The 71,466-nt window shown below is 47.2% G+C and overlaps 1 protein-coding gene across 2 annotated transcripts; it reads right to left on the bottom strand.

Moving 5' to 3' along the window:
* Positions 1 to 25,060: 25,060 nt before the first annotated feature.
* On the bottom strand, positions 25,061 to 62,417 carry SNX19 (sorting nexin 19). Of its 2 annotated transcripts, XM_040992657.1 has the most exons (11): positions 60,563 to 62,417; positions 57,518 to 57,656; positions 56,523 to 56,623; positions 56,288 to 56,407; positions 54,330 to 54,460; positions 53,106 to 53,202; positions 52,467 to 52,647; positions 50,091 to 50,220; positions 28,755 to 28,939; positions 27,537 to 27,624; positions 25,061 to 26,565 (listed from the first exon to the last, which is right to left on the bottom strand). In XM_040992657.1, the coding sequence occupies exons 1-11, from the start codon at positions 62,225 to 62,227 to the stop codon at positions 26,433 to 26,435; spliced, it is 2,970 nt and encodes a 989-aa protein (XP_040848591.1). In that variant the 5' UTR covers positions 62,228 to 62,417; the 3' UTR covers positions 25,061 to 26,432. The 2 variants fall into 2 exon arrangements, with proteins under 2 accessions (XP_040848591.1, XP_040848592.1); XM_040992658.1 differs by lacking the exon at positions 56,288 to 56,407.
* Positions 62,418 to 71,466: the final 9,049 nt, after the last annotated feature.

Below are 71,466 nucleotides of genomic sequence, written 5' to 3'. Positions count from 1 at the left end.
ACCTAAAACTGTGTCACATAACGCAATGTAATAATAATAATAATAACAACAACAATAATAATAATAATAATAATAAAGGAGACAGGGGCAACAGCCTTCCTCAAAAGAAAAAAAGGGTGCGGGGGAGAGTGGAGGCAGAAATACACAATTTCATGACCCAGCCTCCATTCTCCTGTTGTGGCATCTTTCCGTGGGAGTTAGGGAAATGGAGGATACCATGTCATCTTCTTGGTGCTTAAACCGCAATTCTTGGGTCTTATTTCTCTCCACCTGCAGAAACCTCTTTCTAAGATGGACACCCCATTATGAGCAAAGGATCCACACAGCAAGAAAAGATCACTTTACTAGTTTCTTAGGATGTTTCCTTTTTCATCTCTAATTCTACTTGTTTTTTCTCTCTTTTCTTTGCTAGTCTGGCTAAAAGTTTGTTTTGCTTATCTTCTCAAAAATGGCTTTTTGTTGCAATCTGTATTTTAGTTTCACTTCTATTTTTGCTGTGATTTTTTTCTTGCTTTCTAGTAGTTTTTCCATTAAAAAAAAATAAGTCCTTGAGCTGCCTTGTTAGATTGATTGAGATATTTCTATTTTTTGTAAGCACCTGATGTTATAAATAAATTTCTATTTTTGCTACATCTCATGGATGTTGATACTTTTGTTTTTACTTTCTTTCATTTCTTCAAAAAAATTTTTTTCTTATTATTATAATTATAATAATTTTTATAATAATAATAATTTTATAATTTTTTCTTATTATTAATTTCTTCATTGACACAAGGTCACACAGTAGCATCATTTTCTTTAAGAATGTTTTTTTATTTTCTTTTTTATTTCTTTAGAGACACATTGACCATTCAATAGCATGCTATTTAGCTTCATGTTGTTGCAAAATTGTTTACACTATTTCTGAAATTGTGTTTGTCTTCATTTAAGGAAATGTATAGTAAGTGTATAATAGAGACTCTCTTTTCCAGATGTGAAGATACAATACAATATGCATCTCTACTTCCAAATCAAAGATGGACTCATGGACTCTCAATTAAACTGCTAAATAAATTTTGACAATAGGATGATGGACTCTGTGCCCTTGTCCATTCCTACAATGTCAGGATACACTTAAATAACAGAATGTTGGACTTATGACTATTTATGAAGGACTGCTATTATAACAATATAGGGAAAACCAGTATGGGAGGGGATTTGGGGAATGGAAATCCCAAAGCCTGTGGAGCTGTATAAGGAAGAAAGAAAGAAAGGAAGACAGGAAGGAAGACAGGAAGGAAGGAAGGAAGGAAGGAAGGAAGGAAGGAAGGAAGGAAGGAAAGAAAGAAAGAAAGAAAGAAAGAAAGAAAGACAGGAAGGAAGACAGGAAGGAAGACAGGAAGGAAAGAAGGAAGGAAAGAAGGAAGGAAGGAAGGAAGGAAGGAAGGAAGGAAGGAAGGAAGGGAGAGAGAGAGAGGGAGGGAGGAGGAGGAAGAAGGAAGGAAAGAAGGAAGGAAGGAAGGAAGAAGGAAGGAAGGAAGGAAGGAAGGAAGAAAGGAAAGAAAGAAAGGAAAGAAAGAAAGAAAGAAAGAAAGAAAGAAAGAAAGAAAGAAAGAAAGAAAGAAAGAAAGAAAAAGAGAGAACAAAAGGAAAGGAAAAAAATCTCTTTCGCTCTTGTCATTTAATATCCTTGTGCAGTGATGTGCGGGTCACACCGGATCGGGCTGCAACACAAGCCAATTCAGGTTAGGGCCAGGACTAGGTGTGGGCTGGGCTGGGCTAGGCTGTAACCCCACCAGCATGAGCTGTAATTGGGGGTGGGCTGGGCCGGGCTACAGCACACACTGACAAATGCCAGAATGAGGCAGGCCATGCCAGACTGGGCCACAGTGCCCAACCAGCTCACATGAGATCTGAGGAGGCAGGGGGCGAACCCAGTAAGGGCTTGCATGGGGCTCCCCTGCTGGACCACTATTCCCACTGGTTAGCATGAAAGCTGGGATGCGGGCAGATCAGGCTAGGCAGGACTACAACACCTGTTGGCTTGCATCTAAGCTGGATGGGGGACAAGCTAGGCTGGACGGACTGTACCTACTGGTACATGCATAAGCCAGAGGGGTTAGGGTTGGTTGAGTTTTGCCACAGCATCAGCTGGCAGATGTTGACATAGGGGGTCAAACTGCAGAACCATCTGGAGAGTGCAAGATCCAGCAGTGGGAATGGACCCATTAGGGAAACAGTGGGCACCTCCCTCTTGGGTTGCTACTCCCACTGGTGAGCATGAGAAACAGGACTAGAGGCAGACATAGATAGACAGAGAGTGGCACCTGCAGGCACCAGTGTGGACTGGATAATGGGACTGGTTGGATTGAACTAGGCTTTAATACCCATTGGCATGTACGAGAGCTGAATGGGATGTGGGAACAGACTGGACCAGTTTGCTGAACATACTGGCAAGCACAGGAACCAGGGCAGAAGGTTGGCCTGGTGGGGGTTATTGGTGGTTGCTCCAACTAGGCTGTAGCTCCCGACGGTTTACATGAAGGCTGTGTGTGGTGGGCAGGATCATGCTGGGCTGAAACACCCATTTGTTTGTGTAGAAAATGGGGCTTGAGACAGAACTGACTCCATCAAGGGCGCATAGGCCGATTTGGGTGATGGACTGTGCCTGACCCTGTATTCACACACACACACACAAGAATCAGGTATGGGATACCCCTAACTGAACCCTGGACTCAGAAATCCAGAAACGAAGAGAACTGCAGGTTCCATGGTTTGATCATGGAGTGCATGTGTCAGAACTGGGCCTTCTCAGTGGCTTAGTTGGAGCAGTGGACAGCATATCCAGTTGCACGTGGAGGATACAATGGTACATTAGAACCTGCAGAGGATACCTCATATCATAACAGCGAACAGAGGACAGAACAAATTTATCAGCTATCCCAGCCAAGTGTTGGCAGTGAATATTTAGGCAAATGGAGACTCTCAGGTGCATTATGTCAACAACGTATTGTGGAGGATTTCATCGTACTTGGAGTGGTGAGATTAGCAGCAATTCAGAACTGTTGAACTATCAAAACCACTTCAGCATGACTCTTGGAGCATGCCCCACATCGGGGACGCTGGAATGGTTGGGAAACTGGGTGTGGCTTTGCCCTTTTTGTCCCGCTTTCCTCAAATACAGGAAGAAAAAAGAGAATGTAGAGTAATGGTATCACCCACCTTCTTCTAGCCCTTGACTCTTTACACCCTAATCAACTATATAAAAATCATAAAAAAAAAAAATACTCCTGCTGAGGGGTTCTCATATGCTAGAACTTCCTGTGGCTGAAATTGCAGAGGTCTGCAAACATCTCTATTGAGGTGCCCAGCTGGCTCCATCCCTCAATGTGCTTCTGTCGCTCAGAGAGGAACACATAAGGCAGCATATGATGATACCCACGGATGCTGCCAGTCCCCGGAGCCCAAGGGTGATGCAGAAGCAGGTTGTTTGGGCTGTGCTCAGCACAAGTTTATATTTTAATTATCTTGGTGTTCCTAAGAACTGGCCCTCTCCGAGCCCAACACCAAACTAACAGTGCTTGGTTATCTTGGGACAGAGCCACTCACAAACAGGGGACATTGGAGGCCACACCACAAAGTTCTCGGAAATATAATAAATTAGTATATCAATGTATTTTGGCAAAAAAAATTGGCATTTGTGTGTAGGTTTTCATAGTCTGTATTTTCCATGGCTTTTTTGTGGCTTTATCATCATCATCATCACTATTACTATTATTATTATCATTTTATGATACCACTCCATAGGCCCTATGATTTCCCCTGTTCCCTTCACAGTCCCCATCCATCACCCCACTAAGTTCTTCCATATCATTACAACAGCAAAGTTCCTCATAAACAGTCATAAGTCCATCATTGTGATCATGGAAAATGGCAGAGTCCAGCATCCCACTGTCAAGACACATCCAACAGTTTGACTGGGAGTCCATCTTTGGTCTGGAAGTAAAGATGCATATTGCATTGTATCCTCACATCTGGATATGATAGTCTCCATTACACGGTTACTACAAATTCCCCCAAGTGAAAAGCCACAACAGAATCAAAAAGAAGAAGGAAAACAGAAATTGACAATGCCATGAAGTTAAACAACATGCCACTGGATATGATAGTCTCCATTACACAGTACTATATATCCACTTAAAGGAAAAGCCACAAAGCAAAGTCAACAACAGGAAGAAAAAAAAAAAACAAAGAAATTTACAACACCATGAAGTTAAATAACATGCTACTGAATGACTAATGCGTCACTGAAGAAATGAAAAAGAAAATCAAGGCCCTTCTTGAAGAAAATGATGCTGTTCTATGATCTATGAGTCATCGAAAAAAATTAATGAGAAAAAGGTGTTTTGAAGAAATGAAACCAAAAACATCAAAAACATCAAAATCTATGAGATTGTTTCTGCTGATCTTTGTTGCCTATCTCCTACAGACAACAAATAGATAGGCTTTGTGTTTTTAATCCAATCTACTAATCTATGACATTTGATTGATGAGTTTAATCCATTTACATTCAGGGTTAATACAAATAGGTGGTAATGTGGTTCTGTCATTTAGTCATCTGTTGTTATTTTACTGGGATGTTCTTCACATTTGCCTTTGGTTTTGCTGGGCACTATTGCTTTACTCTATTGAGAACATCTTTAAGTATTATTTGCATGGGTAGGTTTGGAAGAGGCATATTCTTTTAACTTTCCTTTTTTTTTTAAGATTTTATTTTTATTATGTTTTTATTGGAAAGGCAGATATACAGAGAGGAAGATCCTCCGTCCGATGATTCACTCCCCAAGTGAGTGCAATGGCCGATGCTATGCCGACCGGAAGCCAGGAGCCTCTTCCGGGTCTCCCACACGGGTGCAGGGTCCCAAAGCTTTGGGCCATCCTTGACTGCTTTCCCGGGCCACAAGCAGGGAGCTGATGGGAAGCTGGGCTGCGGGATTAGAACCGGTGCCCATATGGAATCCTGGCATATGAAAGGCAAGGTCTTTAGGCTACCATGCTGGGCCCTAAATACATTTTCAAACCCAGTTTCTCTTTCTGCACCTTCTGGCACTTCCATGACTCTTATATTTGGCCTCTTAATAGTGTCTCTTAATTCTTGAATACTTTTTTTTAGCCTGATCCAGCTCTGCTTCCAGCTTTTTGATTGTTTTCCCCTGGTGATAGGAAATATATTCTAATTCTGAGATTCTTTCTTCTGCTTTCTTCGTTCTATTTTGAGACTTCCCACTGAATTTTTAAGTTTCTCTTTTGGGTCCTTCATTTCCAATAATTCTACATGATTTTGTTTCAGTGTTGCTATTTCCTGTGTAACATGTTTCTTAAATTCCTGCATGTGTTTCTCGGTTGTTGATAAAAAGCTTTACAACAAGTGTTTTGAATTCTCTTTCCCCCATCTTCTCGATGTCTTCCTCAGTGAACTCTGAGGTTGGCAGAGGGTTTTGTTCCTTTGCAGGGGGGTCTTTAGTAATATTCATTGTGTCTTTGTCTCTTCTTTTGCTCTTGGCCATTGTACTTCTGCTTAGCAGAGTCTTCTCCTGAGGGTAGGTTTCTAAGCTGTGCCACCCACAGGTCTATAATTTGATTTTACTTATTGTGGTTGGCACACGATTCTTTGTTTGTAGTCACTTCTGCCACTCCCTCCAGCGAGTTTCAGATTTGGGTTGTTATGTGAGATTCCTACCTTGGTCTCCGTAGCCCCAGGTCTTGGCTCAGAGCTCTACCTCCTGTGATCCCATGCTGCTGTTGCGCTTTGTCTGTACAATGTTTCTCCCATTTCTGGTTTTAGCAGTTCCTGGGATTAGGGAGACACCAGGTGTCCTAAATAGATTGTTGGTGGTGCTGGCCTTGCTGGAACCTGTTGGCCATTAGCTCTGAGGGCCACATGGACCTAGTTTGAGTCATAAGATGCCAAATTTGGTATTATTTTTGATGTGAGACCAAGTGCAATTCACTGAGCTCAAAATGAGTTCATTCACAGCTTAGTGCATACTCAGTCCTGTCCCACAGCCTTTGCGTCCCTACACAAGATGACACCTTATTTGGCTCTACTAGGGTTTGGGATGTGAAATCCACCCTGTTCCCATATTGCCTGTTTGGGATCTGCTCTGTCCCTGCTCCTGGTCAAATCAAAGCAGGAGGATGGGCAGTTTTTTGTCTGGGTTTACCTCCTGAGTTCCTGGTGAACTCCCCTTCCCATGTGGTTGCTGGTGAAGTTCTGACTGTCAGTACAGTTTAGATTGCCACTGGCTGAATGCTGCTGAAATGTCTGGTCACTGCAACACCACCCCATTGTTTCCGCTGCTTTCCTGTGACTATCAGTCTCCAGGTGCCCCTCTGCCATCAGTCTGTCCTCTCCTGTTTCCAGGAATGTGCCCTCTCTGCTTCACCCTGGCTAATGTTTCTTTGTCTATTTAAATGTGTCCTCACCCTATTCTGCCATCTTGATTCTTCCCTTCCATGATTTTTTAAAAGGGGCCTTGGATGGTCATTCCCATGTGGCAGGGTCGTCTGGGGTGCCCGACAACACCTGTGTGCTGGGGACATTGTCCAGAATTCTTAAGCCCCTCACTCACAAGAAAGAATCACAAAGTGAGATTTTATTTAGTAGTCCGGGCAGGTCCTGAGCTAGAAGAAACATGTATTGTAACAGAAAGGATTAATTTTTAAAAGTGCAGACTTTAATTTTATTTATTAGAAGGTTTTTAAAAAATAATTTATTTTTATTTTCATTGTGTTTTACTTAAGGCAGAGGGTCACAGAGATACAGAAATCTGCTCTCTGCTGGTCCTCTCTCCAAATGCCTGCAGCAGCCAGGGCTGGGTCAGGCCAGAGCCAGGAGCCTGCAACTCCATCTGGGTTTCCCAGTTGGGTGGCTGACTCCCACTGCTACTGCCCAGGATCTGCAGAAGCAGAAAGCTGGAATAAGGAGTGGGTTTGGGACTTGAATCCAAGTCCTTACAGGTGGGACCACAGATGTTAGCTTTACCTCTACACTCAACACCCGTGCCCACAATCCCATCTCAGGGACCATCTTTGCAGCAGGCAGAAAGCTTCACGTATGGGGAATTCCACATGTGAGCATCTGGACTGCCAGACACCCAGCCCTCACCCTTCCCTTTCTCCTCCTGGCCTCTGTGTCTACCCTCCTGTCCCTCCCCGGCCTGGCTCTTTCTTGCCACAAAGTCCTTCCTACGCCTTTCTCTTGGAGGAATCAGGCAGCACAGAGGGCTTCTTCCCAGGCTGTGTATGCAGAGCTGGAGGAAGCAGACTCCTGGGCATCGAGCAGGTGCACCTCCACACATCCTAGAGAGAAATGCTCTCCTGTGTAACAAAGAGGCTGGGCGTTGAGCTCTGCCTGGAAGTCCTGCAAGAGCACTGTCAGCATTTGGGGAGATTGTGCAGTGAGGAGGCACGACAACACCCAGACAACAGCTTGTTTGTCACGGTGGCTTGGTCTTGGTGTCCGGGTGCCCCGTGCCTTCCTTTAAAATGAAGCTCTTCTGAGAGCTAGCCATGAGGATCAGCACAGCCCACACCCTGCATGTACAGAGCTTTTCCCATCTGCACGTCCATTGCACAAGCACGTGGATGTGTAGAGCAGTGGGTGGAGGCCGAGGTCAATCTCCCAGACCCACAGGAGTGAAGGCAGTGACCTCAGCCACAGCACTGAGGCCAGAGCTTGGCCTCAGGGACTCCCTGAACTAGTCTCCTTCAGAGAATGAGTTCAAACCTCTCTGATGGGCAAAAGCTGGGCTGTTTGCTTGTCGGGGCAGGAGCCCCTGCACCCTGAAAACTAAGAGCCCAGGCTGTGGAGCCCTGCACACACCTTCAGGGTCCCAGGAGGCATGTATTCTGTTTCCCTCCTGGCTGGGGTGAGGTTGGAGGCACAGGACCCTCTGCTTACCACAGCACTCAGCGTCCATCCCTAGCAGGTGCACAACAGGTTCAGTGATGGCTGTTTGGCTACAGTGGGTCACATGGCGTCACCCAGACACAAGGGCCTGTTTCCAGTAGACAAGGAGGCAGAGAGCTGAGCGTATAAGGTGCAGCGGCTGGCACAGTGGCTGACCCGGCCTGGGGGCTGACACTACCCCAACTGCATGCAGTTTGGCTCTGTGACCTACACCATGCCACATGTGGGTCATTCTAGCACATTTCTCCCTTTCAGAAATGCCTGCAGCATCGTGGAGAGTTCTTGGAGCTGTCTCAGCCAGCGACTCCGATGGCTGGAAGACGCCGCCGGCTTCCCGGAGGAGGAGGAGGTGGGGTCTGCGGCAGACGCGTTTTCTGAGGCAACAGCCACAGGGACGCCCGCCACGCGGCAGGGGCTGCCACAGAGTGCCTCACTCCCCCAGGGGGAAACATCGTCATTGTTTGCCTGCCTGTTTATGACTTTGTGTACTTAGGCAGCAAATGTTTACTGAGGGCTTAGGCTCACGTGTGTCGGGCCAGAGTTCTATCGTCATCAAAGGAAACATGGATGTTTGTCTCTGTGGAGCTGGCATCTCAGCACCAGACAAACACATGAGTGAGAGGAACTGAGCCGAGTTTGTGGTAGGCCAGGCCTGTGCTGCAGAGGGTGCTGGATCGGTGGGGCTCCGCGGCCGCGGGGCACCCTGCTCTGTTTGGAAGCTGAGGCCAGGGACACGGAGGGGGACCCTTCCTCGCCGGAGGAAGGGCAGATGAGGGGAAAGCACGTGGCAGGTTGCGGCTCATCCTGCCTTTGCACCTGCTGTCAGGGATGGGGCCAGGTGGTCAGTTTCTCTGGACCCAGAAGACCTGGGTTTGTGACTGAAGCTCCTATTGGTGAATTATGACATAGAAGGTGAAGCAAGTTATTTCAGCTCCGTAAACTTCCGTTTCCCCAGGGTTGGAGGGGCCAGGGGCTGTTAGCCTCCTGTCTGATGTTCAGAAAAGCCAGGGTCACTATTGCCAGCAGAACACAGGCTGAGGGTCTGAGCAGGACTCTTTCCCCAGCAGGGCAAGCTGGTGCCCTCTCTGGCCTTCAGTTCCATTCTCCAAGGATGGCAGGCACCAAGGGGTCCTGGAGGTTGCCAGGCTGCGCAGACTCAGTGCTGGCTCACAGACCCTCCTGTGGACCCAGTGTGTAGCAGAGGCCCTTCTTGGCAGCTGCGGGTTCTGGGTTCTCCAGCCCCTTGCTGGGAGTTGCTTTCTTGCCCCCAGGATGAGTTCCTGGATGCTGATCGGGCTTCTGCTGCTCCCTGCCTCTCCGTCCTGGGTCTTGCTCCTTCCTGCGACCGGGACCATTCTCAGCCTAAACATCAACCCCTCTCTGCAGCTGTAAACAAAGCACTAGGTCTCCTCCGTAGGCAGTACAGGCTCCCAGAAAGAGTGCAGGGCGTCCCAGAGCCGCAGAGCCCCACTGCTCCAGACCCTGTCGTTGCGCTGTGCAGTCCTGGGCCACAGTCCTTTGTTAACCTGGTCTCCGTCAGGCCGACCCTGCGGTGTAGCAGGCTTCCCAAATGATCACAGGATGCTCTACTTCCGATCCAGCTCCTTGCTAATGTGCCTGGGAGGGCAGTGAGGATAGTCCAAGTTCTTGGGACCCTGCACCCCAGTGGAAGACCTTGCTAAAGCCCCTGGCTACAGTCTGGTCCACCCCTGGCTGTTCCCGCCATCTGGGCAAAGGAGCTTCCTAGCAGCCAGACCTCAGCTAGGTCACACAGCATCTGCCTCACCTCTCCCCCATTCACGGATCACTTACAGATCTCCCTGGAGAGCACAGGTTACATTCCCACCAAATAGTGTGCGTGGGGGGGACACTAGTGTTCTTTGTCAGTCACCAAATGTGCTGAGCCAGGAGCTGTCACGGGTCCCTGTCCTGGGCCTGGCAGCCCCTCCAGTCCTGCTTCTTGCACCTGCCTGCTCAGAGATCACCAATATGCCCAGCCCCAACTCCTGCCCCGGCTTTGGTGAGACCTTCCAGATCTTCTGCTCCAGCATTGACCCTGATCCGCTGCAAAAAGGAGGAAGCTCGGGAGAGGACAGAAGGTCACCCACCACAGCAACAGACAGGGGGAACGGAGAGCCGCAGCCCTCGGCTTGCTCACTGGAGTTTTCACTCCCGGTGCAGACGGGCACAACATCTCGCGCAAGCAACAACCTGTGAGCACCAGAACGCTGTCTGGGTGTGCACAATGTGCCCGCCTTTCTGATGGTTGAAGCAGCAGCGCCACCTGCTGGCCTTAGTGCAGTTGGTTTTGGCCTTTCTTGGGCAATCTCGAGCACCCCCTTGTGGACTTTCAGAAGATGACCCGCACAAGTGACTTGCATATTCTTGAGTCCCCAGCAAGGGCACCAAACCTTAGCAAAGCCAGGTTCTAGAACCACTTATGTGCCAGGGATCAGGGGCACCAGGTGGAATGAGTTTTCAGGCCCAGGTGACAAACTGTACAGAAGATTCCTATAAGGAGAAGTGGTAGCTGGTGGTGAGGAAAGGATTGTGGTGAATGAGAGACACGAATATGAAAAAGAAATAGGTGGAGGAAAAAGAGGGGGCCATTGGCGATTGCTCTGACACACACACGTCCAGGCTGAAGCCACACACAAGGTCACTTAAACAGAGACTGGAGAAAAGGGAGCTGTGGTATTTTGGCCTCCACATCTCAGCCAATTGCTGACTTGCTGGTCCCCTGAACTGTCGCTAGGCCCCATGGGACTATTGGCAATCATTAGATGCACCTGGCCTGGGCACCTGTGTCAGCCCTCGGAGACTCTGTGTCTTGGGATCGTGAGCTCAAGTTGAAGCATGCTGCCCTGAAAGGCCGATTTTGTCTTGGGACAAATCTACCAAGCTGTCCTGCCAAGATAGGGCTGCTGTTAAGCTGCTGGTTTTCATTGCTGTCAAATGCAATCTTACCAGCAGCACAGGAGGCAACTGCCCTGTAGGACCACATGGGAAATGAGGCTTTTGAATGGGCGAGGCTTTCCTGGCACCCTTGGAAATGAGAAAAAAAATAAATACAGAAGCATCTGGAAGGCTGGTGTCCTACGGCTGACATGCCCCAGTGTGGCTGAGCCGCTGCCAAGACTGCACCAGGTGGGTCTAGGTGGACAATGCCACCGTGTCCCAGAGGAGGCCAAGGAAGACCTGTGGCCCCCTCTGTCAACCACAGCCTGGTTTTGTGCCTGTGCTTCTGTTTACTCCTGATTCCTGATGCAGACAGCCCTGCCAGGCCCCGGTGCATAGACAAAGGGTGGGAAGAATGTAGAAGCCACGTCCCGGCAGCAGTGCCTTTCCCGTGACAGATGTCCCTCGCTGCTTCCTTCTGCCCTCCCTCCCTCCAGGTGGCGAGCCAGCTGCTCACCAGAACGTGTGCCTTGGGGATCCCTCCAGCTGTGGGCAGAGCTGGAGGGCAGGTGCGAATTCAGCAGGACGTGGGCCCTCAGGAGGCTTGTATTCCTGTAGGGGTCATGCAGAGCAGAACACTCGCAAGTGTATGGTGTAAACCGGGGGACGACAAGTAAAGCAAAGCATCAAGGCCCGCACACGGAGGCCGCTCTCCCTGGTCTCACGCACATGGAGGATCTGATAACATGGAACTCGCATAAACAGCTACATGGTTGGCAGAGGCTGAGGGGCTGGGAAGAGAGGGAGACGGGGCAAAGGACACAGATTTTCAGGAGGAGGAGGAGGGAGTTAGAGATCTAGTGCATGCCATCGTAGACTTAAGTAAACACATTTGAAAGTTTCTCAGGGAATAGATTTAAAGTTTTGAGAATACACACACAAAAAAATATGTGAGGTGATACATAGTGTATTTTTAAAAAGATTTATTGAAAGTCCCAGTTACAGATAAACACAGAGAGAGAGAGATCTTTCATCCACTGATTCTCGGCTCAGACAGCTGCAACAGCTAGGGTTGGGCCAGACAAAGCCAGGAGCCAGGAGCTTCTTCTGGGTCTCCCACAGGGTCACAAGGGCCCAGCAATCTGTCCATCTTTCACTGTTTTCCCTCCCATAAACATGGAGCTGCATCAGAAGTGGAACAGTCAAGACTCACACCAGCACCCCAGTGGGATTCTGGTGTCACGGGCAGTAGGTTAGTCCACTACACTACAGTACCAGCCCTGACCCATATGTCAAGCAGCTTGCTTTAGCCATTCCTTATATGGATACCCCCTCCAACAAGATCATGGAAAAACTGGAATTAAAAGTATGCGTTTACTTTGGTACAAAAAATGTTTTTATAATATTTGGAAAATGTATACTATGAAAAAACTCTGAATATATTTCAACAGGCTTATTTTTTTGGCACCAAAATAAATTCATGGTTCTAATGCTTTTTCCACAAACTTTTTGAAGTTCCCACATCTGTCATCATATCATACTGTACAAAAACACACAGTCTTTAACTGTCAATTAAAATATTTTGATATCATGCAATGTAACAAAGCACGAGCCAGTATCATGTGAATCATTCAGAAGGGGTGGAATCGCCGGGTGAGTGATGGCTCCAGAAGGAAGGCCAGGAAGGCAGCCTCTGGTGGACAATGTGGAGGATAGCCTCTGCCAGGCTGGGGGTAGCAAGTGAAAGGCCTGACCCAGGCCTGTGCTCTGGGCGCTAGGGAAGGCTCAGGGCCCAGAAAGAGCCGGGCAGACTGTCCGGATGCTCTGTGCTGTCTTGGGTTTTCATTCTGCAAAGCCAATGCAGTTATGGCTTTGCACGATGTTGGTAACAGCCAGTGTAGTGCTTCCTGTACTTCTTAGGAAGTTGCTTGCATCTGACACCTACAGTGGGAGTAGGAATGGAAGGCACATCAAATACCCGGTGCAGACCCCATTTCTGAGGTGGGCAGTTGATGTGGCCTGACTCGGCAGAAGGAGTGAGAGCTGGAGCTGGAAAACAGGACCTGGCAAGCCGAGAGGTTGTTCAGTGAAGCAACGGCGGGCAGGGGAGAAGGCAGTGAGGGGTGGGGTGCACCTCCTTGGCTTGGTAGCATGAGCTGGCTTCGGTGGCATGAAGTGCCTCCTGGCAAAATGATGGAATGGGCAGGCCAAGGCACGATGGAGCAGCCTGGTGCCTCCTTTACTGCACGTGATTCTTGATGACCCAAATGGTGAGAAGGCAGATGGGCTTGGAGAAGGTGCGTGGGTCCCCTGGGAGATCTCAGGTCCTTCCAGTGCTGAAAGGGACAGTTACCTCATAAGCCACCAGGCCCCACCTGCCCTTGGTAAAGCAATCCTGCTCCCAGGGGCCCAGCCTAGGCAGGGCATGCCTGTTGTCATGTGAGTATGACATGCTGGTGGATCAGCTCCAGCCCTGCTCAGGTGCGACCGAACATCACCCTCCCAGCAACTAGCTCCACCCAACTGCAAGCAGTGCATCCATGTGCTGGCTCCTAGCTGTAAGCAGGTGTGAGCTCTCCCGCCCCTGGTGGGAACCTGTGCTGCGGAAGGCCCATCTGCCCACTGTGTACCACTCTTAGGATGGGATTCTGTGCCATGCCCGCCCGCGGCACGCTGGGGCGTGCCTGCTGTCACCATCTATGAGATAATGTCTCTCCATTCTGGGATGGTGACATCGCCACATTGGACCTCAGTGGCCAGCGCCCACATTCCAGGCTAGAGATCAGTGTGACAGCAGAGAAACCTGAGCCACGAGAGGCACTCTCCAGCTCGGAAATCACAGAGCCCACAGGGAGAGGAATCTGATCAGAAAACGACACCATTTGGGTTATTTTAGTGCCTGGATTTCAGCTGCCCTTTGCACAGAGCCCCTTCTGGCGTGGGGCTTGGGCTCTCACTTGTTTTTCACTGAGGAGCAAGGTCATGTGCAGTTCAGGTGGAGTGCCTGTTGTACAGGCTTGAAGGAGAGGAGAAGCCCTAGGCTGGGGCTGACACACAGACGCACAGCAGCACAGGGCGAAGAGGCACATGGGGGCCCTGAGGCTTTGTGGCCCATGGTGTGGTATAAAATGCAGACACACATCCCAAAGCTTGTGCCCTCGTTCAAGTGCTATGATGCTACATGCATTGGGACAAGTCCCCTGATTGTCCTGCACCTGCCCCAAGCAGACAGGGGGCCTTGTCACTCATTCTTGGTCCTGCAAACAGTCAATGCATTTGTGAGCGGGGGAATATTTACCCATCTCTGATTGGCTGAGCATGTCACCACGTGTAGTACTGAGTCAAGACTGACATAGAGCGTAGTCTGAAGACGTTCAGTCAGGGGGCCCTCAACAGGTGGTCACACGTGCCAAAGCTGCTGGACCCAAGGCCTGGGAGGTGGACCCAGGGCAGGATGAGAGCTGTGTTCGGAGCAGAGACCCTCCTGTCCTTCTTGGGCCCTTCATCTCCGGTCCCGTTCCCAGAGGAGCAGGTGCTCCTGCCCTTGGCAGCCTGTGGTTATTGCATGGGACAGCCTGGCATGTAAAGCTCAGCATCCTAACAGGATTGGCACTCTGCCCCAAGCCACGGGGCCAAGGATGCTGCATGGCCAGGGCTCTGAATGGAGGCGTCAGGAGACCTGGGTGGCTGGACCTGCGGAGCAGAAAGCCCTTGCACCAGCTCTTCGTTGGAAGGCTGCAGGCTCAGATCTCCGTCCTGGGGGTGATATCAGTGAAAGGCAACAGAAGCTTTGCCAGTAACGAGGCCACACATTCCCTATGCATCGTGTGAGACGTGATTCTGAACTGCACTGCTTACCTCCACCTCCCCGCCACCACAACCACTCTCTGTGAGCAGTGTCATGGCATTCCCATTTCACAGATGAGGAAACCAAGGCACAGGAGGTTTGAATCACTCTGCCAAGGACACAGAGCTAACCACGGGCCGAGCTGTGTTCCTAATACCTGTGCATTTTGCAATAAATCAGAGCGACCTTGATTATGGCTAAACTTGGCACTTCTGTTCCAGGCATTTTCACATCACCCCTGACATAACCGCCAGAAGCGGTTGATATCTAAGATATTGGAGATGAAACACTGTCATTTATAGCATTGTGCACTGGGTTGAGCTGCCACTTGGGATAGCAACATCCCGCACTGGATCACTGGTTTGAATTCTGGCTCCCAGTCCAGCTTTCTTATAAAGCACCTGCACAGGCAGTGGGAGATGGGACAACCATCTGGGGTTCTCTCCCCAGGGTGGGATATCAGGATGGAACTGCAGGCTCTTGGCTTCAGCCTGGCCCAACCCTGGCCATTCTGGCCATTTGGGGAATGAACCAACAGATGAAAGAAAAGAAACCATCCGTTTTTTCTTTTCAGGACATGTATGCAAAGAGTGTCAGCCCTCCCCTCAGAAACTAGTTCTGACTGAATCCACTGCTGCTCTCCAATGGGAGTAAAAAGCCAGACTGAGCCAGAGTGTCCTCCAGCATCCTACCATTGGAGTGTCCTGGCTTGGGCCACAACAAGTCCACTGCTCAGATGCCAGGTGGACACGGGTCCAACCCTTACTGCTTCTCTTCTGGGTAAGCAGGGATTTGTCCAAGTGGCCGTGTGATCATTAGAATGAAGAATGAAGAAGTTGGGTTTCTTCTTTATTCTTTTGGGTTCATCTCTGAAACACCTGGGTGTCTGCTCTTCTGCTGCCTAAAGAGTGAAATGGGCACAGTCCACACGCGTCTCGTGGGCACAGCATCATCACCTGTTTTCCCATGGCAAGGGAGTACTTCCTTGCAGTTGGCAGCTGCTTCCTGTGAGCTGAAGCCGCTGAGGGCTGCCTCCCATGCCAACAAGTCCAGCAGGAGGTTTACTGCCTAGGGCCTCTAGCCTGCGTCTTCACACACAGGTGCCAGCCATCCCCTCTACTGAGAGGAAGAGAAGTCACACCCGCTAGTGCCCCTACTTCCAGCCCCCTTCAACTCAGCAGGAGCCACCAAACAACTAGCAGTCAGAACAAGGAAGCCCTCCCATGCAGACCGGGCTGGAGCCCAGAACAGCACCCCTGGGGGCAGGACAGATTCATCCACTTCCCCCTGGGGTGATGAATTGGCCTTTTTGCCCCAGCAACCAAGTGCCTACAGCTGGATATGTGCTTATGAGATGGGTTGTTGTTAAGAGCTGCCTCATGGGGCCTGCTTCTGGAAACGTTTTCACCCTAGTGTAGACAGACAATCTCCCAGGCAGGCGTGAGAGCCAGGAGCCAATTGGTTGCTGTGGCAACAGCCCCCAGAGGGAGGCCGGGGATTGAGCACCACCACTTGTCTACTTTTTCACAGCAGAGGGGAAGGACTGTGGGGAAACCAAAGCCTAAGGCTTCCCCTGGATGGCAATCTGGCTTGGTTAAAGGGTGTGGGTCCTATTGTGAATGCAGGAAGATGGAAAAAAATTGCCAGATGGCAATGAAGAGTCCCAGCCTCCCAGGAAGGAAAGAGAGATGTTACTCATGGTCCCAAGAAGCTTGCCAGTTTCGCTTCGGGATTGAGTAACTGTATGCAAGCAACATCTTTCCTATGTCTCTCATTGGTCCAGGTAGGGAGGGCAGAGGGACTCTCCAGGGCCACTGGGAATTTGAAAGAAGAGAATATTTCAGGAGAAAATGGTTCATCCAAGATGGTGGTGGTAATGCTGGAGCAACTACAGTATAGTACTGCATCCCATACAGTATGCATGGTACGGTACAAAGCTACACCTAGAATTGTACTGAATGCAGGGTGAACGAGACACAGGCAGGCTCATGGGGTTTGCATTCAAGGGCAGCAGACAGACAAATAGGCCGCCCTAGCGGTGAGGAGGCAGGATCACAGATCAACCATTCCGGGGGCTGCTCAATGAAGACAACTCTGTCTCTCCCAAGATACCTGTGCTATTGTCAGCCGATTTATGATGCGCTTTTAACTGTTCTCTTGAAAGGAGTGTCTTTGGGGTGTGCCTGCCTATCAGTGCATGGAAGTAGAAGGCATACAGAACTGCAAGCAGGTGCATCTAACGATCGATTTTTGGCTTGCACACGTTATCTTTCCTACTGGACTAGTAAGTGTCCAGCTTTTTCCCAGAGGTTTTCAGAAGTTCCTCTCGGGGACTGGATCGGGAGGAGGGAGCTGTGTGAGTCTCTAGAGGCTCTTCTACATTTTCCAAAGTCTGAAGTGTTTTTACAACAGATTTTCCATGGAAAGCTCAACAAGTTACTAAGCTCTCCAAGTCTCAAAATGTGGACCGAAAAATCAGGGCAAGATGGTTGCACGGCTGTGACTGCGAGTTATATGAACTTTGCAGAGTGTCAAGCATCTACAAAATGTTTTCAGACTGGTAAAGGAGGGGCGAAAGCAGGGATAAAGAGATTTGAAGGCTGAAAAGGAAAGGAGAAAGGACAGATGTGGAGTTTCTTAAAAAAGCACTTATCAACTCCCTCAAGCTCTGTTGCTATTTAGTTTTGTTTTTTAAGAAAGGGGTTTCACAAAATGAACACAGAGACGCAAGTGAATGAGGCAGGCTTCCTGCTACGGAGATTCAATCAGGAAAATCTCTATCACTTGGGGGAAAAAAATCAACAGAAGTCCTAATTGTATAAAGGACTTGGGTCCTCCCACTCTACACGTGGCAGATGTTTTTACTTCCATGTTCAAATCTCAGCAGGTAGAACTTGCTGCCACACGAGCTTGGCCTTGCCCCTCTTCAGCCTGCCAAAGCAGGGCTGGAGTTCTGTCTGCAGGCAGAAGAGATGCAGACACGACTGCTGAGTCCACCATGCACGCTCAGCCTCCTCTGATCCCTGCAGACTGCGTGTCGCCTGTGAATGCCACACACAATTCAGGGTGCATGCCTCTACTTGGGGGCATCTCCCATTCCCAATGTCATAGCAACTGATTTCTCTCTCATCCAAACAGATCCCCTGAAGAGGGAAATGCTTTGGGGGTTTCACTGATAGGCAAGATGTACAAAGCTGCCTGGGACAGATCTGGTAGTAATTACCCAATGCTCTCCACCGGAATAAGTGGTTAATCCCGAGGAGGTTTACACTGGAGACTGACCAATCTGCCCTCGGGTGGATACAGAACCACTCTTGGCTCCAGAGACTATTCCACATCATGTGTTGTGCAAATGTGCACTGGCATGAGGAGCCGACTGCGTTCCACAACAGCTGGGATGTGTCTTGCACAGGCCTACTCTAAACTGATTGTGACCCAGGCACCGTCTTCCTGTCTCCTTCAGCTGATGAGATGCGTCATTGTTGATTCTCAGATGGAACTGCCACCCCTGCGCTCTGCAGAAGCTTGTTCTTCAGGAGCTCATGTGTGACTGTGGCCCCTCAGGCCCAGGGTGAGCCACTTAGACGCTCATGGTAGCCACCTGAGTTGGATCTGCCACTAAGACTCTGATGGCAGCCACCTAGGTTGGAGCTTTTAGGTTTGTGTAACCAGCAGTAACAAAAGCTGGGGGGGGGGGGTGGAGCGCAGAGGGAGAGATGGCAATATCCTGTGCCAGAAAAGAAATCTGTGCTATTCTTTCTGTTCTCCAAGATTACTACTTTGGAGAACTTTCTTCATGATATCTTAAATATATGTGGCTTGCCAACCGTTTGAGGTCTGAAGTAAGGCTTTTAAGTCTACAGCTGTAGGAATTCAAGGATGGGGCTGGTGTGGTGGCATAGCAGGCTAACGCTACCTCTCATTCTGGCATCCTATATGGATGCTGGTTTGAATTCTGGCTGTTCCACTTATGATCCAGCTCCCTGCTTAGGTGTTGGGGAAACAGTGACGCATGGTCCAAGGTTTTGAGTCCCGGTGCCCACGTGGGAGACCTGGAAAGAAGCTCCTGGCTCTTGGCTTTGGAATGGCTCAGCTTCGGCCATTGTGTCCATTTGGGGAGTAAAATGGCGGCAGCAGAGAGAAGACCCCTCTCTCTATAAAATCTGCCTTTCAAAGAAAAATAAGAAATCTTTAAGAATGTCAAGGATAACGCTAGAGAACCCAAGTAGAAAACCTTCATTGTCTTTTAACTATGTTCCTTACAAACTTATATCTGGAACAGGAGTTGAGAATCTTTTCCTTGGGCGCACATTTTTTTTTCTTACTGATCACAGTGACATGAGAAGGTTACGTTGGGTAGACTATCAGCCACTTTTAGAGTTGGATGCTTTTAAAAGTCATTTTGAAATCAGGATCTGTTTTCTTTGAAAACCTTATAGGTTCGGAAATACATACTTAGAGCTCAAATAGTACTATTCCAAATAAACCTGTGTGTGTTCTGTCACAGGAAATGAAAGAACAAATTTAGTTCATTTGATATTTGCTGCTGAATCATGACATCAAGTCCCAGAGGTGGATGTTGCGCCACACCACACCTCCCTCCCTGTCTGTCTTTCGTCCTTAAGCCTTCTACAGGATCTGCGTGTTTTACCTCTTACAGTTCTTAAGCATGATCTGCAGGTGAACTTCTTTAGCTGTCCCTAAGTGAGAAGACACAGAGAAGTCCACCGGAGGATGGTAACTTCCACACGCACGCTGACCTGGGAGGCAGTGTGACCCCAGGGGAAGAGGGAGAGCTTGGACTGCTGCCATCAGATGGTGCTTCATGGAGACGGTGGTGCCATCTGGTTTTTCCTGCTCAGCCAGAATTGAATGGAGGAAAGATAGTCTTGGACCACAGAAGGAAAGCTGGAAATAGCACGATGGTTTGGCAGTAGGAGGAAAAATCCCCAGATTTCTGTGGAATTTTTTTCCCCCTGATCTTTTGCCTAATCCTTTTCCAAGTCACATTTTGTCACTGCCAACCAAGTGAGAGTGAGTCCGAAGAATCAGAGCCACAGGGAAAAGGTATTTCCACTCTTCCACAAAGGACATTTGCCTTCAAAGACAGAAGAAAGAGAAGGTCCAACACGGCCACAGGAAGCCGGAAGCAAATGGCCCTGCCATTATCTCCCTGATCCTTGGCTCCCGGGCAGCCAGGACAGGGAGCCCAACCAGAGGCAAGGGAGGAAAGGCAGACGCTTCAGGTCAGTCCTGCTGATAGACGTATGAGCAGGTTGAGTCTTCAACAAGGAGTAAAGGCAAAATAGCTGGCTACCTGGGCTTCCAGGTCACTGAGCACACTTGAAGTCACTGCACAACACACAACTGCTACAGACATGACAGTCCCCACATCGACGACCAGACTGTTGTGTTGATCTAGCATGTGCTCTGCTCTCACTGGTTGGTCCAAGTTCCTGGCAGGAGTCACAGCCGACTCTCCCCTGCTTGCCACAACAGAGCAGCAGTGCCCTGGAACCCAAGGGGGAAGAGTCGTTTACATGGGAACAACGATTTACCTTCTTCAGCACTTTAACAAGTAATTTTCAGTTAGAACAGGATACATTTTTTTTTTTAAGATTTAGTTATTTTATTGGAAAGTCATATATACAGGGAGGAGGAGAGACAGAGAGTGATTCACTCCCCAAGTGGCCGCAACAGCTGGAGTTGGGCCAGGAGCTAGGTCTCCCACACGGGTACAGGACCCCAAAGCTTTGGGCCATCCTCAACTGCTTTCCCAGGCCACAAGCAGGGAGCTGGATGGGAAGCGGGGATGCTGGGATTAGAACCTGCACCCATATGGGATCCTGGTGCATGCAAGGCAAGGACTTTAGCCACTAGGCTACCCAGAAAAGGATATCATCATTTTAAGAACTGTTTTCTAAGTTCGGATTTTGATATGATTATTTCCTGCTTTCATTCTTGCCTCATAACCCCCAGGGACAGTGGAGGGGCAGAAGGTTTTGACAGAGGTGACTGCAGGCAGGGCTTGAGAAGTGGAAAAATCAGATTTTGTCATGCTGGGGAATGGACATTCAAGGTACCCTGTCACATACTTGTCCCTACTGCCAAGAAAGCAGTTTAAAATGGACTTTCAGACCTAAGACAGGGAAGACATAGCAGGGTGGAGACGGCTCAGCAAGTGGAAGAACAGCTCAGTGATCTGCCACAGTGGCTGCGGGAGCTGGGACTTCCTCTGACATTGGCTGTTCTCTGCTCCACGCACCTGCTAGCGAGTAACATAATTTTACTTGTTTCTTGCTTGACACTGTGACATTTTCTCACCCCTTTAAACCAACCAGCATCTTTGTGTAACTGGAAATGTCAGCTGAGCTTTCAGGGGCAGTGGAAATACCTGGGACCCTGCCTCCCTTACTGCCTCTCCCGAGAAACCCAGCTTTGTATGGGTGGATCCTCATTCATTTTGCTGCCAAGTGGCGGCCACTTGCAACCGAAACTCGCCCTTCGATGCTTTCATTCTCGTGTCCGCCAAGGCCACAGGAGTGACTACTGCCCTGTGATCTCTGCCATGCCGATGGGAAGGAAACGGAGGGTAGGCAGAGCTGCCCAGCTGGCCCTTGCAGACAGCCATCAGGGTTTCCTTCGTCCCCTAGTCCCCACCCCGTTTCCTCCCCAGCAAGGCTGGCTCTTTCCTCTCCTCATCTTGGGAAGACACATCTTGCTCCAACGTGAAGAGAGTAGGGATCAGTAGCAGTCCAAGGGCTGGGCAAGCCGAGGAGGGCCAGCCTGTCCTCTCCAACAGTTCCCTCTACCAGCAGGGGAGCTGGGCAATCATGCCAGGGACATATTCATGTCACCGCACGCGTGCTTCTACTAGATCTGACACAAGACCCACTGAGTCAAAATAGTCCCTTTTTTTGTTTTCCAAGATTCCAGGTGAATCGCAGGCACAATGTCTCCTAAGCATTATTCTCACTCACCAGGCCCGGGGTCCACAAAGGACAACATATGGGCCAATTCTGGTCAGCTGCCTGCTTTTGTTTCAGTGGCATAGTGCCACACTTCCTCATGAACTGACCAGGGCTGTCTTCAGGCCCTGGTGGGGTGAGAGCTGGAGAGCTCACACAGAGCTCACACAGCTGATACGCTGCAAGCGTTCATCTGATGGCTTCTTACGGCAGAAAACAAGCCAGTTTTTATGCTGAAGTACAGACTCATTAAATGGAAAGAACTTGTGCTTCCTTTGTGAGTCCGCAAGGCAGGTGAATACTGGGGCAGACAGGATCCTGCTTCTGTTCTGATATTTACTTGCAAGTGAACATGGTTCGTCACAACGTTTGGGCCTCATCTTCCTCATCTATACAATGGGGATGTACAGTGAACCTCCGTTCAAGGGTTGATGTGTGGGCTGTTTAAGTCCTGAGAAATGCTTGGAGCAGAGCCAGCAAAGGTTAAGGGTTAGCAGGTAACAGGTGCTTTCATAGTACCACGGGATGTTTGCTGAATGGTCCTGTAGCAGGCAGTGACTACTGGTACCCATTTTCTGTGGCTCTCTTAATAACATGGCTTTTTAAAAATTTATTTTATTTTTATTGGAAAGTTAGATACACAGAGAGGAAGATCTTCCATCCGATGATTTATTCCCTAAGCGAGCCCAAGGGCCAGAGCGGCACTGATTCTAAGCCAGGGGCCCAGAGCCTCTTCCAGGTCTCCCACATGGGTGCAGGATCCCAAGGCTTTGGGCCATCCTCAACTGCTTTCCCAGGCCACAAGCAGTGAACTGGATGGGAAGAAGGGCCACCAAGACTAAAACCGGCGCCCATATTGGATCCAGGCATGGGACCCACGAGGACTTCAGCTGCAGCCACTGTGCCTGGCCCAATGACATGTGTGTTTCAGTTGTCTTTTATGGGAGGAGGGGTGAGGGCACCTCAGAGATACTACTGCCAACCCGTCACAGTGATGGCGTTCTCCTATCAGTAAGCCAGCCCATGGGTAGGCACCTCTGGTGCTTGAGTAAAAGAAAAATTCTTCAACAGCTTATGGGAAATGGTTCCCTCATTCTTCAAAAGAGAACAAGGATGGAAGAGCTGCCCTGATGCTTCAAGAAGCTTAAGCCTAGAGGTGGTGCTCAGGCATACAGCTGCCAGGAAGTCAGGTGGGGGAGAACACAGCAACCCCATCTGGAATGGCAGAGCAGAGCGCCGGCAGGAACGTGGGCTCGGATGAGGTCTCGGAGTTCTGGGGACCACCTGATCATGTACTGAATCCATGGAAGAAGGGCAGCTTTCCTAATCACTTCACGTCTGTACAAGGCAATCTCGTATAGTCAGGAATCAGGGAGAGGCCCATTTTCACTCCAGCCAGGACCCAACAGCTGTTGTTGGGTGCTAGGAACCAAGGAAGAGTGGCAACTGGAAATCGGCGGGCCTGGGGAGACTCAAAAACACCCCGAGTCATGCAAATCAAAAGCATACTGATGTAATATCACCTCAGAGTCATCATTATTTAAAACACCAAACAGAACAAGTGTTGGTGAATACACGGAGAGACGGAAGCCCTCGCATACCGATGCTGGGAATGTGAACCAGCATGGCGACTTCGGAAAATGCTCTGGCGATTCCACAAACAACAGCGGTGACTACCACGTGATCCACCAGTCCTACCCTGGGTCCATCTCTAAAGGAATGGGAAGCAGCGTCTCAGAGAGACAGCTGTCCTCCCACGCTCACGTGGCATTATTCAGAATAACCAAAGAGTGGAAGCAGCCTAAATATCTAACAGATGAAGCAAGTGTGGTGTATACACACATGGAATATTACGTAGTTGTTAGAAAGGAGGAAATCCTGACAAGTGACAACATGGGTGAGCTTGGAAGACATTATGCTAAGTGAAATAAGCCAAACACAGAAGGATAAATATGAGAGGATCCTACTGCTGTGAGGTCCAGGCAAGCCATCGGAAGCAGAGAATAGGATGGTGGCTCTCTAATTCACCATGACCAGCCACTGGAGGGCGGATGGCATGGGAATGGCTGCGAATGGACGTGACACTGTATGCCAGAGGGAAGGCTGGGTTCCACTGCCTAGCTGTGCAGCACTGTGCAGCACTGTGCAGTCGACGGCCAGTCGCAACACACACTGAAGTTGTGGAAATGGCAGACTGTCTAGAATGGGCTTTTTTTTTTACAATAAATAAAAACAGTAAACTTGGTAAACTAGAAGTTTTTAAGCTGGAAATGCAGGCATCTTGTGTTAACTTCAAAATGCTCCTAGACTTTGATCTCAGAAGATATTTTCTTTTAGGTTTGGTTAAGCTTACAAATCTACAAGAGTAAAATAAAAACATGGGTTATCTGTAATGGGTTCAGTACATGTCAAAAAGAAGTCAAAATATAAAATGGAAAAGAACACATTTTGTATGTGACAGAAAGAATACAGTAGGCCCTTCTTTTTGATAGAGAATTATCAGGATAAAGACAAGGACTTTGATCTTATTTAAAATACTAACATCCTGATTTAAATGAATACATGTTGGTCATGAGTGAATGGAAAAAAAGAGAAAAGAATGTGGGATGGTGCAGGTCCGATTCTTCATTGCACACGTCACTTCTCAGCTGGGCCGTTTCCCTACCCCCACTGCCGTCTCCCGGATGCTGTTCTCTCGCGGCAGGTCCTTCTCAAAGCCACATGAGCTTTGATTATTTCCGGGGTGATATCCGGGTTGAAGGAGGGTCTGAGTACAGTGTTCTTTTGGGGGCAGTTGGAGTGGGGGCTCTTTTATAACATGAAAAACGAGAAGTCCCTTGGGCAGGAGGTGTTAAGAGACTCCTCAGAATTTACAGTCACAGAGATTGCAGTGTGTCAGGTAATACACTTCAGCCACAATCCTAGCAGATTCAAAGCAACGCAGGTATCTGTGTTGAGGCGAAGCTTTGGAAGGAGGTTAGCAGAAAGCAGGCCTACCCACTTCACCTCCACCTACTCAGAAGGCCATGACCCGTGCTGAAGGAGCTAACGAAACAGCCTGGATATGTCCCTCTAGGGACTCCACTCTACTGCAGGCACGCACTGGGCGTGGAGGCGCCAAGTTACATCTGTCCACGAACGTGGAAAGCAGGAGACGCTTTGAGAACTTTGTGACCATAAAGACAGCCAACAGTTGATCACAATCAACTCTCAAAGCTAGAAGGAACCGTGAGACATTACCTCATTCATTTCTTTGCCTTCGGCAAAAGTAGCATATCTAAGCCACCCCATGACTTCAGAACACAATTTATGGAATATAAAACAAATACCCATCCCCACTTCCCTGGACAACCAAAAAACAAAAACTTCCATAGGGGAGAATAAAGATTTCACAACTTTTCTTCTACAAACCATTTTAATTGTATGCTCGTTGCCTACTTCAGAGTCTGAGAACTCTGGGACTTGTTCTTAAAGCTCTAGCCCATTTTCATCAATCTAACTTCAAGACCTTGCCCCAAGTGGGAGCGTCTGGGTTCAGTAAGAGCTGGAAGCTGAGAGGCAAGTGAGAAGCCATAGGGCTGGGGGATCAGTCAAGCGGTCCAGCAATAGCCTTGAAGCCTCTTGGTAGCCATTCCCATGTCCACTGTTCCTGTGACCTGCACCTGCCCCCTTTCCACCAGCAATCCCACCAAATCGTTCCCTGTTCCTAAGAGACACTGTACCTAGACAGAAGACCTCCGCCTGCACGCTAGGGTCCCTGAAGATCTACTCAATCCTGAAAGAACCAAGTGTGGAAGCTCTTCCCTGCAGATTTGCTAGTGTCTGCTCCGAGGAAGTTTCCAGCCAGAAACCTGTTCATGGAGAAGCCCTCCTCCTCTGAGTTTCCTGCTCCTTTGGCATTGTCAGCTCCAGAGCAGGTGTTTACCTTTGTCTTTGGAAACAATGAACTTGTGAAGTTGTGGCTTGCCATGTGATTTTGTTGAACATAGAGGCAGGACCACATCAGGAACCGTGAAATCTCAAGCAGAGATTTGAGAGGAAAATCAATAAATAAAGTCTGTGGTGCAATTCCCTTGCAGGAAAGGGCGTGGAGGGTGGGGTGGGTTTACCAGAAGGTTTGGCAGTCTGTTTCGAAGGAACAGGAAAAGTGCAGCCATATTCAGAAAAGCAGCCTTCGTGACATCCTCCACCAGGCCGATGTCTTGGAAAACAGCCAAGGTGAAAAAGTTGTTGAGAAGTTTTTTTCTTCCTTTGTCTGCCAGGACTGCTGGAAATTCAGACAGGGTCCAGGGTTCTGGTTTCTAAGAGTGTGGCCCGAATGAATCTGCAGTTTCCAGGTGGGAACAGAGAACTTGGATTGTTTTCTCTTCCACGGAAATCTGGCTATAGTTTTTTTTTTTTTTCCCTGTTCTATCCAGAACTTGTGTATTGGACGATCCGGCTCACATGTGCCCAGGGCCAGCTTTTTGATAAATGATATTAGAAAGGAGGGCAAAGGGGCTCATTCCTCTACTTCAGAGGTTCCTTTTCCAAAGGAAGCAAGGTCTACACACCAGTAACAAGCCGTGTACCACCACCAAGTCACAGAAATGGATATGCATGCAATTGGTGTGTACATCCCCACTACAAATGGCATAAAGAGAATTAAGCCAGTGGGATCCTACCCTTGGCCCTCTGAGTAACAACCAGTTCTGGAGTTTCCTGACTGATCTCTGGTGACTGAGTAACTCCTTCCTTGGTCTTCAAAGAATCTGTGACTGATCTCTGACTACACAGGGACACCCATCTTCTTGGGACTGCCTGGGCTATGCGAGGCAGAGGTGGCTGTGGCCGACTCCTCAATAGAGGTACTGAGGTCCAAGAATTCCATGATGATATCCCCAAGGCAGTAAATCAAATGCCTGAAACAAATGCACAAGGGAACACAGTGAGGGGTCAGGCTGCAACACATGCAAGAACTTGTTCATCACATTTAACGTCTCTTCTCCATTCATTCCCTACTGATAAGTCTGAACTTCAACAGCTTGATGAAAACTCTGCCACAAAACAAATGCTTGTTGAACTAACAGGGGCTATGATCTCAAAACAAAACAAAACAAAAAACCAACCTAGCAGTAGTACTTACAATTTATAAAATTCCATTTATCATTCCACTGTTAAGCTACCACATTAGCAGTCAGCACTGCTCCTAAGAACTGTGGGAGAAAATCCCTGTGACCCCTGATTACTAGGGAACTCCTGAGTACATTGTTACTCATCACAGTTACAGGCTATCCTCCAGGCAAAAAGGCAAGGCCAGGACCCTTGAGGGGCACAGTAAAATAAGGACAGAGCCTCTGGGACAGAGTTGGAGTTACCAATACATGTTCCCAAAAGCACTGCAGTCAGGGGATGGGATTTACTAATTCTTTAGTATTTACTTCATCCGGCAGCTCTGATCCTTTTATCAAATTAAAATCTTACTACCTGATCTACCACACTAAGCAAAACCCACTCATGATATTAACATCAACCACACTTTGCTATGGAGCAACAGGCCATTGCTGAAAGTCATTATGTGCCTGTTCTACATAGACCGTGCCATGCTCCCCATGTCCCTAGGGGCTGGCAGATATCGGAAAAGCCTGGGGGCTAATGGCATTTTTAGCAGCTCACGTGGGCTTTTATGCTGAGTTCTTCCAAATGCCAACACAGCTGGTCCAATAGCAGCAGGTTTTCTCTCGGTGTGTGCGGCGGCCCTGCATGTCAGACTCTGCAGTCAGAGGCCCAGAGCAACTGAGATAAATCAGGGTGTTCACGCACTCCCTGGATACCTCTTACAACAGAGATGCCTCTGGCGATGCTGACACTGGGAACAGGGGTCCCGGCCTACCTGTTGATCAGGGGTTGCTGCAGTGACTCCAAAACCAGACGCCAACTCAGCCGGCATTTGCTCACCCCGAGGGCTTCTACCACAAACTCTGATGGCGAAAAAAGGATGACATGTTTGTGTTACCACTGAGGTCTTTGCATCTAAGGATGCTGTTTCTTCAGGATCTCTGCCAGCATTATACAAACCTTCAAAGTACACAAATGAAATTAAAAAAAAAACACGGAAAATCAAAGAAAAAGGTTTCTTAAGTTAGGTGTCTAGGTGAAAATGGGCTTCAAGATGTAACTTTGTAACTTGCCACTAATACGCAGGCAAGCAGGCAGGCAGGGTGGAGGAAGGACAGTTAATCCAGAGTCCAGCTCACTACTGCTCCCTGGTCACCACAGTGGGCAGCAAACTGCTCTCTCCCACTTCAGTAACGCGGTGAAAAAACAAAGGTTCTCCTTTCCAAGCTGTTTTCCTCACTGCAGGAGACTTGCCTGAGCCAAATGCCGCAATTTATTACGGCTGAGCTTCCATAGGACACGCTGCTTTATTTCCTCATACCAGAACTAGCTGAGTTGGTACAAAGCCTGAAGTCTTCACAGGGCAGGGATAATCAAGCCCTGTTTCCATAGGTCTGCCCAAGTGTTTGCCAGACTTTCCCCTAACCTGTGCTGTGGTGTGGCTACATCAATCCCTCGCATGTTCTCGGCATCGTTTGAGTGAGGGCTCAAGGAGTCAGGCCCCGGCATGGCACGAGCCCGGAAGTTAAGCTGCCATCCCACACTGGAGGATAAGTTGGTCCCGGCTGCTCTGCTTCCAATCAGCTCCCTGATAATGCACCTGTGCAGGCAGAGTCAGGTGGCTGGTTACCCACATGGGAGACCTGGATGAGGTTCTTGGTTCCTGGCTTTGGCCTGGCCCTGCCCTGGCTGCTGCTGACATCTGGGGTGTAATCAGTGAAAGAAAGGTGGATTCTCTCTCTCTCTCTCTGTCCTCCTCTCCCTTCACTGTCACTCTGCCATTTGAATATATCAATAAATTCTTACAAAAGCAACTGCAGTCCTTATCATTTTCCTATTTGCCAGAAAAATGGTGAGCTAGCAGGTTTGGACTCTAGAGTTCACCAAGAAGCATTATCTTTCATTGATGGGAAAGAATGTGGCGCAATAGTGGCAAAGGAGGAGGGGCGGCAGTACTATTAGCACAGTCAGTCCCGTCAGTGCAGTTGATTACCTGGCAGGATTTCCATCAGGGTCTGCAAAGCCTGGCTCTCGGCAGCCACTTTCTGTTCCTGGGTCCTCACAGGCCTGGAAGATTTGGGCAGAACTCCGCCTGGCCAGATGGATTCCTGAAGCAGTCGGAGGTACTGCACCCAGTGCTGAGGGCAGGTTAGATTCGTCACCTGTACCTCCAACCACCTGTGGCAGGAGAGACAAGAAAGCTCAGGTAACTCTGAAGGCAACGGACTGTAAGCTTCATGTTCCCCATAACCCAGCTCCCTATGTTGAAATTCTAACCCTCAAAGTGACAGGACGGGCAGGTGATGGGGAGGTGCCCTGGAGGTAACTGGAGGTCCTGGTGGCAGAGCCTTCATGAATGACGTGCAAGATAGAGCCCTCCCCTTTCTGCTGTGGAGAACAAGAAGACTAGCTCTATAATGCAAGCAGACCCTCATGAGACATCAAGTCTGCTGGCATGTAGATCTTGGACTTGCCAACCTTCAGAACTGTCAGAAGTACATTCCTATTGTTCACGTCACACAGGTGACTACTGACACTTGACAAACCTATGCCAGCAGGAATCAGGTGAGTGATCAGCACCAGATCCCAGGTGAAATGAAGCCAACTCAACCACCGGGATCCTATCATCTGACAATGAGCGACACTCATCACAGCATTACTCACTGACAGCGACCACGCATTCACTAGAGGTTTTCTAGAACCCAACACTAGAAGTTGTACCTACACCCTTTCCTGCTCTGATCCAGCAACATAACTCTCTTAGTGCTGTGAACATACAGCTCTGGTAGTTAAGGTTTATTATTATTATTATTAAACACAAATTTCCCTCGCCACCTCTGCTGTATTTCTTTGTTTTTTTGGGTTCCCCTGTCTGGTCCTGAGGATGTCTTCCACCTGCTCTTTGCTCATGGTTATCTCTAGTAACTCAATTCTGCCCTTCCAGCAAACTCTGCTTCAATCCCATCTCCTCCAACAGACCTTTGCTGCTTGTCCCAGCTGGAAGTGCCTCCCTGCAGCTCCTCTGGCTCTTAGTTCTACAGTACACATTTGGAAGTCACATCATATTTGACTTTGGAATATGGGTTATTACTTCTCTTGTGATTACAGCTCTTTCTTCATTTCTTCCAACAAGTTACAGAGTCTGAACAAGTTCTGTGTCTCGTACTTTATGAAATTTCCCACAGTGCCCAAGAAATAGTTGTGGACTGACTGGCAATTGTTCATGCCCTTATTAAAATGAAAATTTCCTATTCCATCTTACTTTAAAAAAAAAAGTATCACAGAGGGGGTAGATACATCCAGAAGACCCAGGAGTCTCACATTATTCTTTATCTGTCCTTGCATCTTCTCAGAGTTAAATGGTCAGCGGGAGCAAGATTGTCAAGGGCCCTTGTTCTGCACTGGTACGGATGCAGGAGCCACAGACAGATGCTAAGGCCACAGCTACTCCTGCCCAGAAGATCCTGTTTGTACCGCACCACACGGTGGTTCACGCCATCACTCCTGTATCCAAGTTGCTTGTCGCCTATCCAAGAACAGAGGGCCTGCCAAGGCAAACTTTATTTAACCTCCACTCTGCCAGACAGTCTGCATTCCACTCAAGCTGGGCATTCCGGTCCTGGGGGCTGTATCCCCCAAGCCCAGGGCTCAAAAATGATTCTAAGAATAGGAAGCCTGAAAGGTAACAGCAGGGCAAGAATGACAGGCAGCGCTGGAGATCAAGAGCGGCACAAAGCCTTGCTGTCCCCAAATAGCCATCCGATTGAGCTGGCTATTATTAGGGCTGCAACTCCTGTTCACAGGGCTTTTCATTCAGCGAGCCTAAGCTGCATGCTGAGAGGAATCCAGCGGCAGAATTCCTCCTCCTGTTTATAGAAGTGTGTCACCAGGGGCAGGTGCTGCAATGACCTCATCAGGTCCTCTGCAAGGGATCAAGTGACCCGATCTCCTGCACCTTTGGGTGAGGTGAATGTTGGTGCCAGCATCTCATCTACGTGATGTGAGGGACAGAGGCAAAGTCTTGCAAATCGAATCTTTAAGTTCTCCAAGGACTCTGGAGGATCCCGGCATAAGGCATGTTCGGGGAGAATTAGCTGTAACTCAGACGCTCACTCCTACCTGCAGGTGAGAAGCCGCCATGCCCTTATTTCTACACTCGACTCAATGCCCAGTATTCAAACTCTTTAAAGCCATCTTAGCAGCAACAGAATCCTTCCTCAAGTAAGTGTGCTATTCAACAGCAAATGTGGCTACCTCTGCTTCTGCCCAGGTATGTCTTAGCAGACACAAGTTCTCCTGTTTTGAAATAACACTAATCCATCCAGCAGGGGTAGGACCTCATGCTGCATTATGGTAAGGATGGCCTGTCCTCTTTGATTCAATGGTGGCTTACATACATGTTGGGTGCAAAATGAATTTTAGCATGTGGTCAAATACAAATTTACAAATTCATACAAATCTGTGACATCTTACTAAACTCTAAACAAGCATGTTGGGAAGAATGAAAATATGAAAGCTGAAACTAAATACCTTAGGTTGAGGACAAGTCAACGAATAAAACAGATCTATGGGAGCTAATAAGCAAACCCACCTGACATGAAAGGCTGAAACTTCCAGGTAAAGTATGAACTGCTGACAGAACAAAGACGTTGTCAGCTACTGAGACCTGAGGCACCAAGCTAGTCCAAAGGAGGCCCTAGCTGTCAGCCTATCCAAACGGGCAGAAAGGAGACCAACCTGAGGTTTACAAGGTGGGATGAACGCTCAGGAAGCAGTGCCTACTTCCTAGGACCTGCACGGCGTCCACATCCCTTGCTCGTTCCCACACCCTGCAGGTGCAGTGTGCAGGCTGCAGGCTTGCAGCACAGGGGATTTTAACCACTTGGGATTTAAACACCTGCTCGCTAGCTAGGCTTCTCCTTTGGTCCAGGCATTCCCTGCCGCACTGCACTCAGGACACAGCAGCTTCCTCCTGGATGCTGAAGCCCAGCCTGGTGTCTCACATTCCAGGCAACCTCTACTGAAGTCGTAGCACAATAAATCAGGTTCACAGAATTGCTGAGAAATAGTACCTCATCACGAAGAATGAACTCTCCAATCTGGAAGGAAAAGCACAAAGGCCAGACCCGAGACCACCTCTCCCACCGCTGAACAACTGCCCTGCACAGATCTCTGAGCTCTGTGAGCCAGCTCCTCAGGCCTGCTTTACTATTGTACAGGATGCCTTTCTTGGTACAGCACGCTTTGCTTAACACCTAGAAGGAACAAAATGCCAACTGAAAGTGGTGAGGGTTTCCTCATCTACTGCTCTTTCCCCGCATCCCTCTCTGCCTTACCTTTCTATCCTCCATAGACTATCTATACACATCACCAATTTGCTATCTGACTTCACTAGCTTACTCCTCCCTAAGTTACCTGGAAACAAGGAAAGAATATAGGTTCAGGAGTGTTGAATACCCCCGAGACCCAGCCCCACCAACTGCCCTCATCCATCTATTCCACATGTTGCCTTTCTCTTCTTGACAGGGGAGCAGGCAAGTTAAAGAGAGATCTGTGTCCCTACAGCTCCCTTGAAGCCAAAGGCACAGAGTTTATGTGTCTGGACTTTGTAGTACATCGTGGGAACTCTGCCGGCATCAAGTTCTAGAATCTGCTGGTTCCACTTACTATTGTGAATAACAGAAATCTAAAGTGTCAGACACATGCCCACAACCTTCCCACTGCTTGTTACAAAAATAATTAATCATTTACTAAATACAAATACTATTGTTTATGTAATACAAGATGCATGAGGTAAATATGCTGAAATAAATAGGGTACAGAAGAGCCTCAAATAGCACTAGTTTTATTTTCACTGCTACTCCAGTTATATTTGATATTTGAGAGAGTGAGGTCTCTCAAGCATCCTACCTTCATCCCAAAGATAGAAAAGAGGAACAAAACCCTAAACCAGATCTGTTCTGCAACCCATCTCTGAATCCTTCAGAGCCCACGGATGCCTGCTCACCCCAGGGGCCCAGATATAAAATGACAGGAAAACAACAGACTGACACTGAGACCTCCAAGAGCCTTCCAGTTGTCAGACAAGGAAGGAGAGTGAGATTAGGGCTTGTTACTCCACAGTGGACACAGGTATACGCCATGTTCAGGGTGATCTGGTTGGAGACAGCCACGCACGGAGGACTGAAACAGTGAGTGGCTCAAGAGGAGACAGTTTAATACTCTAGCTTAAGATGGCACTTCAGAGGTCAGCAGAAGGTCACTCCCTATCCAAATGACACAATCAGTTCTCACAAGGCAGGGGACAGGGCTTTAGGGACCATGTCTAATCTGGTTAGCTGAATTCCCTTCACTGGTCTACCCGTGGCCCAGAAAAGGAACCCCTAGTCAACAGGAATTAATGGGGAAATGAGAGAGGTAAGACAACGGTGGAATCATAAAGCAGAAAACCTTCATAAACACAGTGACAGTATCCTAACAGAAGAGCCAGGTCTGGTTCTGAACAACAAAAAGGAGGAGCAGGTCAACTCCTTAAAGTTTCATTCTTCACTGAGCTGCTCCAATGCAACCAGGCCAAGGGCACTATGCTTCAATCTCAATGAAAGGTAAGTGCAGTTTAAAGAGCAAGCAAGAAAGAACTGTGCTGATGCTCTAGCTCTCCAGACAGACCTATGGTGGAGCATAAGTACCGATCATTTCAGCAGGATTTTCAAGCGGGTACTGAGCTGGCCAGGTCATGTTCCAGAGGATCACAGGGGTTGCCCTGTGCTTTGTGAAATATTCCACAGTATCCCTGGCTTCTCCCATCCCCTACCCAAGCCACTAGCTGTGATGATCAACGCTGCCTGCAGATGTGGCCACACACATCCTATCCCTGAGGACAAAACGGCCTCCAGACATGGCCACACGTCCCAACTCTGAGGACAGAATTGTTCTAGGGAATCATTCCTGTAGGCTGAGGGTCTTCTGCATAAAACATATCAGGGTACTGACTTTCACAGTAATTTAAAAACTGGTTGTTACAGCACACTATTTTTCAAATCACGAGTGGCATACATTAGAGGTCATATAATCCATTTGTCATTTGTGACAACGTTTAAACAAATATAAAAAGAAATAGAATAAAAATGTAAAAATACATTTCATGTTTTGGGATACATATGTATATACGAAACAAATACCTACATGTATGCTTGGGTCTGTGTATATGTGTATATATACATAAAATATATTTATTATCAAAGGTTGAAGTGTTAACAAAAAAAGTTAGAAACTTGCTGACATAAAGAGTTAAGGAATTGCAAACCAAGTGGGGATAACACTGTAGCCACATGTTTGAGTTTCCTGGAGCCACTCTCTGCCTCTATCCATCCATGCCACTGTGAACTCCGAGTGCCAAAACCCATGAACACCGTGTCCTAAACCCTTGGCCACATTCCCAGGAGCAGTGCAATCAACATCCTAATCTAGAAGGCAGGAGAGAAAAAAGGTCTTGGGGTGATGGTGTGGACTCAGGGCATCTCCCACTAAACAAGCTGTTTCACTCCAGATGAAAGGAACACTTCTCTTTCCCGATTCCACAGGACCCAGCCCACCAACTGCCTCTGTCTTCTGGTCACAGTTGATTGTGGTGTTCACAGGTGCTTCTCCCCACCAGCTCTAGCCTCTCAGTTCTGCAACCAGCCAGCCCATCACTCAGTGGTGCTTGAGGAAGCTTAACATTGCTGTCCTCTGACTGTGTCCTGGTCACTCTCTTTCCTTGCCCTGTGTTGGAAAAGGAGGAGGCCATGAACTCTGGGGGCAGGAATTGCACCTTCTTTTCCCCCATGGCCATTGGGAAACTCTGTGCTTAGAGCATGCACAATTTCTTCTTGCACTTTTGCTTTCATGATATGGAACCTTTAAACCATGAGCTTTAAGGGAAGAAGACCACCTGCCTGGCATCACAATTTCAGACTCTGATTTCAATATTTATGTATCTGCTAACAATCTGTTTTTGTTTTTGAGTAGTAATGTACAAGTTACAGATACAAAATTAACATGCGACAAAAACTGGATACTCCTTAATGAAGGAACTGTAAGAATCCTCTGTTGAGCCTTCAAGGACTTTCTTTCCAAACTTACTGTTGCCACACATGCAAACTTTAAGAACCAAAAAAGCAGAATGGATTACAGAACAAACTCTGAGAGTTGGAAGGAAACTCAGAGGTTACCTTATCCAGTCTTTTTCCAAAGCAGAAATCTTCTTTGTAATATCAAGGCATAAATAAGGGCTCAAGCTGACGAATCTAGACACCTAAGTCTTCATCTTTGTTCTGTCATCTGTCAGCAATGTGGCCTTGGCAAAGCTGCTTAATTACCCAAATGGATAATTATAATTCATTAGAGATGCTTTGGAAACACTGGAAACCCAAGACTGCCTCCTTACAAGCCCTGGTTATTGGTCATTGTTTTTACCCTGTATAGTTATCAGAAACGAAGCCAAATATTTTCCAGTAGACATTTTACATTTTTAAATTCAACTACTGTTTCTCACCAAAGCTTCTTGTGTATGAGTTATAATCTAACCTCAGTCAACCTCAGAGCCTGTACCCAGAAGACACTAACATAAGAATGATGACCACAGGAGAGAGATGGGCTGTTGCCATTCTGGTTCCTTCCTGTGGTGTGTGATGATTTGTTACTTTCTCTTAACACAGAGTGCTCAAAGCCAAACAGCTGCCAGGTGAGATCTGACCAGCACTGATCTAGTACCGGGCATTAGTGCCTTTCTTGACCTAGACAGGATAGTTTTAGGGCTGCTGTTGTGGTCCAGGGGCTTTCAATGCTGGAATTCCATACTGGAGCATCAGTTTAAGGCCCAGTCCCTGTATTTCTGATCCAGCTTTCTGCTAATGCATCTGGAAAGACAGTGGACAATGGCCCAAGTACTGGGGCCTCTGCAACTCATGTGGGAGACCGGGCCTATTTGTCTATTATCCTGGTTTTATTTAAAGAACAAGATTTTTTTTTTTTAATTAATTCATGGAAAAGGCAGACAGCGAGACTGACAACTCCCATCTTGTTTGTTCCCCAAATATCTACAGCGGCCAGGGCAAGCTGAGGCAGAAGCTAGAACTCCCATGAAGGAGTTAGGAATCCAACTACTGGAACCATTATCCTCCCAGGGTCTGCACTGGCAGGAAGCTGGAGCGAGAAAGAGTAACTGAACCCAGATACTCCAATGTAGTATACAGGCATCTTAACCACTTTAACCACAGGGTAAACATCTGTATCACACACACGGTCTAAATTCTAGTTTAAATATTTCAAATATCATTTTGGTGGTGTTATCAACTAGCCTTTCTAAATTTTTGAATTTTGATTATAGTTATTCAGAATATTAACTATTCCTCTAAGATTACTTGCAAATGAACTGCTGGAAAAAAATTAAAAAGAATAAGATCAAGAACAATGTTCTAGAAATGTCTCTTCAGGTTGAAATCAATTTATTAGTTCTCCTGAGCTAAGGACACTCAACTATGAATTACTTACAAGTCCTGTGGTCCAGGCCATCTACACCCATTTTGTCTAAATGGATACAATGGTAAAATATGATCTAACTGCCACTGAATTTTTTTTTTTTGATTTAATGATCTCTTCTACTTACCAAGACAGGAAGCCACATTAGTGAGGCAGAAGACAACCTTATATTGAGTCATATTGCTTTCTAAGGCTATTATTGTCCTTCTTGAGTATTCACAAACAACTATTTCAAAATCTGCTTTAGGTATTTTCAGAGATACAAGTCATGGCCATTAATAACTGTCCATTTTTAAAAGGCAAGGTGTTTGCCCGTCTTCAATCCACTTGGCTAGGGCAAGGTTTCTAACCTGTGCGAGTCTTCAGAGGTAAAGACCAGTTCTTGGCAGTTTCAAGAAACAGAATTGACCTAGGTCAGGTGCATGAACTTCAACATAAGCTTAAATCCTCTCACTATTTTCTTTCTTAGTCTTCAATTTTACTTTAGCCATGTTTAACTTTTATTGTCAGACTATATCCTTGACACAAAAAGAAATTTAAAAACCCAGCAAGTAATAGACCTATACATTTATTGTTAAATGAATACATGCTTTCTCGATTAAATTAATGAATACTATGGTTTCTATCTGAAATAATTTACCTTTTATTTTTGTTTTTAACATTTTTCTCTAACATATTTTCCCCTAACACTTACCTACCACTTCAGTTCTTTTTGAGGTAAAGCTTACTGTACATCATTCTTACCACTTGCACTACTGCTATTTCTACCTTAGTGAGCCTAGGGCCCTTTCCTGGGTTTTCAAACCTTTTCATTTAAAATCTCAGCTCCATGTACACTATTCTGGCTTTATTTATGGCTCATTTTCCTTCCTCACTGGAATCGTGTGTTCAACTGCTGGTTCATGTTCTCAACACATTCTGGTTGAACTTCCTGCAACTTCCAAAGAATAAGATCAGAAGGTTCTGAAGGCAGAAGTCTGATTTGATTCCTTCTGACATCACCTTGTGTGTTTGCTATCAGTGGTGGCGTTCACAAAATAAGCCATCAAATAGTGGATCAATCCTACTTCAAAACTTTCACAGATACCTTCTGCTGTTAAAAGTTTAAGTTCATTCACTACTGAACCATATAAAAATATTCTTATTGACCTGTTTTCTGTTATGCTCTCTACTGAATTTTGGTGTACCAGCTGTTTTCCACAATATTGTCTTTATTTGAATTTTCTTTAATTTTGCCTTCTTTGCTGGGTTGTTGAGCCTTCTGCTGAGTGTGTTCTCTCTCTGATTCCTGCATTGTGTTCTGTCTGTAGCCAGGAGCCCACCTCGCTTTAGTTATCACATACCATGGCATGGAAAACTTAGTTTCTCTTGGTACCAGCTATACAGTTAGCTCTCCATTCTATAATTTTCCTTTCCTCCCAAATATAGAAAGACCTTTTAGAAAACAATGTGAAAACATAACATGGAATTCAAATTTTCTATCAAAAAGTCTCAAACTTAGTACAGATGCATTGCCTTCTTCAGATGTCATCATTTTACAAAAATAAGCAATCTATTGACCTTATTAGCAATGAAAGATTTTGAAGTACAACTCGGATACATTAATTAATTCTCCTAGACTAAGGACACTACATCACCCTAATATGCTTATTTCTCCAGGTAGAAAGCTATGACTCACTCCTGACTTGTACTTTTCCCTGACCCTTACTCAATACCTCGTAAACCTGCAAACAGTTACTAAATCGAGTTGGTCCTGCTCCTTCGTGTCCCGGGACTCCATGGCTCCTTTGCCACTCCAGTAGCAACACTCTTAGCTGAGGTCTCTCAGTCCCTTCCATCTCCATCAGTAAGCTCCTCTGGATTTCTCTCCCTGGCATTAAAAAACATGCACCCTTAGAAGAATCCTTCATAATACTGTGTGAATGACTTTTCTAAAGTGCACGTTTGATAACGTTACTGTTTACTTACATTTTGCAAACTGTCCCTACCATATGAGAGTCAGATCCCAGGCTCTTTCCGGGATGATTCTAACATGGTTTTGTGTGAGCTGGTTTCTGATAAACATGTCGGCTCTCTTCAATCTCTTCTGCAAATCTGCCTCATTACTTCACATTCTTTGAACGTTCCATGCCTCCAGGTCTGCTGTCAATTCTTTTTATTCTTTAAATCCCATCTCTGATGTCATACCCATAATTGATTGGTTGGTCCCTTTCCCAAATCACAAAGATTTTTTATTTTTTGAAGCCTTTAAGTTAAAAAAATTTATTATTATTATTTTTAATTTCATGGCACAATTCCATAAGGTCTGGGACTCCTGTTCCCCTCAAACTCCCACCCCTGACTGATTTTTCCCCATATTATTACAATAGCATATGATTTTCCCCATATTATTACAATAGTATAGTCTTTAATAGGGAGTACTAATTCCATCAGTCTTTTACTTACGTGTGCCCCAACATCGCTGCTACAGACAATGTCAGACGTCCCATTGTCTAGATATGTCCAACAGTTTGATTTTACACTACAGCTATGTCTATAAATTTGTACTTCCAACTGGATAAAAAAATTCTTATGGTAGGGATTCTGGATTTTTTTCTTGTAGTTTTATCACAACTGATAGATAGGACAAGCAAGGCATGCAGGTTAAACTAAGCCTTACGAAGGCTTACATAGGTCAAAATCCATAAGTCAGGAAAAAAAAAGAGCTCTTAATTACTTATTCTTTGGATTCATGGCACATTCTTCAAATCCTGGCACCCAGAAGCCCTTCCCACCCAGAAGCCCTTCCCATGTAGCATTTCATACATGTTTATAGGCAGACACTCGGTAGCTTTACTTTCCTAATAATCTTAGGCGAATCATAAAAATAAATGGTGGGCCAATACAATGAGTATAAAGCATATATATTTTTCAGGAGTACGTCGAGTGTAAGTCAGTTGACCTAGAATGAAATGGACAACTCACACGTGGCTACGCATTCCTTAGGCGGGGAAGAAGGGTGGAAAGCAAAAGAGTGGATCAGCAATGCCTCATACTTGGCACACTGCAAATTTTAGAGAAGAGAGACAGCTGCTGGAAGCCTAAGGTTTCGCTGGTTTTCTTGGAAAACAGGCCCAAAGGCCAGAAGAGACTCAAAGTCAAAAAAAAAAAAGCAAAGGGGGTTAGGAAGGCTGCGGGTCACACTTACATCTTGGGACGTGTCTCTGATGGATGGACCAGCCCAGATGGATTCCAACTCATTATGTGACATCAACAAAAATAGAAAAAAACAAAAGGAAAATAGTGGAATGGGCAAAATGTAAATAAAGAAAAGCCCAAAAGCAAAGATCAGGCTACTTTCCCAATGTGTGGAATGAAGTGGAGACATCTCTGTGTTCTTGGTCTGTATAAAATCGCTACAATTTGTTCCAGATTCAAGTGTCATGACACACATACGGTTCCAAGTTGAAAGTGTATTGCACACATCTGGAGTGCCTCTGAAGGCCTTCATGTCAACTCCGCCCTGCTCGGTATCACATTCTATCAATGTACTGTAAATCTGGTTCCTAAGAAAACTCAGGGTTGACAGGGTTGGAGCCTAGCTTGACTTCTTAAAAGTTGAGTGAAATCTTTACGTTCTGGCCCCTTTCTTTACAAAATAAAGCTAACTCTCACCTCACCTTCTTTAAAAAGTTATCATCAAGATCAAATGAGAACAATGAAAGCATTTTTGCAAATGATGTATGCTTATACTTGTAACAAAGGCTGGTTTAGAGTCTCCAGAACTTGTGCTGGGTTCAAGGAACTACACGGCAGTAGGAGTCTGAGTTTTGAACTTTGTATCTTAGTTTCCTTGTTGTAACACTTAGTCTCAGCAGGCTCAGAGAAATAAGTTCTGGAACAATCAACTACTTGGTACCAAGACACTGGGAGAACTGGAAGATTCCACAGGGTTTTGTGGAGTATGAAAACAACATTTCAGAATCTTTCTGAATATTAGACTTCCAGACACAAGACAACAAAACCTGTGCACAGAGGCAGGATCTGAACTGTGCCTCCTCTGTTTCTTGGCCCTGTGTGAACAGCAAGTCTGGCTTTTTCTCAGTCCCCAGGTAGCTATCCTGGCCTGGTTTTTCTCAGCACCCAGGGTGAAGGCAAGGAGGTCGCCCAGGGGAGAAAAGGAAGGTAATTAAAGTGGCCACCCATTTAGAAGAAAATTGAGTCAGGTGGAGAGGAAAGGGCAGGGACCCAGAGTGAAACCATTGAGTGGAGCACTAGGAAGTAAGGCAGGATACAAAGGAGCCGAGAAGGCAGTAATTTAGTGGTTGTCTTGACAACCAGAGCCACTATTGTTCCTGGTGACTTTACCTCACAGGGAGAGCTCTTCTAGGCAGAGAATCACTCCCCTAGGAGGGAAGGGTGGGAAGGGGAGGCTGGAAGAGGGAGAGGGGATAATTAAGTGCTCTCTACTTAGAAGAGCCTGACCTCCCAACTTCTGCCAATACTACAGAGAACTGATTCAGAGTGCTCAGGCATCATGTGGGTAAGACTCATTCAGAACAGTCTTTAAACAGGCAGGCATGGCAGGGCTACAATTACACTATCACACTGGATGCAGAAGGCTGGAGAAGAGCCTCCAGAAGAACAAAGGAGAAACATACATCCGGTTACTCTGTGTCAGACTCCTGCAACATTCCAATCTGCAAGTTTCTTACAGGGATCCAGAGTGTCTCTGAAGACTTTCTGGTCAACCTCTCCCAGTTCCACATCGTGTTGTTCAGGCACTGCTACTGAGCTCCAAGAGAACAGGCGTCCAGCATAGGGAAGCAGGATGGGAGCCAAGTGGAGAAGGATAAATGATTGTAATGAGCAGCATCATCTGTTACTCAAAGTGATTTGCTTTCCCAATTTCCTGTCTACGAGGCTGAGTTTTTAAACCTTTCCAAGTGGAAGACAGTCCATCCTGGTAATAAGGATAGAAGAACAGAGTAGTGGCAATTCTTGAATCTTGAACATAAGGGCAAGAACTGTGGTCATAAAACATGGGGGGGGGGATAATAACACTTCTAAAGAAAGCAAACAAACAAAAAGCACTGGAGAGAGGGGAGGAAGATGTTGGATGGTGCTGCTCTTGATGCTGTTTTTACAGTGAGTCTTCCTTCCTGGAGGGCCCGGACTCTGCAGGAGGAGTGTCAGGGTTGGACGGCAACACAGGCCACACAGCTCCTGCCTTCTCTCTTCCTGCTGCGGAACCAGACGCTCCTACTCCTCGCTAGGGCATGGGGCATAGCTTCTAAGCAGAGAAGTTCAAACTGACCTTCTCCAAAGTCAAGTTATTAGGAAGCAGCCAGCTGCCCTCCATCCACAGCTGAAAGCAGCAAGAAGCTCCCGTGTGACAGGCTGAGGAGATTCCTGACAAATGGGCAATCTGGCAACAGCAGTCTGCCTCGGCAAGGTCTATAACAGGTAGAATTTGGGGATCCTGAAAGGCAGAAGGCCAACTAATCCACAGAGAGCACGGCCAAAATTCTTCCTTCTCAGAAGTCTTGGTCGTTATCACTAGACTCTCTGGTTCACTCTGTTCTGAACAAACCAGGTCCAGCAAAGAATTCTTACAGCATGGAATCCACTCAAAGGACAACTTTTGGCAGTACACATTGCTCAGAAAAGCAAGTGTATGCTGAAGCCACTGGAACATGGAGACGGATGATGAAAAAAATAGGTCTGTGTAAAAGTCACTGGCGCTACAGAATAAGCAGATAAGTGGCTTCTGAATCATGCAGCAAGACAAACAAACCATCACTACAAAGGCAAAGACCTTCCATTGCAAATAGGGTTTGCACTAAGTGAACAGATTGCTTAACTTATAGCGCCACCTGGTGCCCATGGCTACAATTCCTTTACTAATTTCCCACTGCAGCCAACAGCTTGCAGTTTTTGCCTTTCCTAATCTACCTAAAACACACACACACACACACACACCCTTCAAAAAGAATGAGGCTAAAAAAATACTCTAAATATGTTTAATGATTATTTTTTTACTTGAAAGTGGAAATACTGCACCACTCCACATTTTAAAAAGGTTTCAATGCCTGGAATATAGTTTAGCGTAAACCTGTCTAAATGACACCTGTCTTACAAGATCTAACTCCAAACACACATCTTCTCCTATAAATCCACCTTAACATTCATACCAAAATTGTCTCTCACTTCCCAAACCACACCATAAGCCAGGCATGTCCTCCCATTTGGACAGCAACTGAGCCACAGCAGGTTGAGTGACACAGGCAGTAAGCCTCAAAGCCGAATTGGAATTAAAATCTGCTTGACATCAAAACCTCTATTATTTCTTCCCACACGGAAGGGAGGAGGGCTAGCAGGCCTCTGAGGAGATGCTCCTACTGAGGGCCAGTGAGGGGGCCAGGCAGACAGCCGGCTCTTTAAGACAGAAGGATGCTTTTGCAAGGGAAGACAGACGAAGGGTCCAAACGCTAAATCTCTTTGCATAGGTTCAGCCATGGCTCTGAGAACTGGAGTTTTCCAATTAAAGAGATGCGGAAGCTCTGTGGGACAAGGAGAAAGATTCAGCTGTCACCTCTTCTTTTCATCTCCTAGCTTAATGGCGGAATCCACGATTCTCCTCGGTTATAAAGCAACGGGACAGATTCAAGTGCAGTGGCCAAGTGACCTGACACATGTGCTCATGTGCCACAGCTTCATGAAGTTCCTTCTAAGCACCACACTAGATATTTCAGATACAATACTGAGTCATACTTAGTCCCTGGACTCAGCATATGCACACGCAGTCTAAAGCCGTTATCCGAATGCCAAGCTCCAGTTCCACTTGCAGTTAGAGATGGGCAAGAGGCACCAGTCACTTGACTAGAAGAAAGCTCCACGGCTAAAATACCTCATGGTACTCCCTGGGTTTTCCTAAGCTTTCACAATGATCAATTCTATATGGGAATTCAGGAAAATGAATCCTACACAGAGGCACACACATACACAGTGCACAGCCATCAGGCAGTTGGCTATGTAACTGGAACAGCCTCACAGACATGTTCAAGTCTTCCCTGCCAGTACAGGACAGAAAAAACATGATGTCTTCATCATAGGATGGGTGTGGAACAGGTGACACTCAAGAAATCTGACAGGCAGATCATGCGTATCATACAAAAACCTGCTGGGGCTATCCTGGCTCTCTCCACAAAAGTCAAAGGTGTTCCAGGGCGCAGTTTAATGGAGGGGGCATGGGGCAAGCAGTGGCCTCTTCCTCAAGGACAGACCGCACAACCGAGTAAAGGCGTCACGATGAAACGTCAATATCATTCATGAGCTCTCAAACGAGCCAGTCCCTTTCCGAGTCCATGGCTGGACAGGGATATCCGAAGGCTTACAACCAACTTTCTATGAATCACTTTATAGGAAGAGATCAGATCTCTGATACAACAGGATGTGAGAGGTGAGCCGAAAGAGAAGTCAGAGACAAAAGGAAAACTTGCAATCTGTGTTTCTTGGTGAATTCCGAATTTTAGCTCTGATAATGTTATGAATGTGATAGAATACTGTGTAAGGAACCCTATGGCAGACCTCACCTTAGGAATAAAATCACAGTATGCAGCTGGAGAACAATGTGCACGCGTGCTTCAGACACACACCTTCCTGAGACCAGTCAGACGGACAGCAAGGGAGCAGAGGTGAGCAGGAAGTGCAGGGATCTCCCAGCAGGGCCGGTTCTAGTGGCCCCTGCTCGGGGAGACAGCTTGTACAGAGGGGCGGTGTCGCAGAGTGCTAGAGGGCACATCGGCCTCGAGGTTGGGTAACTCAGGTATAATCTTTGGTGTGGCTCTTACTCCTTCTATGAGTTCGGGAAAGTTTACGTAATCTGAATATATTTTTCTGGCTTGTAAAATGTGCAAATATGACGTCTAGCTCACAGCACTGCACGCTGGCACAGGAAGTGCGTCACTGCTTACCTAGTGCAGTTAATATGCAACCAACGTCAGTTCCTTTCCTGTTGCAATTACTTGTTTCCAAAAGGTGGCAGGGCTAGAGCTTCCTTGAGAAATCCACAACACCACAGTGACCCACTGTCCCCTTGTGATTTAGACAGAAAGACCCTTGAAGGGACGTTTCACTTGGAGAACACTCTGTCAGGGTTCACGGCCAGCCGTTCTCAACCATCCTCAGCGGAGATGGGCACCCACTACCCAGAGCATGACACCCTTCACTGGCAACAGATTTTGCCAGAGCTTTCTCCTGATATTTCCTTGGAGTCGGTCTGTAGCATGACATCTTTTCTTAAAACAAAACTCCATGGCTTAGCCTAAGTTCCAGAGCTTGCCATTTAATTTTCTCCCAGATCCACTGCTTGTTGGATCCTGCAACCCTGCCCATTCTGTTTGCTTCTTCCTCTATGTATACTTCCTGACTTTTATATTTACTTTGGACTCTCCCCTGCCTACAGATCACAGAACATTTTCCTTATTGCCCCCTCCTCTGTGCAAGCTGATTCTGTTCCCACATGCCCCGAGTGTGTTCATGCTCGCTTGCTCGCTCGCTCACGCTGTCGCTAACCAGGAATGTGTCTGCTGCCCTTTTGACACACAGTCCGATGCCATCTTCAGGGCCACAGGGAGGGCAGAGCCACAGACTGTGGCATCTGCACACTCCATGCTGGCTTGGCTCCTATTTTTATCGTGGCAGTGCTCTGGGCATCCAGGCAGGGAGCCGGTCCAGCTTCTTCCCATTCCTTCACTTTACATCAGGATTCCAAAATAATCTCACCCCTTACCTTGGCTGGATCTTCCTGCCCCAAACCTTCTACCATCAATGGGGCAAAGTACATCCTTCCTTTTCCCCTCCAAACCCAGCTTAGCTCTGAATACGTGTTGGAGTCCCTCAACTCGATTCCTGATGCACGCAAGGATATTGTTTTCAGAAATGAGCAGAGTTTATACAAGCTGGACTCGCTCCTTTGCTTAGACTGCTCCCCCTGTGCCCCTTCCCGAATAAGGAGTGCTCCTTGTTACATAATTGGATGTTCCCAGCACAGAAACTGACACAGGAGGTCAGGCGCGCATGCGTGCGAAGCTTCTCTTTGACTTAACAATGCCTTTTTTGGGAATCTAACTTTTCTTCAGCTCCCCTCCCCTACTCTCTCCTCACTAACATCAAGAGAAATTTATAAGCCTGGCTCAGATCAGAACTCTTCCAATGTTGGCTTAGAAGGAGGGGTCATGAGGTTGAATTTACTCTGGTGTTCACCCCCCACCCACCCCACTTTTGCAGGCCAGAGAGAGTGTGCTTTGAATCTGGCTTAAGTCCCTGGACTCCAAGGCAGTTACGTATATAAGTCTTTTAAGGAAACAAGGAAAGTACACAAAACTGGAAACAGAAAACTGAAACTCATCTGCCGAGACGTAGTACTTTTGGAGTTCAGAAAGTAAGGACAACTAAAGGATGCAATGCATCTAGCTTCAGGTGGCTGTGCTATCTCTGATGCCCAACCCAAGCGCATCAGGACAAACAGAGGACAGGCAACTGCCACCCACGGAACCAATAGCAACTACTAACAACTATCCTGCACTTCAAATTCACAACTAAAAAGAGGAGTTCCCAAGTACCGTGCAAAAGGATACAAACTGAGCAATCTGTGGTTTCAGATAGAACCAACGTGTGGCCTCTGGGACAACAGTCAGCGGGGCTGGGAGCACTGGGGTCTCCTACAACATCTTTTATGAGCAAGGGGCAGGTGGTCAGTGGGTTGCTCAAATTCCAGGCAGATGCCAAGTTCCTAGCTTACTTGCTGAGTCGAGCAACTGAAGACAAAGAGTGAAGTTTTGGGACCCTTCATCGGCGTGGGAGACCCAGAAGAAGCCTCTGGCTCTGGATTTGGCTCAGCTCTGGCCACTGCAGCCACTTGGGGGGAGTGAACCAGTGGACGGAAAAATCTTGCGTTTCTTCTTCTCTCCATAAATCTAATCTGCCTTTTCAATAAAAGTAAATAAATAAATCAAAATAGAAGCAGTAAGTTGTCTGAGGACAATGCCATGAGCTGACCTGAGGAACTAACAATGTCCTTTATCAGCACCCCGGGGAGGAGAGTCTGGATTCTGTACAGTGAATCACCATCCCCTCCCTGGGAGTACATACATCTCTGAGCCAAAGGGAAGTGATCCCTTTTCCAAGACTTCCGAGCTAGAGCACAAGGGCCTTGTTCTACCAGTGAGAGGGTCATCCATTATAGCGGGACACTAGGAAAATCTGCGCTCAAAACCTGCTTGTGGTGTTTATTAGCTGTGTGATTTTGATTTAAATAAGTTAAATCTTCATAAGCCTTAGTCTTCTAATCTTTAGAATTGGGGGAGGGGGCTGGTAGGTCACAACACCTTCCGAACAGAGCTCTGAGTACTTAGCAAGAATTGCTGCTCAGTGAATACCCCGAAGCTCATGGGATCAGTGATGGCTACACTCAATCCTGAAGTGAGTCCTGGCTTTTGGTTCTTGCGGGGACTTGTTCAAACGAGACCATAGGCCAAAAGGGACAAGATTCCTGTGATGTCTGGAAGGGAAACTGGTTCTTTGTTCAGATATATAACTTTCTGCTTCCTATTTTAAAAAGATCTGAAGAGCACTGAAATTAGGACAAAATACTTGAGAAGAGCGCCAAGAATATCATGAGAAAGAAGAGAGTAATGATTTGTAAAGAAAGAGCAAAAGCTTCAGAAAGGGAAGGATTACAGTAGTCGCTTAATTCTGATCTGTCGAAGCTTAGTGCAAGGCAGCTGCCATACAGGGTGGTCCTGAGTTCATGGCAGCTAAGGACAAAGTCTGAACAGATACAACTAAGGTTGGTTAGATAAAGTTTTTGACAGGAACGGATATAACTGCATAAGGGCAAAAATATCATCACCTAGAAATGTCTATGATGAATAAGCATATTAAGTTATGAGTTTTGCAAAAGTAAGTAGGTATAACATTTTGTACTTGTGCAACATTCACTAGTCATTCAAATTCACCACATAATTCTATTTTTCCCCATGTTTCAAAATAATGAAGCTTCTCCATTAAAAAAATAATAATAAAAAGAGAGTGAAAGGAAACCACCTATCTTTTCCATCCTTATCCTTGACAGTGCTTCACTAAAAACCACACCTCCAAACTAGTTAAGAGACAGTTGTCTGGTGAACGGAAACTGAGCAACACTCAGAGGGAGCCAACAGGAAGTAATGTCACCAGGCATGGCATGTCAGAGTCTACACCCTGAGCCCTGGAAAGAACCCTATCGTCTCCACTGCGCTTGGGAGCAGGCTTCCTTCCTACAAGGACTTGAGATTCTTGCTTTAGACGTGCAAGGCCCTTAGCTAAATAAAATGCTGCTTCCACAGGGATCTTCCTCCCAGTCTCCAAAGCATAGTGACCTCCTTATCAAGGCTAGTCCATGCCCATGAATATTCTGAGACAGTCAAATTCTTCTGATCTTTAATATGCAAGTCTAATCTCCTTGGGACTGTCCAGGCTCATGTATACACTTCTACTGAACAATGTCTTGCATTTTGAAGCCAGTCTGTCAAGTAAGTGATCTCGGGGGGTGAGGCTCATCAAGGAGCTGAGATGTTAATAGTTTTCATCTGTTTAAAGTATTTATTACTTCATGTGTTTGAGAGGCAGATGGACAGACACAGATCTTGCACCCGCTGGTTCACTTTCTAGTAGCCATCTGTCTACATCTCTGCCTTGCAAAAGACATAAATCTTAGGAAAAATAAAAAGAACTGAGAAACTACACATAATTTCTCACAATATTATTGACACTTTTGATAGTTTAAGTCATTACTGCTTTCTTATTTGTGGAAAGATAATCCTCTGTAGCACTGGACGGGATGTCAGGCAGAGGTTGCCTTTGGCCTTTCGGCATCAGGAGGCATCTTGACTCCATTCCAGTTGTGATAACCTCTAGATATCACTAAATATCTTGTAAGGGACAAAAGGGCCCTTCAGTGAACTACTAGTTTAGGGAAAGATGATTTGTATAATAGGCCATGGTAGCACTAACATCAAAACTTTGGAGGTAAACATAATTTTGGAGGAAAGCAGGAGAGGATGCCGCCCAAGCAGTCACAGAACATTGACAGGGGTGGGAAACCATTTGGCCTAACACACAAGGGGTTAGTCAGGGGCGTCACAGGAGAGATCTGGAGAATGAGAAAAAAGATGACAAAGGCCTGGAGGTCAAAGGTCACAGGTAACTCAGGCTAGGACAGGGGAGGGATGGAGATGGGTCGGCGAAAGGTCATGCCAAACGGGGGTAGGATTTTAATATACAGAAGTAAATTTGTATTTTGCAAGCAAAACTGCCTGGCTCCTCTGTGCACTGAGCTGCCCCAATAGGAATCACTTTGGTTGGATCTGATCCACTCAGTCTCTCTAAGCCGACTTGTAAAGCACCTCTTGGAACTACCAGAATCTGAGATACACATTGCGAAAATCACTTTTGCATGCCAGAGTACCTGAAGGATTTCAGGTGCAGAATGTATGTTCAGCCATGCTTTTCAGAAAAAGCACTCCAGTTGCAGAGCTGAGTATGGAGCAGTGACAGAGGGAAAACATTTGCCTGGTTAACAGTCAGCATTTTGTGTCTGGGTTTTACTTGGAGAACGGTCTTCAGGCTATAATATGTAGGAAAAAACATACTTGCTCTGCAGCTATACACATTAAGTTTAGAACTCCAGGTGTGTCCCTAACTGTGCTCCTGGCCATGCTGAGCTCTGTTTTCTTATGGCATAAAATGGGCTCCTTACTCCACTTTGTTGCTATATGAAAATGTATGTGGACAGGCCTCCCTGGCTGGCATAGATAGCACCCAGCAGATACAAATGCACAACCTCTTTTTCTACTTATTCTCTTTATGACTCAAATCTATTTTCTTCCTTGATCCTATGTAATGTTGAATATGGGAATGGAGATTTAAACGCTTGCTGTTGATGAATTTTCTACTTGTTGTAGAACAGATAATGAGTTTTTAAAAAGAAGATAGTCTTTGCATGACATGTCGGCACAACCCACATGCTAACAGGGTCACATGCTGCTTGCTGCTTCTTACTTGAGAATCTTCCAGAATGCCTTTTAAGAGAGAAATCATACCAAGAGCCTATCTGGCTAGCTCATGAATGTCTTTGGCCTTCTGTAACTAAACAAAACTTGCTTGAGTTCCATGATTAAGAAGTCAGTGGCTCAAACTCCATCTGTGCATGGATCTTTCAGGAGTTCAAGCCATACTGGAATCACCAAGCTTGGGTTATAAAACCCAAGTTGCAAATCCATGTCTCCCTCTATTCTTTACTGTCCTGTGCCAGAAAATCCTTCTATAGCTGTAATCAGTTATGGTCTCTTAGGAGAAAGCAGTATTTTAAGAACACCATTCTGTTTTCTCCTTGTTTCTCCAAGAGTTTATCATCACAGTGACGACCTGCTGCCAGTTAAAGGGAATGTCTGTAACAACCAGCTGGGAGGTATAAGGGCTTGGGGATGTAACTGGATGGAGAATTGATTCACAGCAGGAAGAGTGCAACTGAAATATTTAGTATCACAGGCAGTGTATGACTTATCTCAGTGTGTTATGACAAAATTCCTGCAGAATATTCAAACGTTAGAGGAGAAGGTGACTCAGAGAAGCTGATATACAGTCTTCAACCTGTATCTCCTCTTTTCTTATGCCTACAGTTGCCTCTGACTCTATAATGACCCTTTCTTGTGCAGAATTCAGTATTACATCAACTTCTCTTCCACTTGACAATTTCTTGTAAAGGAGAACTCGGCCATCTTACCTCTGAACTAGTGTCCCAAAGATAAGACGAAGACATTTCTGCATGTTTTCGGTACAGAGCCATTTCCACTGTTCCATTAACAGCAACTGGACCAGATCCAGGGCTGTGTCGGCTAATTCTGTCTCCGCTCCTGGGGGACAAAAAGGTGTAAAAGTCACTCGGTAGAAAACCAAACTTGTGGAGCATCTTTCACTGCACTTAGGTAGTACCTTTTAAAATCACTCATTCTGAACTCTAGTCAAAAGTTGATTCTTCGTATCAAGATCGGCTTTGTATTTCTTTATAGTCTGCTGTGTAGGTCCCTGGTAGTCTGGCATCCAGTAGGGGGTTTTATCTTTGTAAAAGATTTGAGATTCAATTATTTTGTCTACCCAGCATCTGTTGCTTCTACATTACTCTAGCATACTGAGTTCATTCTGCTCCAAGTAAGAGCTGAAAGACACAGAATGGGTGCGATTGGCCAAAACATCATGGAAATGGCTGTGGGCTGATATGGGAACAGGCCTGGGAACTGGCCTTCATTATCACCCTGCAGCACCTTGCTCTGACAGCATCTTCATGACAGAGAGCTAACCTTGGGAGTGCAGAGGCTTCAGTCTGACGCGAAGGACCTGTAGCTTAGGAAGAGTGCCTGCCTCTCTGGTAAATGCCCTGACAGTCTTTCCCTGTTTCAAAGACTGGAAGGACCAATGAGCTTAAACCCTCACTCAGCTAACATTTGCTGAATCTACGTCATTTCTGGAGGGAAGCGTCTGTCCTTTAAATGTCCCAGGTTGCTTCCGATTTGCTTTCCCAGCAAACTATGTCAGAATGGATCTGACTTCTCTGGTGTTACTGCTGTGATTAACACTACCATCAATCATCAACGCTAACTTCACTAGTCTAGAACCAAAGTGTATTCTCTGAGCCAGCTCTCTCTCTGCGGGTTGTCCAGGACATGCGGACAGCTGAACGTGAGGGCTCCCTCACACCCCGGCCTCACGTACACTTCGTTGTTCTGTCCTGTACCGTAAGGCCGCATGTGATCTGAGATGCTGCTCTACTTCCAGCCATTGCTCAAAGCAGAGTTCACCTTTTTCAACTTTACTTATTTAGTTATTCTGGTTTAGTATTTGCCTAGAACTGCCACCCTGTGGTAACAATTTGTCATTGCAATGGAAAATAAGAAAAAAAACAGTAAAACTAAATTCTACTGAAGAGAATGGTCAAGTTTCTATCAAGAGAGCTGTTGGAGTCTCTCAGGGATATCAGGGCTTGAACACAAACCATCATTTAGGAGATACGTTATTTAAATTTACAGGCTTGATTTTGTTTAGAATGATTTACTTGACCCTTTTTATTTACAATTCATTAAAATTCTCTGATGCCTTTGCTGTCACACAGCTTCATTACTATACCAGCGAGAAATGTGGGAAGGTTTGGGGTGGCAAAACATGTTTCATAGCTAAATTGAGGTAGACAGAGCAGAGGTCAGATGGCACACTTCTATTCACTTAAGCGAAAATGGTGAAATGGGTTTTTTCTTTACCCTTTTGAGTCCAGGGGTTGTGAGCTTTTTATTCTCAGGAGAAGTCTTTTTTTGAAGGAATGGATAAAGTTTGGTTCAGCAAATGTACTAATTAACAGCAAGGGCTCTGCACTTATCCTCGGCGGGAAGCAAACCTGACCTGCCTCAGTGCTTATGCAGAAGGAACTGAGCTATCACTACCTTTCTGCATGACTCCACCTTAACAATTAGGTGGCTTCATCTGTCAGGGCAGGACACAAGGCAGGAGGAACAGGGCAAAGACATGAATTTCATTTTGGACACGTTGTATTTTAGTTGTCGTATGGTCCACTCAAATGTAGGCATACACGATGCAGTATGTATTCAACACTGTGTTACAGTGGAAGCTACCAGTACAGATGGCATCACCCAGGGAGTGTGTGCACAACTGGAGTACAGAGTCAAAACTAAGGGTGAGGAAGGCAGAAAAGGGAGCCAACAAGATGGACCAAGAAGCCGACACAAGAGAAGCAGAAAGAAAGTCAGCAGAGCGGTGTTACACACATTCAGGGGATGGGATTTCTGCTTGAAGGTCGTACTGTGGCACAGACAAAACCTGGGCATCAGTGTTATAAGTATGATGTCTTTTGCTTTGTTAGAATTCCTCACGTGTGTGCCCAGCTCCGCTGTGTGACTGGGCCCTGAGGACCACCCACATTCATCTCTGAAACCAGCACTCAGCAAAGCATCTTGACACAGAGGTTCAACACGCAGCTCACTTTTGCCAAGTGCAGCAACAACAACAAACGCAGCAAAATCCAACCACCGGTAGTCCTAAGTGGACTGAAACCTGGCTCTTTTTCCGGGGGAGCAGAGAGGCTGACACCTACCTGGATTCCTGGCACTGAGACCTTGGGCTGGCACAGCGGCACCTGATGAGCCACTATCCACAAGGCCTTTGGACGTTCCTCTAGGGCCTTTATCTAGGGCTTCTGTTGGCTGCATTTCCAGTAACTTTGTCTGTTGTTCAATAAAGGATTCCATTCTAGACATGGATAGGGTCTCAGACTCCTAGAGAAACAGCCAGTGGGACATCACAGAGACAGCAATCAGTAAAACAAACACGGCACTCTTGCCACCCCTCCTCTCCCACCCTTCAACAGTACCATACACACAGACCCTACTGATTCTGTGATCATCTTAGGCAAGTTTATGTATTTTTTTTTAAACTAAGCTGCAAGTAGCACAAGCCTTTTCTAATGTTTATCACTTCTATACACATTTTGGGATCATCTATAAACTCACTACCCCAGAGAGATCCACTTGCCAACTCATAACTGTTAAGAATTCCAAAGTATTCAGAGATAATACTTCCAGCATAAAAATTTGAGAGTCGGATGTTAATTCAGCCCAGTAGCAGAACACCGAGTCCTTTTCTGACTTTACAGAAAGCTTCCTCTGCTGTAGCTGGAGGACAAACCAACATCCCAGACCCTGACTGCTGCCGTTCTCTGGAGTTTGCTTCTCACCACGTTTCCTTCACGGAGACAATAGAGTATCTTGTCGTGTGCCTCGGTTACACTCAGTGCCGGAGCAATTTTACTGGATGAGAATCTCAGTCTGGACCTGGCAAAGGAGCAGAGCAGAAACAAGTTACGATTCATGGTCTTGATTCCTGGACAAAGGGCCGACGAGCACAGTGATGCATCAGGAGTGCAGTACTCCTATGCTTGTTCTTGGGAAGTTTTTGGGGTCAGAGCTGTCAGCTAAGCCCTGGTCCTGAAATGTCCCAAACCTGTGCTCTGCCAATGCCTAAGCTAGACAACATCCACAGTCCATGTGGGACAGGGCTTTTGCTCAGTATAATAGGGACCAATTTGTCATGGTTATAGCTCCACAAGCTAAGAGAATGTTTGATGTGACCCACTCATTCATTACAAATTTACAAGATGCTACAGGTTACTGGCTTGGACCAAGGGTTCTGGTGTTACCCTTTCTGGACATTCATTTATTCCCCTTGCTTTTAAAATAAAAACAGAGGAAGAACTGCAAGCGATAATCTGACATTCCAGGAATACAGGAGTGATACATACAGGCTCCGTGAATCTGCTTGACCAAGGCTAAGCCATCTGAGTCCGTTATTGCTGACCCACAAAACGCGAGCACAGAGACAAAGCAGGCAATCAGGCCATCTCCCTCCTTCATAAGACGAAATTTCCAGTCAGGATAGTTGTGCCTGCTTTCTACACGTGAGCTTGACAAATTGCCAAGAACCAGCTGGGACCCCCGAGTAGGAGAGGGCACAAGCAGTCAGCCAGAGACTAAAATAGGCCCAGTAAGTTTCCAACTACTCCTGCCCAGATCAGTGCTAAAGAATGCAACTTCCAAGGCAAAATTCCCAGAAATGATCACAAAAACAAGTAGGCTACGCACCCTAGTTTTCACTCTCAGTAGGGAAGAAATGTCTCGATTTCTCAGGTATATATTCATTCATACTCTAGGGTTTTTCTTCTAGTCAAACACTCCAGGTCAGTTGAGGTCTGTGGTTCCCAAGCAAAGAACAAACCCTCAGCTGAGTTCCCAGTTCCCAGAGCCCTAGGCTCCTCTGGGTGGAGCCTGGGTCTGGCTTTGTCTGAATCCTGGTATGGATGCCTGACCTTTGTCCTTCTAGGCTAGATAACGGGGTGGTCTTTGACGATTGGAGATCAACCTGCGAAGTGAGGAAGGGTCCCTGGGGCTGAAGGGCTTCTCACTTGCTAGCCTTCTTGCCTTCTGCCTGGGGCTTGTTGTCGGTCTCAGCCTCACTCAGCTCCTCCGTGGGGCTCTGGGGTTCAGAGCGAGGAAAGGCTGTCTTCAACGTGTCCACAATGGCGCTCATCACCATCTGCGGGGGTAAGGGGGGCAAGGTCAGCACGGCCATTCAGACTTCCCAACACCACACAGCTGCCTCACGCTGCTTGATACAACAGAGTCAGTCAAGAAATGAAAGCCAGATCCATCCCTCTAGAACAGCCATGTTCATCAGCAGAGTCAGCTGCCAGCTAACGGCTAAACTGTTTCGGCTGTAGCACTGAAACAGGTTCTCCTACTCACAGAGGGAGACAAGCAATGCCATCGGAAAGACAGCAAAATAGACAAGCACAACCTGTGGGTTCTGCAGGCCGGTGAAGTAAATTTTATTTTCCATGTTTGTCTTTCTATAAAAAAGTAATTTATAATTTCTAAAGTAATAATTCTCTCATCAAGACATAACATTTGGTAGAAGTAAAGAGGCAGCAGTACAAGGAGAAAAGCAAGAGTGAAAACGATGACTAAACATTAAAAAAGAAGACATGGCCTAAGGGCATACGATCTAGAGCACATCCAAACAAAATCAGTCAAGTCAAAAGCAAGTATCTGAAATTCATATGCACTTTTCCAATTATGAAAATCAAGTAAAATCATCTTCACTGGAAATTAAGATGATCTCTCTCAGAATGACAAAAATGATATATAGATATTTGCTACAAAATGAAAATGTTCCAAAATAGTAATAAAATATCAAAGAACCGGAGCAGGTGCAATGGCTCATTAGGCTAATCCTCTCCTTTCAAGCCTGGGATCCCATATGCGCACTGGGTTATGTCCGGGTTGCTTCATTTCCCATCCAGCTTCCTGTCTTTGGCCTGGGTAAGCAGCAGAGGTTGGTCTGAAGCTTTGGGACCCTGTACCCACATGGGAAACCTGGAAGAGCTCCTGGCTCCTGGCTTCAGACTGGCTCAGCTCCAGTCACTGTGGCTACTTTGGGAGCATATCAGCGGATGGAAGACCTTTCTTTCTGTCTCTCCTTCTCTCTGTAAATTTGTCTTTCCAATAAAATAAAATAAATCTTTAAAAACCTATCGAAGAAATGAAAGAAACCATTCATTTTTCCTTTGGTGCTTCTTGCAAAACTGATACTCCTGGGTCAGGGCAGAACCTTGCCTTCTGTGACACATTCCTGTAAAATTCTACAAGGAGCACAGCTGGCAAATATGGCAAAAGTCGACGACAAGACTACAGTGAAGACTAGAGAAAAACAAACCCAGAAAAACAAAGAATGGCACAAATGAAGATAATGTGGCTTTGAAATTGCGACTTGCTCTCCAGGTTCAGAACTGTAGCCTAATGAAGCTGGTAGCTCCAAACAGGCAACTGGTGAGCAGCTGCTGACGAAACCAACAAGTGGACAGATCTCTATGCAAACGGGGGGGATGCTTAGTGAGCCCTTTTCTGGTTTCTGCTACCATTCCACATGGCAGCAGACGCCCTCTCAGACCCGCCACATGAAATCCCCTTTTACTGTGTTCCCTCGAATCTACAAACAAGGGCAACCACCAAGCACGGAAACCCCGGGCTTCAGTCCTGCAGACTTCAGTGATACCAGTGGGCCATGGCAGTCGACAGGCTCCAATGTGTGATGCAAACATCCACAGGTGCTGAGACAGCCCTCTGAAGAAGGGACCGCTCTGTCCACACCTGGCTTCCTAGCAGAGGACCACTAAGCCCATCTGGTGTCCTCTATTAGGGCTCTTTCCTGGAAATGACCCGTGCTTCCAGAAGAGATCATCCGATCATCAGCTTATCCAAGGAGTTACGTATCTACCTTACAAGAGTAACACAACACTCTGCGTTGCCTCCCCCCCACCACGCCCCGCCTTCCTTGTTTGCCCAGCAGTGGCTCTGCAGATACCTTGTCTATCCTAGAGACCATGAATGGCTTCTTGACGAAGGCAATTCGAGCATCTGTGTTCAGAGCAAGGAACTCCTGCACCTCCTCACTGTTGGCAATCTCTGGGATGGCGCAGAGTTGCTGCAAAAGAACAGAGCAGGATTTGAAAGAGAAACCACGGTCCCCAAGTCTTCCTCCCTTGACTTGGATGTCTCGAGGTTGAATGAGAGCAAAGCCAAAAGGGAAGGATGCTGACCTTCAGGAAGGATTCCAGGAGGCTCTTCCGGGCTTCTACTTTGTCACTATCCATATTGCCAAACGGGAGATCGGGAAACAGCTTTTTAGGGCCCTTCACATCTTCCAAAGAACAACAGCACAAAGTTCATTTAACACAACTACCCAAAGCAAAACATACCACACATATTCTAAAAAAAAAAAAAAAAAAAAAACTACTGAAGATATTAAAAAAAAAAAAAGTGGGCATCTTAAATACGCTCTACAGATGGCACGTACAGGCTGCTCTCATGGTTAACACCGAGAGGCCGTGCTCTGCAGTGACTGAGGTTTCTGACACCCAAAGTTTCAACTCTGCCTCCAGTTTCTACTTTAATAATGACTTCAGGTTAAGCTGCAAGATCTTGCTGGGAACCTGTTTTCCTCTGAAAAACAGAGACAGTAACAACTATCTCAGAGATTACTATGAGGACCAAACATATAAACTGGGTAAATACATTCAAGCTTGCCTTAGTATTAACTACTCTGATAAAGAAATAAAAACATGTAATTTACATCTCACTTTTTAAAATGCTTATTTTGGGTGATCACATTCTAAAAAATGAAAGTAGTTGATCACTAAAGTTTTTTGTTTTCCCTGTGTCTTGGATGTGTCAAACAGGGTATTCAAACAGCCCGACTGTCAAAGGAATTAAGGTTCCAAGAGTTTCTGGATAATAGTTTTATATTTCAAAGTGTCAATCTGGGATCAATTTAGTTTAACTTCTCACACAGGCGGAGGTAAAATAAGCATCTGCTTCTTTCCCAAACTTAAACTAATGAGGCTCCAGAAGCAGTGCTCAGCAACGTTAGGAATAAATGGAGTTCCTGATGCCCTACACTAAAACCCAACCAGACTCTGGAAGCAGAGGACTCCAACGCGTCCTTCTCCTCTCCCACCCCTGCTTACAACCGGACAGTCAACCCCACTGTCAAGGTCAGGGTGGTCAGATGTGAAACGTAAGCAGGCAGCCTGACTTTTGATGAACTTGCGCAGATCCGGCTTCTCCTCCAGTCGAGTCTGCAGATTCAAGAACTCCCGGTAGCGGCGGTTCACAGTGTGGTACGCCAGCTGCTGCAGGCCGCTGCTGCTGTCACCACCGAGAGCCGTCTCGTACTGTTGAAAGGACACATTTGTTGGCTGAATCAGTCAGGTTTAGACCACCTTCTAGCCATTCTAACGATCACGGTCAATGGCCATACAGAACAGAGTAGGAACAAAGAACAGGGTTGTTCTGTTTCAGGGCATACCATATCTGACTGCCACACTAAGTGGTGAGGAACAACTCAAAGCCCAGGGGTGGCAGAATTCAGGAAGTCAGAAACGAGAGCCACCATTCCTGCCCATTACTTCCATTCAAACATTCCCTCCACTAGACACTTTCTTCATCTGTAACAAATGGCTACGTAACTAACTTTCAAATCTCCCCAGTTCATAACAGATGATACTGCCTCTTTTACCCCCAAAATTATAGGGCTGGATATTAATGTAAGAGAAAAACCAGGTAGCCATTATAATCAACCAGTAGTTCATAGAGGGGGGAGGGGTTGACCTCAACCACAAGCTGAAAAAAAAAAATTCTATGTTTCAGATGAATTAGAAGGAGACACTTGTGCTTCTGTTTGCCTTGGGCATATTAAGGTTTCTAATTGTTCTCAGAAGCCCATTACCCCCTTCCCAAGTATGTATCATCTGTAATGTTAGAAGCCAAGTGAGGACTGGTGCTGCCAGGCAGCACAACCTGCCACATTCACGTTCCCGGAGGCCTAGCAGGTGGACAGGACCACACACCCACAGGCAGAAACACTCAAGAGTGACGCCATGGCTTAGGTGTTAGCCTTCTTGACAAGTGAGGGCAGGCCTTCCACTGCTTGGCTTTATCTCCTTCTTGGAAATTTGCCTTAGCCACAAGGGAAAGCAGTCATTCTGAGCACCCGGGAGCAAAGCCGCACCTCAGGCTAATAATGAGAAGTCAAGAACAGGGCCCGGCGTGTGGACCTGTGATTCAATCCTTGCCCTGCAACCACTGGATCCCACATGGGTGCAGATTCGTGTCCCAGCTGTTCCTTCCCCATCTAGCTCCCTGCTTGTGGCCTGGGAGGCTGCGGAAGATGGCCCAAGGCTTTAGGACCCTGCCCCCGCATGGAAGACCTGGAGGAGCATCCTGGCTGGTTCCTGGCTTGGGATCGGCTCAGCTCCGGCTGCTGTGACCATTTTGGGACTGAACCAGTGAATGGAAGGTCTTTCTCTCTGTATCTTCTTCTTTCTACAAAAATTTACCTTTCCAGGAAAAAACTAAACTTTTTTTTAAAGCTTGCCTTATAAATAAATAGATCGAGAACGATAGGCAGGGTTCGGTGTTATGGCAGAGTAGATAAAGCCACCGCCTGCGAAGCTGGCATTCCACCTTGGTGTTGTTTAGTCTAAGCTGCACCTCTTCTGATCCAGCTTGCTGCTAATATGCCCAAGAAAGCAGTGGGGAATGACCCAGCAGACACTCGTGGCTCTTAGCTTTGGATTTGCCCAGCTCTAGCGCGTGAGGCTCTCTGCGGAATGAGTTAGTGGATGGAGGACTTTCCTCTCCCTCCTTCTCTCTGTAACTCTGCTTTTCAAATAAATAAATGAGTAAATATGAAATAAGAATAGAGGCAGAATTCAGGCTGAGGCTCTCAGAGTTGGAGCAGCATTTCTGTGGGATACTTCGCAGCAGTTTGCAGCAGGTCAGACAGAGTCCTTCCCTTCTTACATGGACTGGCATTTCACAGGGAGGAGTATGGCATGAGGCCCGAGACTGAATCAGATCGATTTACAGGGAAGGCAAATTTAACCCAACTGACACACACTTTCCCAACTTCTTCCCTGTTAACTTCTTTCTTTCAAAAAAATAGTAGCATCTTTTGTAGTTTGTTTTAGGAATGCAGATTATTTGTCTAACAGTAAGTACTTTACTCCTGTAGTTACTTGAGCACAGATTCGGGAAACACTGGACATAAACAGCATGAAGAGGGCTGGTTAGATTAGAGCAGCACTTCCCCCAAAGCGCTCTTACAACAGGTTGCTTCCGTATGACTCAGAGAGTTCTATTTCAAGAAATCTGGAATTCTAAAACCCATCCAAGTAAATTCTCACGTAGAACTTGCCCAAATCTGTACATTAACAAGGCACGTCAGGGGCCAGCATTGTGGTGCAATGGATAAAGCCACTGTTTACAACGGCAGCAGCCCATACTGAAGTCCCTGTTGGAGCCCCAACTACTGATTCCAATCCAGCTTCCTGCCAAGGTGCCTGGGGAGGCAGTGGGTGACGACTCCAATGGCAGGACCTTGCAAGCCACATGAGAGCTCAGCCAGGAGTGCTCGCTATCGGTCCGAACCTGTCCCAGTCCTGGCTGTTGGGGAATGCAGGCTAAAATCTCTGACATCTTGGCTTTCAAAGAAATAAAAATGAAAAAAGCAACCCAAATAATTAAAGGTACTGTCAGGTTTGAAAATCACTGGAAACCACAACTTTCAACATTCTAACAGTCGTGAAATTCTAGGTTTACTTGTGTGAGTACTATAATGGCCAACTTTTAGAAAATGTACGTTTGTTGGGCCTGGCAGGGTAGCCTAGTCGCTAAAGTCCTTGCTTTGCACACCCGGGATCCCAGCTGCTCCACTTCCCAACCAGCTCCCTGCTTGTGGCCTGGGAAAGGAGTCGAGGATGGCCCAAAGCCTTGGGACCCTGCACCCATGTGGGAGATGCAGAAGCTCCTGGCTCCTGGCTTTGGATTGGCTCAGCTCTGGCTGTTGCAGCCACTTGGGGAGTGAACCAGCAGATGCAAGGCCTTTCACTTTGTCTCTCCTTCACTTTGTAAATCCAGCTTTCCAATTAAAAAAAAAAAAAAAAAAGGAAACGTACATTTGTTGAGTTAAACAGAGCTATAGCAGTCATCTCCCTTCCCCCCCCAACATCCACCTCATTAACTCCGCTTTCGGAATGCACTTCCACCCAGACCGGGTGCCCAGCTTTCCTCCTGTTACCTTCACGGTGTAGAGTGTATATGGGTGGAATCCAGTGCCACTGTGCTCTCGGGCAGTAATGGTGCCACTAATCCGAAGGTTCTGTATGACAACCGGGCCGTCCGGGCTGCTGAGCGGCTCAAAGCTGAAAGGGGCTGAGCTGAGAGGAGCAGGTGGAGAGGAGGAGACGGCGGGATCCAGGGCTCCCTCGGGGAGCTCCTTGTCCAGGCACGAGGGTCGCACGGGTCCCCCCTTCTCCCGTTCCTCCAGCAGAGCGGTGAGAGAGGCCACATCTCCCTGCTCAACCTCCTTGTCTGCTGCTTCAATCTGGATCTCCGGGCAAGCGCTCAGCATGGGGACCAGAAGGCCGGCGTCTGCTTCGCTGCCTGGACCGTCCTCAGCCTCGGCCCCTTCAACGCCATCAGAGCCCTCCCTTTCCTTCGGCTCCAACACTTGTGACTCCTCCAGGGCACTCAGGGCATCCTGGATCCGGTTGGAGAGGAAGTTGCCTGGCGTCATGAGCAAGATGGTTTCTTTGCTCAGTTCCGACAGTGGCGACTCCAGCTCGGAATCTTCACATAAGAACAGGGGGCCTCGGAGATCTGGCTGCAGGAAAGGAGAGCTGTTCCCCACTTTCCTTTCTTCAAGTATCTCGTTGAAATCTGTCTCGACAGCTTCGTGGCCTTCTTCAACCTCTGGGGAGAAGCCCGAGTCAGCGGCGTTTACCAGCACTGGAGCTGCAACAACTGGCGAGGGGGCTCGCCCTTCCGGCGGACTCTCTTCAACAATCAGTGGCAGAGAAGTGGGCACCGTGGGCTGTTCCGGCACGCTGGCTGGGCAGGGTGGGCTAGCCTCCAGTGTTGGATCATTTCTGGCCTTGGAAAAGACAGCCACAAGGACCAGGTGGATCCAGTCGGGATCTGACAGCTTGCCGACCAGTGGTAAGATAACGTTACACGTAATGAGCTCCACGATGACATGGCGGCCCGTCCTCGTCTCCAGGTGTGGCTTGGGCACCAGCCCTTGCAACATCAAGTCCACGAGGCCACGCGTGTAGGAGACCTCAGCATTGGAGGAGTGCACTGCGGGATGTGGCGCTGTAACGCTGCAGTAGGCTTCCCAGAGCTGGGTAGGCTCCACCGGCCCGCTCTGCTGCCCTGCCGTGGCCTCCTTTGCCTGAATGTAGCTCTGCAGGTGGCAACCACAGAGGACGAGGATTCTCTTAGCAAGCGCACAGCTGTCCACCAGGCCCATCCTCCTGCGAAGCTCCCTGACCAAGCCCTTCATGGCCGCCTCCATCTCTTCCTCAAAGGCGGGCTCCTGGCTCACGGAACGATACCAGGATAACACAAAATCCCTAATAATCATCTGGATGGTACAGTTGATCTCCTGTTCCAACTGCTTCTCTGCCTCGGGGCACGGAGGGCAGGTGGCCATGGGGATGAATCGCTCCAGGTGCAGCTGACCCGAGGCGCCCACGACGGCGCTGGCGCCCAGCCACCCTCCCAGCACCACCAGCAAGGCAGACAGGAGGCACAGCAGCCACACGTTGACCAGAAGGTGGATGACCAGGAGCCAGCCGAGCAGGACTCCGAAAGCCATCAGCTTCCGGCTGCTCAGCTGATGGAGGATGCCGCGGGGGTCTGCCGGGGGCTCCAGGGACCGGGAAACGGCCTCTGTCTTCATGGCTCACGGCTCCCCGGGAGGGTGGACGGCCCTCCTGGCGTGTCACTGCAGAGCCGGGGCACTAGGAAGTCCGAGGGGGCCGAGGGCCAGGGTGCCGGGCCCCTCCAAGTCCTACAGGCCGTGCAAGGCGCCCACGGCAGCCCGCCTTGTCCCCGGAGCCTCGGCGGCAGCGCCTTGTGGCGGAGACGCGGCGCCTTGTGGCGGAGACGCGGCCCCTTGTGGCGCAGACGCGGCCCTGGCGAGCCCCGCGGCCTGCATCATGGCGCGGCGCGGCCCCGGCAACACTCACGCCCGGCTGCCCGGCCGCCGCGGGCTGCGCGCCCACCCCGAGCCCCGGCCGGCAGCGGCCGCATCGAGGTCCCTCTCGGCCGGCCTCGCCCGCTGCAGCCGCCCCGCCGGCCGCCGTCTGTCGGGCCTGCCGGCCGGCCGGCCGCCCTTCCGGGTGGACGTCGGCGTCCGCGAGGCACGCCGGGAGAGCGCGCGCGCGCCCTCGGGAGCGCGCAGGCCGGCGCCCCCTGGTGCTCAGGGGCGCCCCGACGGTCCAGTCAGAACCCCACCACTCCCAAGCGCAAGCCAAAATGCAAAAAATAATCATTTACGGCGCCCGATAGAGCGGCCCTGGGCAGAGAACCGGCAAGACGCGGAGTTCCAGAGGTTTTAAAGTGAATTTTCTTTCTGGTTTGCAAAGGTTGTGTGCAAAGGCCCTTCACTACTTCAGCGAATTCTCAGGAATCCGGTCTATTTTAATCTCTTGGGGTAGGGTAGGGGGCGCATATTTCCACTGGCCTGATGGATTTAAAAATTCATGTCCCTTCCTCCAGAATCTTCTGCCTCATCTCTCCTAACTTGCTCTCGGGAATTGTCGGGCAGAAAGCACAACACAGGGATAAATTCACTCCTTAAATGTCAAGGACTGCATCACAAAGCCAGACTTGTGACTTTGGGTTAGCTGGTTGTGGCATTCCGGCAAAACTCAAGCATGTGTGGTGGTTGCTGTGTCGAAGGGCTCATCCTGAAGGGACAGAGTGGGTCCTTGTGGTTCTTGATGAAGACATCTCCCTGGGGAAATGGATTGTTTAAGCTTGGATGCATGTCTGATAACGCAAGCCAGTATGAGATAGTCTGCCTTCAGTTATCTACACGGACGGAATTACTCATAGGAAGACCGAGTATCCGCCTGGAGTCTTGACTGCGTGTAATAATAGTGTCTGTGGCCATTTGTTACCAGGCCAGCTTCCTCCTCTGCCTTGTTCCCGAGGGTTCTGTCTGCAATGTGGTCTCATTTCTGTTTTGACACAGCATGTCCATCGTCTGTTCTAAGCTATGCCTACGCGCCCATCTCCAGCAGCCTCCATGCTGTTAGCAGGCTTTTGTCATACAGCATCATTCCCAAGACGCTTCAAGAAATCTTCAGTTGGATGCCAGTTAAAAATAAAAACAGAACTGTGCCAACAGGAAGTGTACTGTGGCCTCTGCTCTCCATTCCTACTCTTGATGCAAAAAAAAAAAAAAAAAAAAAAAAAAAGAGAGAGAGGGAAGGCAAAAATAAGCTGTTGTTTGGATGCATTATCATGGTTAATGATGAAGGACTCCTAGGAGCAAGGCTGGGATTTAGGACCCAAGTGTTCAGCAAGCCGACTAAGCACGTTGCTGAGAAGCCAGAATGCCAGTCTGCATTTCCGTGGCACCTGCCATTTCCCAGGAAAGGACTCCAGGAAGTGAATGCTCTTGCTGTTTGTTCTCTCAGGCCATTCTGTGGCCCTCAGGAGTGGTTAGAAGCTGACAGGGGAGCCCTAGAGATCTGACTCTGCCAAGTAGTGGGAACTAAACTAGAAGTACACATGATGCAGAGGCTTGCTCTGTTGCTGAAGGTTTGCCCTTGCACTTAGGAGAGAAAGTTTACTCTGCCGCCTGATCTGGAGTGTGGAGGGCAGAAAGGAACTGACCTTGTAAGTGGGCACTGTGCCACCTGACCAGATGGTCTGGTGCACAGAGGGAGCCAAGAGCGCCTTCCAGATTCCGAAGTGGATTTGAGGAGCATGCCCAGTGCACTGGGCGTTTGGATGGCTGTGAGCTTCTGCGCAGGGGTCTGGGACAGGCCACAGTCTCCAAGCAGATTAATCGCAGGTAGGAGGTGAGAGGCACGGCTGATACATTGTGCTGCTTTGGCCACACCACTCACCAGCTTTCAAAGTCTTTCCTTCTTTCTATTTCTCAAAAACATTGCAGGCTGAATTGCTGGGGAGAATGTGTTACAGACAAACAAGAAGGCAGTTCACCTCAAGGGATGCTTAGCCTAGTGAACGGAGAGAAATGTACACATGTAATGACGCACAGAGAGAGAGTAATTCAATATTATCATACGCTGAATGTGATGGGTCGCGCTATTTGCAAGAAAAGTGTTAACAGTAAATTGGGGACCTTGGAAGATTAGTGTCTTAGAGAAAAAGCTTCTCTTGGAACTTTTGGAGAGAGAAGTCGGTGTATTTAGGAAGAGAAAGGGTGGGGAGGGCAGGGGAAAAGGTGAAAGATTCTTAGGCATCCCCGTAAGTGTTAAGAAATGGGCAGGGACAACGAGAGCTGGCAGGTGGCAAGCAGAGGCCATCTTGGGTCAGCCGATGTCACATCTCCAGTGTATCGCAAATGTGGAGGACGAGATGGCAGTTAAAGGGAGCTCGGTCATGGGAGAATGGGACAGAGAAGAGGTGATGGTGGTCACTGAGAAGTCAGTGTTGTTGGAAACTCAAAGCTGATGTTTATTTGGCCTCACTGGGGTCTTAAAACTGGAAGCAGCCAGTCAGTTGCCTTTGGTTCCAGGTTTTATACTTTTCTCATAGCATGAGGACAGGCACTGAATCAGGTTTGAACGCTACAGATGTATGTGTAATTTGCCAATCACATTTAAAACACCTTGGTAATAGTTAGGAGACTTGATGGTTGATTAAGAATGTGTATTTCCTTCACCCTCTCATTTTCATACAGGGTGTGGTCTCGAGGTAGGGAGAAGGAAAGGATGGAACCAAGGTAGGGAGAAGGAAAGGATGGAACCATTCATTCTTCGTCACACAGTGTGCTAAGATGCAAAGCTCACTGCTCCCCAAGGTGCAGTGGGTGTTCCCACTGGGTGCACTGCCCGTGGCTGGTGCTTCCCTGGCCATGCCTGAGGCTCACTGAAAGGCTTTGTTTCAGTGCTGGGCATTTTTCACTGCATGGACTACATCCTGGCCGACAGAGGCCTCTGCGAGGCTTTAAATTTACGCCGACATGGGATCATTGCTGTGAGACCTGAGCGAAGGTTGCTGAAAGGATAGGGTTACTGAAGGCTTCACTCTAGAGAAGAGAAGCAAACAGGTGGTGATCTGTTGCCACAAAAGATATGTGATTAAAACCTTTAGATCATGGGAAGAAAGCTGCTAAAGGCCAACGTCTTGGAACCCAGTTTCCTGGTAAAGGCGAGAAATCCGAGACAAAGAGATGATCTGTTGTGAGAATGGATCTGTTGTGCTGGAAAGAGAGGGAATGATCCAGAATCACTTAGTAGTTTCCTACAGTTGCCACTAACTTAGCAACCTACAAATGTATTATTTTTTTTTAAAGATTTATTTATTTATTGCAAAGTCAGATATACAGAGAGGAGGAGAGACAGAGAGGAAGATCTTCCATCCAATGATTCACTCCCCAGGCAGCTGTAACGGCTCAAGCTGAGCCAATCCAAAGCCAGGAGCCAGGAACTTCTTCTAGGTCTCCCACACGGGTGCAGGGTTCCAAAGCTTTGGGCTATCCTCGAGTGCTTTCCCAGGCCACAAGCAGGGAGCTGGATGGGAAGTAGAGCTGCCGGGATTAGAACTGGTACCCATATGGGGTCCCGGGCGTGTTCAGGGTGAGGACTTTAGCCGCTAGGCCACGCCGTCGGCCCCCAAATATATTCTTAAACTCCCTGGAAGCCAGAAGTCGGAAACGGATTGGCCAGTCTGTGCTTCTTCTGGAAGCCCTGTCTCTGCCATTTCAAGCTTCTGGGGTCAAGCCCACATCCCCCAGGCCATGGCTGTCACTCTTCCCTAGCTTCTATTTTCTCATTGCTTTCTTCTGCTCGTTCCTTTGTGTCTCTTTTTGTAAAGACCCTGGTGAATCCACCGACCCTCTGTGATAATCCAGGTTAATCATCCCATCTTGAGATGCTTTTAATCATATTTGGAAAACCTCTTTTGCCAGTGAAAGTAGCATGTGCATGGGTTCTGGGGAGAAGGCTCGCAATGCCTTCGCTGGTGGAGAGCATTGTTTTGGTGACAAAGACCAACAGTCTGTGGATAAAATGATCTGGGGATGCTGATGAAGTCTACACAAGGTCAAACAGAGAGTTCCTGATCTAGGATATGGGTAATCTATTAGTGTTACAGATAAAAGTTTCAGTCTGTGTTTTCAGAATGAAGTCCTTGGGCTTGAAAATCACCAACATTAGGATACAGAAGAGGACAATGATACTGGAGGTTGATGGGTGAAGGTTAAAGTATATCAATGCTAAAACCAGAGGAGTAAATTTGCATATATTGCAGAATTTGTCACCTGCAAGAGATGGTGAAGAGATCAGGTTTTGCCACTGGCCATGGCATCTTAGAAGTAGAGATGAGGGGCCCGGCGCGGTGGCGCAAGTGGTTAAGTCCTCGCCTTGCACGCCCGGGATCCCATATGGGCGCCGGTTCTAATCCCGGCAGCCCCGCTTCCCTTCCAGCTCCCTGCCTGTGGCCTGGGAAAGCAGTCGAGGACAGCCCAAAGCTTTGGGACCCTGCACCCGCGTGGGAGACCCGGAAGAGGCTCCTGGCTTCGGATCGGCATAGTATCGGCCCGTTGCGGCTCACTTGGGGAGTGAATCATCGGATGGAAGATCTTCCTCTCTGTCTCTCCTCTCTGTATATCCGCCTTTCCAATAAAAAATAATAAAAATAAATCTTAAAAAAAAAAAAAGTAGAGATGAGAATAAGTCGCCACCAGAGGGCAGCAGAGAGTACAAAACCTTGGCGATTGCATTTCTTTTGGTTGATTCATAGTTTTTTGTTATTCACCTTGCAAGGATTAAACTAGGTTCTGTGATTCTAAGGTGAACTTTCTGCAATTTCTGAAAGAATTCACAATCTGGTGCCAAGACAAGCATTACCACAATACGAAAACTCTTTCATAGAATAATGTCAAACTAACAGGAATGCAAGCACTTAGGAACAGCTATGCATTAGGGTTGGCATTTGTTTTGGTCTTCAAGGATAGACTTCTCATGAAGTGCTGGCATGAAGGGCTACGCCACTGAGATTGAAATTGTCATGCCGTGTGAGTGCAGGTTCAGGTTCCAGCTGCTCGACTTCCAGTCCAGCTCCCTGCTACTGTGCCTGGAGAGGCAGGGGAAGATGAGCCGGACCAGCCTTTGATGCCACCTGGCGAGTGAACCATTGCATTGAAGACATCTTTCTCTCTGCCCCTGTCTCCCACTCTGCATGCTAAAAGACAAGGGGAACAGACCATATTAGGAGACAAGAAAACAAGAGCATTATTGAGTGAGCGCCTTTATTTTTGCAAGGGTTAGTAATGAAACACTGGAGGCTAGGGACTCTAAACCATGAAGTTGTTTCTCACGGCTCTGGAGGCTGAAAGCTCACAATCAGGAAATCAGCCCTGCTGGTGTTAGGGCCCTCTGCAGGGCTTGCAGCTGGTCACCTGGTGGCGGGGTCCTCACAGCATCTTCTCTCTGTGCCTCCCTCCTCAAGTGGAGTCAACAATCACCCCAGATTAAAATGCATCTGTATGACCGTATCTTACCTAATGACCCCTTTGAACGCGTCTGTGTGCCCGCGAACCTCCGTGTCGTCACATTCTATGGTGCTAGGGGTCAGGACTGAAGTCCTGGCATGGGAGTTTTGAAGGGACACGATTTTGTTCATTCAGTGCCATCTCATTTGTGGGTTGTGCACATGGTCATGTTTTGACTATGAGGATACTGACATGGAGGGTGACAGCTTCGATACCTCCTGGTGTTGGTTGCCATCACTTACAAAAGTTGAACTAGCACTTGAACTTGAAGAGCTCTCAGCATCAGCTCAGATGTGGTGATTGGAGAGCCAAGGGCTCTGGCTGACCCTCCCACTTCCTCCTTCCTCCTGCTGGGGAACAAAGAAAAGACACAATTCTTTTATAATGATCCCAAGGGCTCTTAAGAGGACACAAAGAATCAAGCAGAAAATTTTTCTAAAACGAATGAAAACATGAATTACAAATTCAGGCAACACTTACAATATAAAATAGATCAACAAAGCCAAACATTTGTTGTTTTTGAAAAAAAGAGAAAAAAAAATCAAGTGAAATTTAGAATGACAGAGAAAATGCCATAAAGAAGATTAACTCTGGTAAGGAGCAATGGTCAGAGCTATAGGAGAGAAGAGAGACATACTCTCACAGCAAATTTGAACTTCAAGATAAAATGGGAAAAAAAAACTTTAGGAAAATAGAAATTTCACAATCATATCAAGAACAACCAGGATGCTTCAATAAATATGTATCCATTTACTAAGTTAAATAGCATTTTTAAAAGTTTATGTAGAGGGGCCTGGTATGATAGCGTAGTGGTTAAGGTCCTCACCTTGCATGCCCAGGATCCCATAAAGGCGCTGGTTCCAATCCTGGCAACTCCACTTCTCATCCAGCTCCCTGCTTATGGCCTGGGAAAGCACTCGAGGATAGCCCAAAGCCTTGGGACCTTGCACCCGTGTGGGAGACCTGGAAGAAGTTCCTGGCTCCTGGCTTTGGATTGGCTCAGCTTGAGCCGTTACAGCTGCCTGGGGAGTGAATCATTGGATGGAAGATCTTCCTCTCTGTCTCTCCTCCTCTCTGTATATCTGACTAAATAAATCTTTGAAAAAATAAGTAAATCTTTGAAAAAAAGTTTATGTAGAATTGCTAATGTTTTAAAGATTTGTTTCTTTAAATACAGATAGAGAAACAGAGAAACAGAGAGCGAGAGAGAATTTTCATATCCATTGTTTACTCCTCAAATATTTGCTGGTTCGTTCTCCAAATGGCAGTGGGGTATTGGTTAGGTCAAACCCAGAATCCAGGAGCTCCGTTTGGATCGCTCACGTGGGTGTCAGAGACCTAAGAACCTGGACCATCTCCTGCATTCCCAGGCGCCTTAGCTGGAAGCTGGGTCACAGTGGCACAGCCAGGTCTTGAACCAGTGCCCAGAGGTACTCGCATTGCAGGGGGTGGTTTAACCTCCCGTGTTGCAATAGATAAGAGACATTCTTGAAGGGTTTATACCATTTCATGCTCCCACTAAGAACAAGTGGATATTCTGGCTTCTCCCCATCCTTACTAAAGCTCAGTATGGTTCTTCTCTCTCCATACTCAAGATATACATATATATATATATTTTTTTTTTTTTTTCTGTCCACTGGTTCACTCTCCAAGTGTCAGTCATGGCTGGGGGTGAGCCAATCTGAAGCCAGGAGCCAGGAGCTTTTTCTGAGTCTTCCACATGGGAACAGGGTGGCAAGGCTTTAGGCCATCCTCTACTACCTCCTCAGGCAGTAGGCAGGGAGCTGGAAGGGAAGTAGAGCAGCTGGGACATGGACCAGTGCCCATGTGGGATCCCGGAGTACGCAAGGTGAAGATAGAGCTACTAAATCATTACTCTGTGCCCCCATGCTTGGTATTACAATTGGTATACAGTATTATCAAATTGCAATGTTCATATACATTTTCCTAATGAAAAATGAATATTTTTACAATGTGCTTGTTTTCTATGCACTACTACCATGTATCTTTTTAGATGAAATATGTTAAAAATCATTTCCTATCTTGTTGAATATTTTACTGTTTTATTATTAGATTTTAAATGTTTTTTTTTAAAAAGAGTTATTTTATTTTTATTGCAAAGTCAGATATACAGAGAGAAAGATCCTCTGTCTGATGATTCACTCCCAAAATGACTGCATCGGCCAGTGCTGCACCGATCTGAAGCCAGGAACCAGGAACCTCCTCCAGGTTTTCCACACAGGTGTAGGATCCCAAGGCCTTGGGCCATCCTTGACTGCCCTCCCAGGCCACAAGCAGAGAGCTGGATGGGAAGCAGGGCTGCCGGGATTGGAACCGGCACCGATATGGGACCTGGTGCATCCAAAGCAAGGACCTTAGCCGCTAGCCATGGAGCTGGACCCTTAAATGTCTTTTCAAAAGGGTTACTTATGGTAAGAAGTTGAGTGACAAAGAGAGACAGGATGAAGGAGCAAGGAAAAAACAGAGAGAGTTCTATCCACTGTTTACACCTCAAATGGCCACAACAGCTAAGGCTGGGCCAGGCTGAAGCCAGAAGCCCAGAAAGCGATCTTGTCTACAAATATTTAAGGCATCTTCTGCTGCTTTCCCAGGTGAATTAGATGAGAGCTGGATGGGAAGCAGAGCAGCTAGGGCTTGAACTGGTCCTGAGGTACGGGATGCTAGCATCGGAGGCAACAGCTTCACTCATTCCGCCACAATGCTGACTTCGAGTTCTTTCTCCATTTGAGGTATAAATGTATGATCAAAGATATCTCCCATCCAGAGGTTGCTTTACAGTACCTTTTGAAAAACAAAAGTTTTTTTTTTTAATGTTGAGGGGCTGCAATTCACCAACTTTCCCGACATGTGCTGAAGTCACCTGTGATCCAGATAAGTGTGCGTAAAGCCTGTGTGTTGACGTCTAAGCACAGGCTGCTCATTGTCCTTTCAAGCAAGATGAAAGGGCCAGTGTCTGAACTTCTACCCAACAGGAAGATTTTCTATCATTGTCATCCTTCAGGTGTGCACCAGGAAGGGACTACAGAACTACAGCCACTCATGTTTGGGTGGTGCCTGCACACTGTGTAGGATGAACTGGGAACCAGGCCTAGTTTTCCTTCACCAATTCTTTGTAGGTAACTCCCCATCAGACCATGGGTACAGGTTGGGAGGGTGGAGGTGAGCACAGGGATTTGGGCCACTCCATGTGCCATTAGGGTCTGTTCAGGCCTGATCACCTCATTCGTGATTGACAGTGGAGGTGGCAGGTGGACCGTGGTTAATTCTTCAGGTTGACTCTGAGACCCAAAAGCTACCAAAGTGGTTTCTGGAAAGAATACCTGTCTGTACAAGATGGTGAGGAATTGCTTCAGAATCCTATGCCTGTACTGTGACTCACCTGTAAGTGCTAATCCAAGACCCTGAACGATATCTGTGTCTGC

This window comes from Ochotona curzoniae, unplaced genomic scaffold (genome assembly GCF_017591425.1).
Source record: "Ochotona curzoniae isolate NIBS_2020 unplaced genomic scaffold, NIBS_Ocur_1.0 contig_832, whole genome shotgun sequence".
Classification (NCBI taxonomy): Eukaryota; Metazoa; Chordata; class Mammalia; order Lagomorpha; family Ochotonidae; genus Ochotona; species Ochotona curzoniae.
This window is presented reverse-complemented; position numbering and strand designations above follow the sequence as displayed.

Coding starts and splice junctions, on each gene's coding strand:
- SNX19 (XM_040992657.1), bottom strand. CDS start 62,227: ATGAAGACAGAGGCCGTTTCCCGGTCCCTGGAGCCCCCGGCAGACCCC. Junction 53,203..54,329: donor GAAGGCAAGAAGGCTAGCAA/GTGAGAAGCCCT, acceptor CTCCTTTGCCAG/GTCCAGACTGAGATTCTCAT. Junction 50,221..52,466: donor TCTCAGTGCCAGGAATCCAG/GTAGGTGTCAGC, acceptor TTTGTCCCCCAG/GAGCGGAGACAGAATTAGCC.